The sequence below is a fragment of the Thamnophis elegans genome, chromosome 2, assembly GCF_009769535.1.
Source record: "Thamnophis elegans isolate rThaEle1 chromosome 2, rThaEle1.pri, whole genome shotgun sequence".
Taxonomy (NCBI): domain Eukaryota; kingdom Metazoa; phylum Chordata; class Lepidosauria; order Squamata; family Colubridae; genus Thamnophis; species Thamnophis elegans.
In genome coordinates, this window is record NC_045542.1 from 98,814,726 (window position 1) to 98,886,814 (window position 72,089).

The following is a 72,089-nucleotide window of genomic DNA, read 5'->3' on the forward strand; positions in this document are numbered from 1 at the left end:
TGGATCTCAGAATGGTGCCATCACGTTTTCTCTACTTTTTCATCTTTTTCTCACCTGTTCACTCTTGTAACTGGACAGAATTATTCCCCTGCCCCCCCGAAGTGTATTGATTCAGAATGTTCATTACTTTCCCTGCCTTCATCTCTGAGTCTCCCATGCACTGGAGTGTAGCATGCAATTACCATGGTCCCTCCTTTTCTACTTAATGCTTTTGCACATATTTTTTAGCTCTCTAATTCAAAACACTCTACTACCTGACCAGACAGATTTAGATCTGTTATTTCCTTCACCGTTTTCATCTTTTCTCAGACCTATAACACATTTTTCATCTGAAATTCTTATGGCCTTTGCCTTTTATTTCTCTCATAAGTCGCAAACTTCCATATGCCTGGTCATCACCATAGGAATTGAACACCTTTACCTATAGTCAACTGAGGCTTTGATACAACACTTTTTATCAATGCAGAAAAGATGTAGACTAGATTGCAGCCTTACCACATCCCTGCTGCATGCAGCATTTCCTGCCAACAGGAAGGATCATCTTGATCTGTTCTGAAACATTTTGGCTAGTATGCCACAGTACAACCAAAGCTGAGTTTACCCAAAGCAAACTCATGCAATAATACTATGCAAGTAAAGCTAAAATCTCCATAGAATACTTTTCAAGTTGCAAGTCAAGTGGCATAAAGTGATTAAAATAGAGCTGGGTAAGCATGAATAAACAAACTGTTGCCTCTCTTTCACCAGTTCAGAACTACATGTAGTGTACCGACAGTAGTTTTCAAGATACCCAACGTCTGCCAACCATCAAAGTATTCTATTCACTTAATAATTCATATTTGTAAGAAATAGAATTTAATTCTATACAATAAGAATGAAATCAGTTCAGTCATAGAGGGAAAAGCTATTTGGAGTTGAATTTGACTCTTATTTGCTTCAAGAAAGGGGCCAGGTAGTTTTCTTGATAATAATACAAAGATGATTTATCATTGCCTTCTTAACTTACTCGTCAGAAATACAGAAATGTTCATTGGCCAAGGTCAGATTATAGCTTTGGTTTTATGTAAAATACCAAAGTATTACAGCTGAAGTGGGTAGGAAACAGACTGGGACTTATGATTTGCTGTAACTCAACTAGTGTTGTTGACTTTATCATTGTTTAATAACTGGAAAAAATTGACATTGTTTTTTTCTTCAGCAAATAGGACTGCTGAAATGGAAAACACATGCTCTAACTAGAAATGGACATGATTTAAAGGACTGTGGGATTAGGTAAGCCCAAATCCAAAAATAGATTGTCCCAGATGTATTCGGTTGATGAAATTTTGGTTTGTATTAAAAAAGAACATCTAATACATCTGAAGTCTTTCCAAGACTGCTGTTTTCCCAACAGCAACCCAAGATTGTTTTATAAACAACAGTAAAACTAAGGCTATTAAAACTGAATTTATACCTAACATATAGGAGGTCATGGATAATTCCAGTAAAATGTATAACCAAGCTCTTGTGTCCTCAGTTAATCAGTCATGTTTCAAAAGGCAACTGCACTTTCTTAGGTCTTTTTCTTGAAAATGTTTCACTTCTCATCTAAGAAATCTCTTTAGTTCTAGATCAACCATGACGTGGATAATTGAGAATCTCTATAGACAAACTCTGAAGTTGATTTGAAGAGCGATGTAGGATTTCTAGAATACTTAAACCTCCAAATAATTTAGGAGAGAGAGATGCCATTTCAACAAATACTTACTTTTTAAGTATTTTCACAAATCATGCTTGCAAACTGTTCAGCTTATGAATGGATCCATAATAAGATCTTTGAAGGCGGTTCTTCAATGTTCATGGAATTTTGCTCAAGGGAAGATGGAGTGGAGAGGATAGAAGAAAACAGTTCCAGAAACAATCACTCTTGGAGGAAATAGGGAATAGATTGCTCTAATTTCTTTCTGCAGATATATTTGTTTTATATATTATAGTGCACACCATCACAGATTTATAATTTTCTCTATGCACCTGTTCATTGTTGCTACATAGACACAAAAAGGGATTAGACAACAATTGTCAGAAAAAGAGTAAAGATTCCATAAAAGTGCTGATACCCAGGACAAAGCAGGTTGTTATTACTAAGGAGAATCTAAAGATAGATACAATTTTAAATAGCAGCAGGGAAAGCAAACAAACATACTACAAATTAGGTTAAAAAGAAAGGAGAAAAAGAATTTAAACCCTCAAAAAGTTAAGAAGAAAGAGAGAGAGAAAGAGGGAAGGAGGAGAGGGAGGGAGAGAGAGAAAAAAAGAGAGAGGAGAGGGAGAGAGACTCTATTAGAATGAAACCAGAGTTTTAGCAATCATGCGGGGTGGGGGGGAGAGAGAAATGAGCACAAAACGTAAAACTGTTCCTAATTTTCTAGAGCATCTGGCTTCTATTATATCTTGGCAGGGCACAAGCCTGAAAACAGATACAAGGAAAAGACAAATCTCCAGCATATTAACCATGTTTCTAATCTTAAATTAAACCAAATAAAACCAAATACCTAGTTGATAGTCTAACTCAGTGGTCCCCAACCTTTTTATCGCCGCGGACCAGTCAGCCTTTGATAATTTTACCGTGGCCCGCTGAGCGCGCGCAGGGGTGGGGTGGGGCAAAAATGGGGGAATACAAACATACTTTTTAAATCCACCTTCCCAATTCAACACCTGAATCATATCCCACCTTCCATTTTGTATGTAGATTTTAAGGAATAAACAGCTGAATTAATCAAGGTCAAAGATAAAAAGAGCAAGGGCAAAATTAAATAAGCCAGAGGATAGCAATGTAAAAAGAATACAGTATTAAGCCCATTCACTCTATCTAAGCCCCCCCACCTCACAAGGTTGTCGTGGGGGAAATAGGGGGTGGGAGTATTAGGTATCTTCACTACCATATATAAAAGGAGAAACGCGACCCGGGAGCACAGCCTCCAAGAGTCCATATCGCCAATAACTATGCGTGGGGGGAAAGGAAATGTGTTTTGTGAGGAAGAGAAAGAGCGCGCTTCACCGATGCCCGTTGGCGAAATTTTGGAAGAGAGGCAAGAGACTTCAGGCACCGAGCCCCCACCCATGGCTGCGGCAACTGGAGCGGGCGGGAGGCAGGGAAGGGGTGGGCAAGACCGCCGCTTTTCCACCGTGCGCTGCAATAGCGGCAGCGGCGGCCTGAATCTGGTGACTGCCCCTCACCACCTCAGGCGGCGCTCATACCCTCCCCTTTCCTGCGCTACTGTTAGACTCCTCTCAACCCCCCACCCACGCCCACGGAGGGCGCACGCGCGCCAAAATCGCACCCCCCCCATCTCCCCTCAAAAGAACCCCCCCCGCCCTCGGCTGCCCGACGTTCTCTCTCTCTCTCTACCTCTCCCGCCGTTCCTTCTCACAAGCCAAGGCCGGGCGGGAAAAAGAAGAGAGCGGCCTCCAAGGGCTCTGCTTCCAGCGCATGGTCCGCCCCCTCCTCGCCTCACTTCCAGGCGAGCCGACTGAGGCGAGAAAGGAGAAAGAGGCGGAGGCGTTCACTGAGGGGACGGCTGACTCGGGGAGGGGGCGGAGGTGGTGTAGTAGCGGGGGATTCTTCCTCCTCGCCTCACTTGCTCCTGTGCTTCCGTGCAGCTCCCCCCCTCCGGCGACGGCGCTGCATGAGTGAAGAGTCGGCCGTTGCATGGCCCCCGGCCGCTGCAGCGATCATGGCCCCCGGCCGCTGCGCGGCCCGGTGCCAGGTACTCCACGGCCCGGCACCGGTCCGCGGACCGGGGGTTGGGGACCACTGGTCTAACTGGAGGGGCTGTCAGGTTAGTACAGGTTAGCTGTTAGTACAGGTTAGCTGTTGGTACAAGATACATACAAGTCACTCTAGCAGGAAGGTTCACAGGGGTGTGGTTAAAAATAAGAAAAACTTTTGACTAATAAACATGCATTGTTTTCATTAGTTGTTGTGGGTGCCACCTTGACATTTCTCAGCATCACTTGTGGACACCTCTGGACACCAGATTTAGTATTGGGAAATTGTTCTTAATGAAGAAATGGAAGTAAAAGCTGAGAGATCCCTGAGGAACCATTGCCACTCAGAGCAGACAATGCTGGTTAGTGAATACTTTGGAACCAGCCAAGACCTTGTTCTTAAGAAGAACCCTCCTACTTCAGGTTATTCCCCAATTCCAGATTTGATAAAAACTTTATTTTTTTCACCTTGTATTGGAAACTAGCGTACGAAACTGGCATTAGAGCAAAACTGCTCTGTCTTTGCTTTTTACTCTTCAACTCATGGTCAAGTAAATCTTTTACTTTGGAATCATCTACAGTCCTGATGGGACATTTAAAATATAAAACAGTTACAGAAAGTCATTGATACTCCTGGACTTAATTAAATAGAAAGATGAAATGTCTTTCTTAGCAACATATAGTAGTTTTATTAAATCAAGTAATCCCACACTTGAGAAACAGTTTCTTTCATTGATGTTTTTACAATATGTACATTTAAGAAATCTTAAGTCACATTTTAAAAAAATTCAAAAACGACCACAATTTAAATGATAAAATTATAGACAACATTACTAATTGTGCAAGACACAGAAATTTAAATACTGGGATTCCCTGTAATAGATCCGCAACCTTGTTCCCATAACATCTATGCAAGCAAGGTTGCAGCATACTTTTCTTTTTTTAACCTTACTCTCTGATTTAAGATATTGCTTGAGGCGTAGTCATTTAAATCCATACAGAATATTTTCAACCGTTTTCTTAAAAAAAAAAAAAAAATTCAGATGGCCAGAATGAATTTTAAAAGAAGGATCAAGTTAAGGGAAAGAGTAAAGAAAGACAAAATGCATACACACCCATGTTGAGGAGGGCATACAATATTCTGCTAGAAATTCCAAGGGAAAAATTACGGTGGTAGATTATACTAACCAGACTGTGAAAAACAGTCTCAGAGGCATCAAGAAGTGGAGAGCGTGGCCAAGGGTAAAAGGCAGTAACCAAAGCAGTCAGACACACACAAGTTAGGTGTGCAGCGTGGCTGCTCTTTAAAACTGAAAGGCAGGATGGCTGATGTTCACATTCTTAAGAGTGCATCGGCAGGAGATTGTTCAGCACCTATGGATGGACGTGACCTGACAAATGCGCGAACGACAAAAGTGCGCCGACAAAACCGCGGTGCTAAAACCGCGATGTCAAAAGCGCGCCGACAACAGCGCACCGACAACAGCGCGCCAACAGAAGCGCAATTTAAGTTAAGATAAGGTTTAGGGTTAGGTTTAGGGTTAGGTTACAGCACGCTTCTGTCGGCGCGCTTCAGCGCTCATTCGTCGGCGTGGTTTTGTTGGCGTGGTTTTAGCGCCACAGTTTAGTCAGGCGCGCTTTTGTCGTTCGCGCATTTGTGGTGGAACCATGGATGGATTCACGCCATCTCCTTCTGTACCACAGCAATGATGAGTCAGTACTTAACAATTAACGCAGTAAGAGTAGTTTCGGTATTGCCAGTACAATGCCATACCAGCATGAGGTACCACAAGTGAACAATAAAATGGAGCCACCTGTTCCGAAAGTACAGCACGGGGCTGGAAATAACTGTGGGGAAGAGATGGAAGATTTGCACTCTTGACAGATAAGACTAGAAACTTCTTGATCCCAGCATTAAGCAGGACTGAAAAAGGCCTGCTAAGGAGAGCATCATGAAGGCACAAGTACAGTACTGGGTGGGCCCAGGGCTCCAAGTCATGGAAGACCACCTACGAGAGAGTCCATATGGAAAGTGGATCAGGACTTTGGGTTAAGTCGCAGGAGCTCCAGGGCGTCTGTTTTTGGAACTCGTTTTTACTGTGCTCTTGGCCAAGGGGCAAATTAATTGGTCCTCCAAAGCTGCATTTGCCCCTCTGTGTGACAAGGGAAGGGCTTGTACATTTAATCAATCTCAAGCCTAACAGCAGTTTGGGAATTGCAAGTTTGAATGAGGAAGTTACGCAAGCGAACATGATTAACTTCCGTCTCAGCAAATCTTGCTCCAAAAATTAAAGACTTTTAATTGCTTTCCAAGGCAGATGAAGATGTCAAAAGATCTGATCACAAGCCTCCCACTTCAATATAGCTTGGCTCTCTGCTCGAGAGCTTCTAGGCTAAGGGATATGTATTTGCCATCATGAGTACAGTGGGCAATTTGCAAATTGACCAGGGCTAAAGTTAATGGGATCGGGGGGGGGGTTTCTGGAGGGGAAAGAGAACAATGTGCTACAAGAATGGGAAGGAGAAAGAAGAAGAAAAAGGGTGGGCTTAGTTTCCCATGAAGGCTGGGAAGAGGAGATATAAACACTTTTCGCCCTCTGTTTGGTTATATCAATCCCTACTGGAGTTCCACAGCAGAAATAAAGCTAGAAATCAGTGTAATGCCACTAGCGAATGAGACTATTCTTGAAATTCTAAAATTTGTCATTCTCATGAAGCCAAATTCCCAAGATAAAATTCAGAGATTGTCATCCAAGAAAAATCAATGATTGCTGCCTAAACGAGAGACATTCAAAGGGAAACTTAAAACTTGCCATCATTTCTACAGTGCCTTGGGATAACACACCAAGTCAACAGCTTACAATAGTAATGGGGGGGAGAGGGTTTGGCTAAGAGAGAAGAAGACATGTGCAGAGACAGTTGTCCTTGCAGATCACATGTACCAGCCATGGCAGCTCTCTCATTTCACCTGCCACACCTTAGCATCTTCAAATCATCATGTCCAGCGGAAGGCTGGTGTAGGCTGATCATCAGTAAGATGAAGCAGTGATGATGGGCTAGAGAGGGAAGCGCAGAGAGAAATACAGAAGGACCCTTTTTCCAACCATTAAGAATGTACATATGTTTTATACATACATTCACATTTATAGTAATATAAATATTTTTAAAAAAACAAACAAACACCAGCAGATGAGCAGGTCAAAAACTGGGGTCAGGGCCAGCCCTGGGATATTCCATATTCACTCCTGCCATCATCACTCTCTCATCATGGAAGAGTGGTAGCAAGACAGACAGCTCCCTAGCGGTACGCTGAAGGTTTCTGCAGAGGTTCCTCTTCTGCCCGGTCTTCGAACACTTCCCTTCTGGGGTGGGAATCTGCTGCCACCCTGAAACAACGAACTCCACACATGCTGGTTGGTGGTATGTGTTCGACTGAAAGCGAGGGCCTTCTTTTCTGAGTCAGCTCATAAGCGAGTTGGTTCCTCTTCACTTTCACTGCAGTTCCCGCAACAGTCCTGGAGAAGGGAGGGAGGGAGGGAGGGAGAGAGGAGAAGGGAGAGCACAGAGCAAGCACAGAGTGAGTCCACTTATTCAACAAGCAGGGAGCCACAGGATTTTATTCCCATTCCCCACAGAGAAACTCCATTACTCAGAAATACACTTTTTGGCCCAGCCCCACTTAAAGCAAGGCTGCCAAAAGTCCTGCTTTCAAAGTACAGTATTACACTCCTGGAGCCAAAAACTCATTGGACCTTCCATTGCATTTCATTCTGGCCGCTCTGTGCATTTCCCACGGACCAGTAACGCTTACTTATGGATTATGGAGAGCATAAATGCCATTAGCGGCCATGAACAAAGCAAATATCACTGTGTATTAGTGAACCCAGTCCAAAGATCAGAATATAACTCAGCTCAGTAAAATTAAAGTTGGAAGATGTGCAGTACAGAACTATGGACCACTTATTCCATCAGACTAAGGCAATTAACCCAGGAACCTAAATTCAGAAAGTTTCAAGTATCCAAAATATTAGCAGGATCTTAGAAATCCCCCAGGACTTTTGGTACGAGTTGAAAAAAAGAAAAGAAAAACCCTTTCATTTCCAAGTAATGGGACTACAGATACGGGAGGGGAGCCATAATGAATGGAGATATTTCAAAACTCCATACCAAACGATCGAGATAAAGCAATCTTGGTGTTTTGCAGAAGCAGAAATAGTGACTCAAGGGATTATTAATGCAGAGAAGCCGCATTTCTGGATGGGCAAGAAGGAAGGGAAAGGGTTAGGAGTCCACATTCCTTCCCCTTGTCTTGTCATGCCTGCAGTGGAGGAGTCTGGAACAGCTGGGAGAGAACAGGCTCCTCACCTCTGAAAAAAGCGAACACAGGCTGTGAGAGGCCCAACCAGGGATCCCTGCTCCGCCATCAAACACAGCCACTAGAGGAGGTTACTGGAGTTTTACTGGAAAAGCAGCAAGTTCCCATAGAACAGTGTTTTTCAACCTTTTTTGTGCAAAGGCACACTTTTTTCATGAAAAAAATCACGAGGCACACCACCATTAGAAAATGTTAAAACAATTTAACTCTGTGCCTATATTGACTATATATAAAGTGTTTTTCCCACGGCACACCTTACACTATGTCACGGCACACTAGTGTGCCACGGCACAGTGGTTGAAAAACACTGCCATAGAACACAGAGGCCAATTCAAAAGTGCCCTTGTTTACTATATCTATGCAAGGTAAAATAAATAATTAAAAGAAAGGAGGCAGCATTGTTTTTAAATTACATGGGAGCTGTGGAAAATCCTCTATTTTTAAATCACAAAGCCATGCGAAAAAGAAGGAACAGCCTTGGGAGAAAACAATGGGACTTTCAGTGGTTCTGAACTCTCCTGTTTCTGTCGGCTTGGGAGTTTTCCCAATGGGACGCAGAAATTCTGGCCCCCGTATAAAGAACAGGCCTTTGAGAAGACTCAAGTGTTGCTTTTCGTTTCTTAAAAGAGGCCCTTCAGCAGCCTCAGACTCATCATCCTTTGAAGACTGGGCTACAGATGTGATGCTGCTGGCCCAGGAGGCTTGTTCCTTGCAAAGAGGCCTCCCTGCTTCTATGCTGCTGTCCCAGGAAGAGCTTTAAAAGCATTTGGTTGTGGGCACATCCCCCTCCCCCTGTATTCAGGAGCAAATGGAATGTTTACATTAAATGGACCTTCATGGAAATGACTTCACGAGTGGTTATCATCGCTGCAAAGAACAGATGGTAGGCTTTAAAACCTATTCCTCCATACAGACTGCTACTTCAGGAAGGAAACTGAGATAACTACAAAGTGGTACACATGACCTTAACACAAAATTACTGCATTTGAGATGCAAAACTCTGGATGACCAGAAAACCTCCATCAACAATTGCTATTAGCAGCCAGCTAGTTGCAGTCCAGATTTTTTAAATTCAGCTATGATAGCTTTACTGAATTTAGGCTCCTAGGATCAGTTACTGGGAAGACATCGATCACCCAAGATTTGATTTTTGATGAAAGAAACAGATCTAATACCAGTGGTAAAATTCAATTTTTTTTACTACTGGTTCTGTGGGCGTGGCTTGGTGGGCATGGCAGGGGAAGGATACTGCAAAATCTCCATTCCCACCCCACTCTGGGGCCAACCAGAGGTGGTATTTGCCGGTTCTCCGAACTACTCAAAATTTCCGCTACCGGTTCTCCAGAACCTGTCAGAGCCTGTTGAATTTCACCCCTGCCTAATACATATCCCAGAGATCGGACCAATATCAAGCAAGGCTAAGAGGAATAACAGGAATGTATGGGAATGCTAAACGTCTATAGTCAGATGAACCATTCAACCATCTGCTAATTTTGATATATGAGGTGCCAATGATATCCCTTATGACCTGCTGCCCAATTGTTTTAAATTCTAAAGCAACTTGGAACAACTTTGAGGGTTCGTGTTGGACCAACCCACATTACTTTGTCCTGGTAATTTAATAAACCCATCAAGTTTGTTCAATTGGGAGCAGGGATGGGCAATTAATTTTTCCAAGGAGCCACAAGAAAAAATGGGACTGTGGTGGAAGACCGAACCAATAGGACTGTGAAGGTGCATAGACATGCATGCACAAACATATGTAATTTTTTTAAAAAAATAGCAACTGCCTTCAAAATGAAAACAACGCAGTTGTACTGTGTGAATGGTGTACACTTATTTACATTTGATTTCTAATTTCTGATTGATTTCATGAGGGCTAGACAAGAACAGCCAAAGGACCAGATGTGGCCCAGGGGCTGTAAAATGTTCAAGTCTAGTTAGGAATGAACCCAAAATTTCATGTCCATCAGCAACTTGTGCCAGTGAGTATGTAATGCAATAGAACATACTTCATTTGGTAATCTGATGGATGGAAACGATACTCTGAAGGAAGAAGAGTTATATGAAATAAGCTAAAGCTCCAAAGTTTATGCCTTTTAATAAAACCGGTTAGCTTAAAAAGGTGCTGTTAAAAGCCTTTTGATTTATCTTTATTTAATGGTCTGATAGCATAATGGTTTGTTCTGGACTTGTTACTAATATCGATTTCTCCCTAAACAGCAAATGGATCAAAATGGCCACCTGAAGGTGCTTAGGAAACATCTTGCCTCATTTAGACAGTGTCAAAGCCTGCTTGCATGGAATATGAAAATGGCTTACTCCTATCATTCCTAATTTGACCTTCCCCTTAAGGCAGAATTAGATCATTCTTGGTAGATGAAAAATATGTTCACCCTGACTGAGACTCCATTACTAAACTGAATTAATAATGGGTTAAATTAATATAACTTACTATATTAGCTGGCAACTACCAGTACTTATCTGCTTGCTTTGAGCTTAAGGAGGTGAACAGGGAATCTAAAGCAGTGAAGGCTCCTACATGTTTATCTAACATTGCCTCTCCTTGCTAATTAAATAAGCTAAAAATGATTAATGTCATGGGAAATGAAGATTATGAAAGGTTGCAGGAGACAATAAACCAAGCTCTTTTCCCATGATGATCTTGTGCAGGATTGTGAAGTGGCCCACCTTATTCAATGAATAGTTTTATAAACGAAACTATGTGGAAGAGATTGCTTGGAATTCTGGAATGTGATATCACCCATATGCTGATGGCCTTTAGCTCTATCACCCTTGGGCAACTACTAGTATGAAGGAAACAGCTCATATCCTCCAATCCTGCTTGGGCTTGATAAAAAGGAACAAGTTTGTAAGTCCAGTTCTCCTGCTGAAGAGGAAGTCTGGTTCAGAGAGTACTTGTTTTGAAAGAGTTTGCAACCCTCCAAAAGAGCAAACTCGTAACTTTGGCAAGAAATGTTTGCACAATTACATTTAAATGTTCCAGCTGTGACCTTTACTGGGTTGCTATAATTTGGCATGATGATTTATGCTCTTTATAGCAACATATGAAAAGCATCCAGAAACTTATATAAAAGGTTGCATGTAGGCTTTTGACTGTTTGTTACTTAATATTAGCACTCTATTATATCAATATTGAAAAATCTGCATAATTGCTCAATGTTTTCTGTTCTCCATTCAATATACCATAATTCATTTTAAAATAGCCTTAAAAACTTATGAAATGACTATTTAAAGGGCACCCTGCTTCTTTATACATTTGTTTGGTTATCTGTATATATAGAAGATGCCCTGAGATGACCTAATTTGTAAATATTGTTTATTAGATACTTGTCAAAGAGTTTTCTTCTTGCTGTCCCCTAAACTGTGAAATTGTCTTCCTTAAGAGATGCAATTGATTCTAGTTCTATTTCAGGAACAAAAATTTAGAGAAATATCTTTTCAATCCTGCTTGCTAAACTGCATTTTATGGTTAACAAATAGCAATATCCTTTTGGTACAATAATCTGACAATATTTATGTGAGATAATTGGCTTTGATAGTTGTACATTGCCTTAAAATTCTTTTTCTTTGTTTGTTAAGGGTCATAAGGCTAATACAATTAAAAGGAACATGACTGTTTGTTAGTTATCCATCCAAATCAAACAAGCCTAAAATAATTGTATTTTCCTACCAGTCACACTTAAATTCATTCCAGGTTTGCAAACTGAGACCTGTTGCTTACTAAACTTTTTCTGATCATTCAGAGAATAAGTTTCTTTGGATATTAAGGACTCACACCTTAAGGATCTTGCCAATCAACTAAATTTTAACTGTACTCCACTGCTGATGTTACCTAAGAGCCAAGGTGGCGCAGTGGTTAAATGCAGCACTGCAGGCTACTGCTAGATCAGCAGGTCAGCGGTTCAAATCTCACCGGCTCAGGGTTGACTCAGCCTTCCATCCTTCCGAGGTGGGTAAAATGAGGACCCAGATTGTTGGGGGCAATATGCTGACTCTCTGTAAACCGCTTAGAGAGGCCTGAAAGGCCTATGAAGCGGTATATAAGTCTACTGCTATTGCTATTGCTATTGCTAGTTTGGGCAATGAAACATGTGCAAGAAAACAACCAAGCTTAGAGAGCAACAAGGACCCCTCTACCAACCCTGAGCTATAAATATTCTCCTCTGTCATAAATTAACTATGTCCTAGAGATGCTCCAATACAGGATGTGCTGGGAAAGCTGAGATGTACAGCTATAGAAAACACTTAATGGGAAGAGCCGAAGGGGACCATCCCAAACAAATGCATCTCAAGGCAAATGAGATCTCCAACTCAGGCAATCCCACTCTCACCTGTCAGATGAATTACCTGTCGGCTGAAGAGACGCTGGAGCAGACCCTTTTTGGGAAGTGGAGGCTGCTGCCCTTTCCAGTCCAGATCAGGAGGTATGATGCCATCTGGGCCAAAAACATTCAGCTCCTTGAAACATTCTGTATCTATCATCTACAAAATAATAATGAGGAAAAATTTCAGAACTTACTATAGTTTTGCTATGGCTACCCACTTGTTTCTCAGAGTCGCCTGCATCCAAAATCAGCTATCAGTGACAGTTTTTGTAGCAAAAGCAGATAACCCATTTTTCTGTTTAATTCCCCTTTCAGAAGCATCATTTCCTAGAAGAAAACCCACCTCATTTTGCCAGGGAATAGGGATACTTCCTGTTGCAAATTTATGATAGAAATCGTGGTCCGTGGGTTCTAGCTCTACCCCTTTGACTGTGGAAAACTGCTCAATATCCAGGACATCTTTGCAATAAATAGCTTGGGGCTAGAAAGAAAAAAAAATGTATAGAAGAGTTATTTTCTGGCATTTAAAATAGCAAAGAATATTGTTAGAGCAAAAAACGTGGCTGCACCATACGTGCATTTTCAACTCACATCAGGTTTAAAAGGTGGGTCCAGCATCCCAGCTTCCAATCGCTTGAAATTCAGATGTTTAAACAGAGGGTGGTCTTTCACCTCTTGAGCACCAGACCCTCCACATCCCAGCCGTTCCAAGGGGTCTTTGCACAAGAGCTGAAATGCAGCACAGGAAGATCAAACACAAGCCGCCTCTATAGTTATGCAACTTCCATTAAAAGAGGAATAAATGCAACCCACATTTAAACTGTTAAAACTGTTTTTTTTGGGGGGGGGGAGGGAAATAGTGACATAAAACTTGAAGTGTTCTTTGTAGACTGTTCTTTTTGTCCTGTTTTTTTTCTAATCCCAAAACTCATTTTATATTTTTGGCTGATTGGAAATCAAACTGCACTTCTGTTTTTAAGCCCTTTACTATAACATTTTTTTTTAAATGGTGCAATTTATTAAATGTTTATAAACCTTTAAAAAAACCCAATGTGATTTAAAACAATTACACAATTGTGTTACAACACAAAATAACATTTAACTTAAAAAAAAAAACCCTGGAAACAAACCAGTAAAAAATACAAGACACAAAAGTGAATAGGGGAAATTAAAGGCGGCCAACCAAAATATACCTAAAATGAGGGAATGTCTGGCTTTGACTTATCAAGAGCGGAAGTGACTCTACATGACAAGAGCCCTTGTTGAGAGAGGCCATCATGGCAATGACACCAACTGCTAATTCGCCAATCACAGGACAGGGCAATGTCTGAGGGGCTAATGTATTAGGAGATGCTCTGTTAGCTAACCTATTTAGAATTGGTTCCACCACAAATGCGCGCACAACAAAAGCGCGCCTGACTAAACCGCGGTGTCTAAAGCGCGGTGACAAAACCGTGCGACGAATGAGCGACTAATTAGCCCCAAAGTGCGCCGACAAAAGCGCGCCGACAGAAGCGCGCTGTAACGTAACCCTAAACCTAACCCTAAACCTAACCCTAAACCTAACCCTAAACCTAACCGTAAACCTAACCCTAAACCTAACCCTAAACCTAACTGTAAATCTTACCTTAAATGAAATCGCGCTTCTGTCGGCGCGCTGTTGTCGGCGCGCTTTTGAAATCGCGGTTTTAGCGCCGCGGTGTTGTCGGCGCGCTTATGACGTTCGCGCTTTTGACGGGTCACGTTTAGAATTTATATTTTAGCCCCCTGAATCTGGCTCATTGGCAACCAGGAGCATGTACACATAAAGCACCTCAATGAGGAACCCAACCATTCCATTCTGCATTAGTTATAGCCTTCAGACCAGTCCCAGGGAGACATCCTTCCCTAATGCATGAATCATGGTGTTTTGTTTTACAGGCCTGAGTCATAAATATGAGGACTGCAAGCAAAATTACTTTTCATCTCTGTCGTAAGTTTTAGTGAATGGAATGAGGCAGTTGCTAAATAAGGACTAGCTTAAAGATCCCCCCCCTAACATTTATGCCTTATTATTTGATAGTTAACAGCCTTTCCAGTCTTCCTCATAGACTGCAGTTACAATTAAGAGACAAAATTAAGATCAGTTATGTATCTTCTTGGGATATCTAATGAAACTGGGTCAGAAAGGGGCTATTAATTGAATATAACAAGGTGGTATTAAACTATCATAGTGAGAGACATGTAGATTTCTGATACGTAAGCATTTTTCCTCTGATTTGAGAGAGATGTGCAAGCTAGTGAGGGAAACTGAGACCCACAGTGGGGACGTGATTTCACCGTCTATCCTTCCTTCTTCCATGCCTCTCTCTTGTTAGTCAAAAATGTGCACAAAGGATATTTGAAACAATGGCTATTTATTTACTGGTTGATAAACTGGGAAATCAAGTTGCTTTCTAAACAAAGGAAAGTTTCAGAATAAACATCTATATGAGTTTATACAAGGATACAAAGGATTTGAAGTACGATTTAACTGCTTTCTGACAGGTAGATGTCAGGTAGGATTAGTTGCTATATAGATACATTGAGATGTATAGCACAATTGCAGCAAGATTGTGCTACATACTGGTCTAAATACAGGTTTGCAGGTAAGTTTAATATATAATATGGTTTGTTTTGCTTCAACGTATGCGGGTTATGCATAGCCTCTGTGATCTATAAACCAACTTTAATGGTTTAGAATCTATTAACCAATAATCCATGATTTAGTATGTGGTTAAAAACCAAGGCACTGATCATTGATGATGAACTGAAATTCTTGCACTTAACTGGCTACCAAATTACATCAAAAGTAGTTCTGTTCCTGTTTTTTTTTTTTTTTTTTAAACAATTTAACCCATATAGTAAAAAACTTTGATTTTTGTTTTGACTGAACCCATTCTGGAGTAAGCCAAAACAGCAAATTCAGTTTTAATGATATAGTTTCCACCAAGCATCAATCCCTTTGAAAAGGAAAGGGTTTATGTTGCAAATCCTAACTGTGCCTGATGGTCAAAGAGTCAGCACCCGTACCATGGAACACAGGGAGCGGGAGGCAGGTGAGAACTTCTCAGAATACTCTTCCTGGACTTCCTTCACCAGACGTTCCACTTCTTCACGCTTGATCTTTTTCCTGCGCTGTTGGAATGGAGACTGGCCCTCAATCATCTCATAGAGCAGGCATCCGAAAGCCCACCAATCTGGGCTGAATGTGTACCGTTCATTCTTCACAACTTCAGGAGCTGCAAAAATAACCATTGGAACCAGATCAATACACAATATTTACTTATATGGGATCTGATCTTAGGGAAATGTCAGAAAGGCAAAACGTCAGGGCCACACATTAACTTCTCATTAAACTGATTTATTGCTCATGCCTATGCATAGAAATCTACTCAACTAACAGACAGCATTATTTTGGTGCTAGATAAGAAGTAACAGAATTCAAGAAGGGTTGGACTTAGTCTGTTTGTGACAACATAGAGACTCTAGGCCCGAAATGGCAAACCACCTGTGGTATGTGGAGCCATATTTGCCAGCACGGCAGCCCTCAGCTCCGGCACACAGGCGCGTGCTGGCCAGCTGATTTTTGGCCTTCTAGAGGGCCAGGGGAAGCTGTTTTTCACTCTCCCCAGGCTTCAGGAAAGTCTCCGGATCCTGGGGAGGGGGAAAATCCCACCCCCGCTGAGGGGTGGCTTGCGCATGTGCGGTTGGGGTGGCTCGCACATGCACAGGTCACTTGCACATGTGCAGGTGGGTGGGCACAGACACATGCGCAGACACCGTTTTGGCACACCTTTAGAAAAAGGTTAGCCACCACTGCTCTATGTTGATTCCTCTTCTGACTTTGTCCCTGAGCTCTGCCACTTTTTCTCATACAAGAAAGCTCCAAAGTTCACTGTGTGTAGCTCTATCTATCTATCTATCTATCTATCTATCTATCTATCTATCTATCTATCTATCTATCTATCTATCTATCTATATCTATCTATCTATCTATCTATCTATCTATCTATCTATCGTCTGTCTACCTACCTACCTACCTACCTACCTACCTACCTACCTACCTACCAGTGGTGGGTTTACACCTCTTCTGTAGGTGTGGCCTGCTTTGTGGGAGTGGCTTGCTGGCCATGTGACCGAGTGGAAGTGGCTTGCCGACTATGTGACTGGGTGGGAGTGGCTTGGCAGTCATGTGACTGTGTGGGGCGTGGCCAACTTGTAAAATGTGGTGAAACTCACTTAACAACGCTCTTGCTTAGCAACCAAAATGTTGGCTCAGAAACTCTGGCATTTGAAACACGCAAGTCTTAAAGCTGTCAAGTTACAAGACCCTTGCACCCCTAACCCTTTAGAAAAAAACCCCAGGGGTATTCAAACTTGACAGCTTTAAGACTTGTGGACTTCAACTCTCAGAATTCCTCCTCTCGCTCTTCATCTTGATGATGTGCGGATGGATGGGGGGGAGGAAGCTGGAACCAATTCTAAACGGCACTGTAGATTTGTGGAACCTCTTAGAAGAGGTTAGAACTGGCAGGAATCCACCCCTGCTACCTACCTACCTACCTACCTACCTATCTTATGACCAACTCTTGTCAGCTCCCAACCAAGTACCTTCTAACCAATACCTGTGTTTTGGTACTAGATAGGGCTACAAAAGCCTGAAATTTTAAAGAGTCATTGCTGGTCAATATACACAACCCCAAATTTAATACATCAGCAACCCAGTTCAATATAAGACAACTCTTAGGATTAATGAATCTAATGCACTCTGGCCAAAAGTACTGTGTTTTCCCAGCTTCATATTTACTGTACTGTGGATGGTGGTGGTGCAAGATGAATACTTGGAAGGAAGAAGCAGAAAGAAGCAAAGGATGCATTTTCTATTTCCCCTTACTTGGGATTCAGAGATGTAACACAAAATGCAAGAAGAAGCCATCTCTTTCTGTATCTTATTGTAATTACAGGCTCCAACATTTCCATTCTGTATCCACAGCATTATCACAAAACTGTTGAGTCCTTTTCCTCCATCTAAGCAGTACAAGGTAATCAATCTCTTAGGGATATCTACCAAAATATTCAGAAGATGAATGCAAGCCAATTTGAGCTGTCTGAATATTTTCTTCCAACTACAATTGTATTTCTAGTCTGTAACCCTCGGATGGTTTGGGGCATAGAATATACAAAAAACAGTTGATAGCAAATGGAATTCTGCTTGTTTAAGTTACTCTAATTCAGTGCGTCTGGGTTTGGGCACTGATGTTGCAGGAAGGAATGCTGCTACATTTCTACACAACCCTGCAGCTGAATATTTAAAAATCCCCCACAGTCCGAAGTTTGAAATGAAAGTTTATTTCTGGGCAACCTGAAAACACCATTCCAAGTAGCTGCCTCAGTTTCTTCAACAGGTCTGCAGAAACATTAGGGATTTATTTGTTTTACCAGTACTGTAATATTTCTGTTGGCTCCACAAAACAAATAATGCTAGGAGTCCAAAGGTAACCCTGAAGGAGAAATATTTGGATCAAGCAAGTTATTGTCAAAATAGAAGCAAATAAAGCGACAAATGCATTTCCTTATTCTGCCCTGCAAGATTGAGCATGTGCGACCACTTTCTACCAGTTATTCAAACTTAAGCCCAGATGCCCTTTAGGATGACATTCACCTGTTTTGCCCTGTTATATACTGACAAAATATTGTGCCCTTGCTCTGATGGGATTCAGAATTTCCATAGTTTCCAGTCAACACCCTTCTTGGATACTCACCCATATAGCCAACAGTTCCAACCCGGCCTTTTATTGTCTGTCCTTCCGGAACGTGAACAGCTAGTCCCAGGTCAGAAATGCGGATGTGACCTTGTTAGGGAAAAAGGAGTTGTGAGAATGCCTTGTTTACAGATTTCCCTCATTTGCTATAAAAGGGGAGTAGCATCAACTTACCCATGGGGGGGATCAAACAGTCTGTGAAAAAACATCTACTCACCATGGTCATCCAGTAGAATATTCTCTGGCTTCAAGTCCCTGCAGAGGAACACGGATTTATAAGAGTAACATCATCAAGATGTTCACACAACATATTTATCTATATCTTGGGTAGAGGGAATATTGGTCAGGCAGAACTAGTTTCCTTAGATTTCGCCAACGCATATTTTCACTTCCTTCGGGGAGGAAATGCATTTGCCCAGTTTCTGAACAATAACTGTTAATTTTATAGTAACAGCACTCGATAGTATTTCTGAGATGATCCCCAGCTGAGTTCCAAGAAGATCCCAGAAGATAAGTGCATTCTCACCTGTAAACTATCCTCTCTCGGTGGAGGTCTTCCAAGCCACAGCAGATTTCAGCTGCGTAGAAAACAGCCCGTGGCTCTTCAAATCCTGCTTCTCCCATGTGGTAGATGTGAAACTTCAAGTCTCCACCATTCATGAGAGTCAGAACCAAGCAGAGAGCATCTTTTGTTTCATAGGCATAGGCCAAACTCACCTACAATAAAATCAGGTCGTTTCAGGACTAAAACAAACCTAAAATAGCTCCAGAAAGCACAGATATAAATAAGACTATTCACCTTTACAAAAACCCTAGATATACAGAGTCGGAAAAAGCTCTTGAAACGAGATGTTACTCAAGCAGGCATTAATGGTAGTTAATAGCTAACTGCCTGCTATAAAGTTTAATGTAAAGTTAAGTGGTGCAGAGGAGCTAAAAACAATGGAGGAAACAGCGGGAGTAGTGAAAAGGCCAAATACAAAGAGGTCACTGCAATAAGACACTGTTCAATTGGTTTCTATTCAGTGAAAGAAGGACAATAGCAGTAGACTTATATACCGCTTCATAGGGCTTTCAGCCCTCTCTAAGCGGTTTACAGAGAATCAGCATATGGCCCCCAACAATCTGGGTCCTCATTTTACCCACCTCGGAAGGATGGAAGGCTGAGTCAACCCTGAGCCGGTGAGATTTGAACCGCTGAACTGCTGATCTAGCAGTAGCCTGCAGTGCTGCATTTAACCACTGCGCCACCTCGGACAATTGCAGGTAGTTATCTCTGTGCATCCCCTTTGGGATTTTGAACTGGTTTCAATAAAAGCTTCAGTAGAAAGTCCAACAGATCGCAGGCAAGGCCAATTGTGTATTCTCTCCGATCAAATATGGCCTGATTTAGAATCAGGTGAGAAGGACAGGACCAGGGATGAAATTCAGCAGGTTCTGGAGAAATGATAGCAGAAATTTTGAGTAGTTTGGAGAACTGGCAAATGCCACCTCTGGCTGGTCCCAGAGTAAGGTTGGGAATGGGGATTTTGCAACTTCCTTCTGCCAGGAGTGGGGGGGGGGAATGGGGATTTTGCAATTTCCTTCTGCCAGGAGTGGGGAGGGAATGGGGATTTTGCAATTTCCTTCTGCCAGGAGTGGGGAGGGAATGGGGATTTTGCAGTATCCTTCCCCTGCCACCAAGCCACGCCCAGAGAACCAGTAGTAAAAAAAATGAATTTCACCACTGGACAGGATCCATGCAGATGAGCCTACCTATATAGCCTAAGTTTCAGATGCTGCACATTGACACTGAGACTAAAGCAGGGGTGGGTTTCAAAACGTTTTACTACCTATTCTGTGGGAGTGGCCTATTTTGTGGGCATGGCTTGGCAGTCATGTGACTGGGTGGGTGTGACCAATTTGATGTCATTCACCAAGAGATTCATGGATTGGGTAAAATGTAGTGAAGCTCATCACAATGCTCTTGCTTAGCAATCAAATTTTTGGACTCAATTGTAGTCCTAAGTCAAGGACTATCTCTGCCATCCTCTGCATGGTAGTCTTGTCCTAGTAAACTCCTTCTCCTTTCTGGCAATTTTCCTCTCTATTAGAGGCACCAAAATAATCCAGACAATGTAAGGTTTCCTGCTGCAGCAGGGGGTTGGATTAGATAACATCTGAGTAGCCTTCTAGCCCTAAATTGCTGCATTCTTTTTCTTTTCTTTCCTTTCTTTCTTTCTTTCTTTCTTTCTTTCTTTCTTTCTTTCTTTCTTTCTTTCTTTCTTTCTTTCTTTCTTTCTTTTTCCTTCCTTCCTTCCTTCCTCCCTCCCTCCCTCCCTTCCCTCTGTGGGAAGCAACCCCCTCCCCAAATAACTGCTGAATGCCACTTTGCAAACCTGAGCAGCTTTTCAATTTAAAGCAGGACTCCAAAGTTTGCAGTTGTGGACTTCAACTCCCAGAATTCCACAGCCAGACATGCTCAATTCCGATTTAAAGCGACAGCATTTGTTTTTCTCCTTTGCTGAATCTCCCAGCAGAAAAGTGAGTTTCCTTCCATTTTCCCCCTTTCCTTTCCTTTCTTTCTCCCTTCCCTTTCCTTTCTTTCTCCCTTCCCTTCCTTCCTTCCTCCCTCCCTCTCTTACTTTTTAAAGGTTTTCTTCCCTTTGCCTGAACCAGCAGGCGGAAAAAACTTTTTTATAAAAAAGCTTGACAAAGCTTTTGACGGCAGAACAGGTTCGGGGATGTGGCCAAGCCACCATTTTTACTACCAGTCCTATTCGGTATGCCAGATTTTCACTACCTCTTCTGGCGTAACGGACCACCTCTGGACTAAAGCCATGGAAGAGTTTTGCCATCATTTTGCTAAATGCAAGTGCAAAATGGATGGATGGATGGATGGAAGGGAAGGGAGGAAGAAAGGAAGGTTCATGAAGAAGACTGAGGAAGTCATAGTTAGATGGAGTTGATAAGATTCTTAGCACGAGAGAGAGGTGAGAAGCTCAAAAAACAAAATATATGAACCCTTGCATGGGCATGTTTTCAGGGACCAACACGTATATACGGGTACTCTATGTTGTCCTGATATAGATTTAACTCTATATCCTTTCTCTTCCCATCTCATGCCCTAACTGCTTTGGCTTATTTTTTTCTAATTCCTTTTCCGTAATCTGCCTAATGTTTCAATCCCAAAAAGGTGTAGTGTGGTCGATCTCTATGTACAGTATGTAACCTTTAGACATATGGAAGAGGGAGCAGCGTTCTAGGTAAAATTGCCCATTATCATTCAGATCTTCCACAAAGCATTTACTGGCAGTTCAAGATCCCATATAAACTGATGTCTGAGAGAGGCCAGTAGTCCTACAGTGGCTATAAGTTTAGCATTATAGGCCAGGAGGGGGAAAGCCCAATAGCCTCTTCTTGCCACCTGGCTAAGGAAAACCCACTTACTTTAGCCCAGCTGTGTCAAACTCACGTCACGACGGCGTCACGTGACATATCATGACTCCCCCCCCTTTGCTAAAAAGGGCGTGGCCATGGCCAGCGCGTGACGCAGCCAGCCCGCCTGCAGGCCGTGAGTTTGACAGCCCTGCATTAGCCTTTGCCCATTATGGAGCAGAGATTGAGAGAGTGGGCCAGGGGTGGGTTAATGCTGGCATTAATGCCGGTTCGGTGCGCCGTGATTTGCAGTTGCCTATAAATAGGTCTGCGCATGCGCAGAACATTAAAAATGTCAAAAGAAAGATGTTGCGGCAACTGGAGAACCAGTTTGGGGGCGTGGCGAGTATGCCATCTCTACCAGTTCAGTGACCCAGTCGCCATTTCCACTACTGGTTCCACCAAACCGGTGCTAACCCGTAGGAACTCACCTCTGGAATGGGCAGCAAGTAATTGTATGACCAACCCCCTCTCAAGACCCGGGCAGAAGTAAAGCAGTTCCTATGTACTTACTACAAACCTACTGTTCACTTTCTCCAGTATCTGCTTCTCATTTAAGGCCATGGCTTCCCCTTTCCGCTTTTTTATCCGCTTTTTCTCAAGCTTCTTGCAGGCGTACATCTTTCCGGTGGCCCGCACCTGGCAAGCACAAACCTTGAAGGGAAGAAATTAAGGGTGATGGGTTTTGGCAGTTCACGGAATTTTATCAGCTTTATCAGTTAAGTGGCTTATGGGATCCTGAAGTCATTACTTTGATATCTTCAAGCAAAAATGCTGTGATATCTTAGCGACTAAATGGTTTATTGACTCCATCACAAAAGCCTTGGCTTTTACTGCAAAATAATAATAATAATGAGTTCATGGCCTTCCTGCTGAGAATAATATGACAGTCTTGAAGCTCAGGATCAAACATAAATACTCTCTCTCTTTCTTGCTGAATCCTTTCGTGTTTTGCAGCCATTAGTATTTCCCTGGTTGCAAAGTTTGGGGCATCAAATGTAGGAAGCAGCAAGAAAGGGCTTTAAATGCTTAGCGTATCAGTCATGCTATTCAGAAAGGTACTTGTATCACCAGCAGCTGAAATAATTGAAATAACCAAGATCACATTCTTGTGGAGTTCCTATTCAGAAACAGAAAATTATTCCATATGGTAGGTTCCCAAAAGCAGACAGGGGAGCTACTTCCTCGGGGTTGGTCAAATTACATACCTCTCCAAAGCCTCCCTTCCCCAGCACACGGTATTGACGGAAAGTGTTCTTGGTTACATGCCGCCTAAGAGGAAAACAGAGATCAGTTGCCCATTAGAAGGGTGCAGTGTTAATCCTGTTCTCTTTTGATCAATACAACATGCAAGCAAGATTTTATACATGACCCCAATAAATCGGAATAAAAAAGTTCTAGCAGGCTAATGAGGAAAAAATTCTGATGAGGATTGCATTCATTTTCATTATGTAAGCAAGATTCCCCCTCCCACCCAACAGTCAGCACGATTGTTCAGGGCAGGAAACAGGCTCTTTAAATTATATATTGTATAAACAATAGGCCCAAATAAGCTGGACCACAAATACCACTGAGTCCATAACAAAGTAAGATTTACCTTTCCAGATACTTCCACTGCAGGAAGCGGTTGAAATAAATGCTGTCAAGATAATCTGCGAAAGGTGCCACACTAAGGTAGTCATGGATGAGCCTAGAAAAGGAACTAGATCCTCTTAGGGAAATTGAAGTCACCCCCATGCAGACAAATAAAGATGATGCCGGATGCTTCGATGTTCAAAAAATTGACTGGACACAAGGTGGAAAACCCTCACGGAATTAGGAACACTCATAATTTATGTGGCCAAGGCTATTCCAAAGACATTACCCTATAGGAAAGCCAAAGATATAATACTCAACTTAGATAGCATAAGAAAGTGATTCTCATTTACAGAAAGAGTAGCAGTCTATTAACTCATTACCCATTTGATCAAACGTTTTTGACAGATGCAATAGAGGACTAGAAGATTTTGCTAGACAAATTTGGGCCAGAGCTTGTTACCAGATAATATAAGAGGTTTGAGATATAGAACGTCCTTATTTCTATATGCCCTGCCTCTCTTGAAATCAATGTAGTGGATGGACGGTGTTTAAGAAATCTCTAATATGGTTGCTAATCAGGTTGCCAACTGGCTTACTTTGGTGGAGCACACCCTCAGATATCTAATGAAGGTATAGTGTTTTCCAGGGACAAAGAGTATGACCCGAAAGAAAATGTCTGGATCTGAAACGTAAGGTTAGGATCTCTTTTTTTCCACCAGTTATCAAAACTTCAACACCTCTCCTAATAATCTAAACATCACTTATTAAAATGTGCACAATGATGTTTTGCTCTATGTTGCCTAGCAGCTTTTCTATGACAGAGAAATAAATAATAATATAGAACAAGTTCTAACATTTATCAGTAATGAATTCTCCATGCTTTTGGTGAAGAGCAAGCTTAGATCTTGTTGGGTCACCAATTATTGTCCAGAAAAATATACAGGGCATTAATCAAATCCCACCTATTCTCTCCACTCACTTGGTAGATTCCTTGAAGAGTTCTTCACTTGGTTCCTGTTCCAGTTGCTCAGAACACAGATTCACTAGCTCCAAGGGCACTTCAGGGACGTGGTCCACACTCTTGAGGGCAAAGCATCAGTGTCAAATGAGGATTCACAGCTCTGCAAGAAGCAACAAATTCCCTCCCGAAGCACCCGTCCCTGGCAGGATTATCGTGGGGCTGGAGGGAATGGGATAGGACAGCAGCAGGAATAAACAGGAGGAAATTACAGTCACCTCTTGGTGTTTCTCTGTGCATTGCTAGACATTTAGAGATTGTTGTACGATAGGAACTTTGGCAATGAATGATATTGACGATCAGTGATATTGATTGATATTCTACAAGGACCAGGCATTGAATAAGAAAGGGCTGAAATAGATACTTGCATCATCATCACAATCACTTCAGTTGTGAGCATCCTGACAATCCACACACACACACACACCAAAACATACACACAATCACAAAGCCCCGAAAAAAGACAAATAGAGTTCTCACTAAGGCAATTGTTCTTCCCAAAGCCCAGGTTATTATTAAGAGTAACTCACAATGAGCCCCATGGCTCCTTTGCTTGGCTGCCACAACCCAAGAAGCCCCTCACCTTAGGATTCAAATATACTTCAATTAGGTGTTTCCCACATTCTTTCCGTTTCTCATCCGGGGCTACTTCATACTCGACCTGAAATGAGAAAAAGTGGCACCATTGCTACAGATCCCTGCTAGAAATAAAAACACAGCTTAAAAGATTCAAATGGTCATTCTAGGTACAGAGAGACAGGTCAGGGAGAATATTCTCTATGTGTTGCAGTATCTCTTGAGGAGAATCCACTATTGCACTATTCAGGGATAACACTAGACTCTGAAGAGAGCACAACAAGGAAGTTGCGACAGAGCTAGGCACACAATTTGAAATGGATGCACTGTAGGATCCCCAGATGCAAAAATGTGCAATTAGTGCCCCCATCCCCACCAGGTACTCTTATTGAGTTGTGCTTACCACAGCATCCAGGAACTTGACACAACGCATGAGTTCTACTCGTGTGTCACAAAACTGCCGGAACAGCAGTCGTCCAATCGGCAGTTTATCACACAAAGTGTGGTAGTCCCGCTCTGAAAGCAAAATAAACATGGTCTCATTATGAAAATACTCAAATCCTCCTTTGTTGTGATATGACTTTGACTATTTTCATAATGAGACCATCAGACAACACTTAAAACACTTTTCAACACACTGACTTGCTGGCTGAGATTTTGAAAGTTGCAGTCTGAATACATCTTTGAGCGGGGAGGTCGACGTTGAGGAGGTTGTGCAGCATCGTTTATTACATGAAGACGTTCAAGAATAAAACCACAATTGCCCTGGAAAAGCTGTCTTTTCACAATGAACAGTCTCCAAGAAAGAATTTTTGCATGTCTTGTCAAATAATCTCTCTGTAGTTGTGTGACATATCCATTGTCTAACAAGTTTCCAAACAGGCTTTCCTTGAGAGAAAATCAGCTCAACTACCAGTAATTTGTCCCAGAGAAGATTTGGTATTCTGTTTTAATGTCCTGGTGACTATTCTCAGCTAGAGAAGAAAGGATCTTTCTCATACCCTAACCTCATCTCTACTAATGACTTTTGCAGACACTCTTGTTTCTTTACTGCAGAACCAAAGAAGAAAGGTCTATCTTCCTCAATTGTTTTCCATATTTTCATTAGTTATTTTTCTGCCCTTTAGTTCATTTTTACATCCAAGACCTTGAAGTGTGGGCCCTCCCTCCCTCTCTCTCTGTTAATTTCAAAGATAAACCTCATTCCAATCTTTGCCATCATTCAAGAAAGCAGAGGGGGAGAAAAATAAATATTTAATTCATTTGTTGAATTCTCCTCTCAAGGAATTGTTCCTGCTTTGGGCATGTCAACACAACTGGAAGGAGGTAAATTAAATATAGGAGTGACTTCTATCAAGAGGCAACAAGATAGCTTTTCAATGAAGGTTCTGTTGCGTCAGATTTAACTAGGTGATGACATGCCAATATCAAGTAAGAAAAGGAAGGTTATTACTATGACACTGGGCAGAGAGCAATAAAAGGCTTTATCTGAAGGTGTATACTTCAGCCTCACAGGTGTCAAGCCCACCATTTAGCTTGATAATTCATTGCTGTTGTACAAAACTTAATGGAGTTGAGAAACAGATTTTATATAATCCAGGGACTGGTACATTATCTAATAATCCTTGTGAAGATATCCAGACTTTTTCCCAGTCAGAATGACTGCTAGATCAGCTGAACTGAGCTGAAATATATAGATCAGTGTTTTTCAACCTTTTTTGTGCAAAGGCACACTTTTTTCATGAAAAAAATCACGAGGCACACCACCATTAGAAAATGTTAAAAAAATTTAACTCTGTGCCTATATTGACTATATATAAAGTAATTCTCCCACGGCACACCTTACACTAGTGTGCCGCGGCACAGTGGTTGAAAAACACTGATATAGATAATGAGAACGCCGTATTGTTCCAATACACTTATAATCTTGAGAAACTCCAACTTTTATCAATGTATATATTGGAATTATATCCTCTTTCCTTTGGGATCTCACATAGCACTTCTTTGAATGTAGACTTGAATTGAGATCTCCCTGATCCTAGAGCAACACCTTTGTTGTTGTTGTTGTTGTTTGTTAACAACAACAACAATAAAGGTACCATGAAGTTATCTCCGACCCATCGTGACCCCATGGACAACATTCCTCCAGGCCTTCCTGTCCTCTACCATCCTCCAGAATCCATTTAAGCTCACGCCTACTGCTTTGGTGACTCCATCCAGCCACCTCATTCTCTGCCGTCCCATTCTTCTTTTGCCCTCAATCATTCCCAGCATTAGGCTTTTCTCCAGTAGCTACTCTACAGATATCTCATAAATTCAAACAATTCTAGTTGAATTTGAATATACCAAACATTTTGTTTGTACTTTATAGCAACAGATTCCACTTTTAAGTGATTAGTAATCCTCACATCATTTCTATCATTATCAGTAACTCTGTACTTTATTTTTTGTCACTTTCTTTCTCTTCACAAAGGTCACGACATCCTGTCTGAAGAGATTTTCCTCCAGTATTACCTTCATTTCATTAGTAATTAGACTTTATATTGAAGTCCAGAAATGAGGACCACTGCATAACTGTATTATCAAGTGCGAATGAAATATAATGGTTTTATGCTATAAGCCCCCCAGAATTGCTTTGGAATGAGCTGGGACCAGGGGTGAAATTCAGCAGGGTCTGGAGAACCGGTAGCGGAAATTTTGAGTAGTTCGGAGAACCAGCAAATACCATCTCTGGCTGGCCTCAGAGTGGGGTGGGGATGGAGATTTTGCAATATCCTTCCCCTGGAGAGGGGAGGGAATGGGGATTTTACAGTATCCTTCCCCTGTCACGCCCACCAAGTCACGCCCACAGAGGTAGTAAAAAAAATGGAATTTCACCATTGGCTGCGCGGTAAATAAATTTAATAAACAAACAAACAGCTTCATATTAAGCTTGTAATTTAGACTTAAAAGCATTGTCTGAGGTGACATTTTTTTTTTGACATTTTATTGGGATTTATAGGCCGCCCTTTTCCCTGAGGGGACTCAGGGCAGCTTACAATCGTAGGGAAGGGGGTGCAATACAAAAACAAACAATATGTGAACAAAATAAAATGATAAGACACAACTTGCATTCAACAGTGGTTGGTTCTCAGAAACATGCTAACACGGTTATGCAATGGACCTCATTCCTGTGTACACTTCCAAGCTGGGATTTTGGGAAAGAAAGAGCAATTGCAATTTGTTAGAAACCAGTAAAGGCAGGTCAATAGTTTTGTGCCCAGTAAAACAATGTTTAAAGATTTTTCAAGTCGGTATTGAGCAAAAAGCCTAATAGCAGCCTGGTTTGTTTTCCAGATATCCCCGGAAATTGGTGGTGTTGTTTTATTATCCTGCTGCATTGTTGGAATCAGGACTAATCATGATTTCCCAGGAAGCCTCTTGCCCATAAATCTGCCTGCCCCATTCCTCTCACGGCACATGTTGTAAGCCTCTCCTTCTCTGTGCAGCAGTTTCTCTAAGGAAGCTGCAGTTTCCTGATCTGTGAAGCAAAACAACGCCAACTCCAGAAACATGTGGGGGAGGGGCCCCATGCAAACGAACCCGTTTCTTCCTCTGATAGGAAATGAGTGCATTGAATGAGGGAAGGTGAAGGGTTCAGAGCCTGGCAAGATTATTCTCCAGTACTCAAGAACATGGTCAAGCCAAACAGAGGGAAGAGTTACCCGCTAGACCGAGGCTTCATATTGTAGGTTGATTTGGCCCCAGGGCTCCATAGTGGAATCGAGGGAAATTAACACATTATAGTTGAAAATTAGATTTCCTGTGAGGTGGGAAAATTCATGCTTTTCTCTAATCTTTCAACCACAGGTTGCCGATTTCACACAGCTTTGCTCATTAGTTAATACATCTGAACAGATTTGAAAACCTACACTGTATTCTGTGCCCAGCTCACAATCTTTAAGGCATCTGTCTAGGTCAGTGCTTCTCAACCTTGGTGATTTTTAGTCCGGTGGACTTCAACTCCCAGAATTCCTCAGCCAGCTGTGCTGGCTGGGGGATTCTGGGAATTGAAGTCAATAGGACATAAAGTTGCCAAGATTGAGAAACACTGGTCTAGGTGGACATCAAGGTTTTAATGTGTACCATCTCTACATATACCGCAACATTCATTGTGTCATTAATATTTTTGGTAAACTGCAAATTGGGCATTATAAAGAGTTGGGGAAAAAAACCCAGGCCTTTTATAAGACAGCTAGATTTTAAGGTGGGAAAGAAAAAAGTGTACTTTTCAAATAAAACTCAGGTCACTATCACAATTCTTAAGAGAACAAATAGCTAGGCTATGTAGAAAACATTCAGGTTTTTAGGGTCAGCACTGAAATTCTGGCCAAGATCCAAAACTGAATTTTCCTCTTCCATCAAATATGAGATAATGCATCAGAAGGAATAATTAAGTAAAACCACTCAAGGAAAAAGCTCAAACATTACTGTGGACAGTACAAGGAAGCCCTAATTCAATACACACTTGGGACGAACAAGAAAAATGGTTACCGTATATACTCGAGTATAAGCCGACCCGAATATAAGCCGAGGCACCTAATTTTACCCCAAAAAGCTGGAAAAGTTATTGACTCGAGTATAAGCCTAGGGTGGGAAATGCAGCAGCTACGGTAAATTTCAAAAATAAAAAATCAGTGTTATTTGAAACTCAAAGTTATGTTTATTCAAGGGACCCGCTTAATTAAAGTGTTCTATAATATCAGTATGACTTATAATACTGCAAGTCTGCAATATTAAAATACTTGTATAGGGGATCCCCGGGATCCCCCGAAGAGATCAAATCACAACCAGTATGCCACCTTCTTGGTATATTGTTTTTATTTTCACTGAGTTTTTAAAAATGAGCATTATTTCATCCTTTTTTTCTTTATGTTTGATTGGTATCTGCAATTTGTGTTAATTCTGTTCATACATAGAAGCTTCTTCAGCTCTGCCACTATCCTACTTCCCCACTATCCTGTCAGAGCTGAATGGTGAGAAACGAAACGTCTCCAAAGAAAAAAACAATAAAGTCCAGTTGCCTCCTGAAAAAGCACCCTTGGGTTGATCAGTGATATTGAGAGACACGCTGCATTTACCTTTAATTTTCTTTCTTCTAGCCTTCTGAAGCGGGCAAACAACTCAAGAGAAACTTTTGCAAATTCATACAAGTCCGAATTTACATCATAAAGCATTGTTCTTCCACGTCGATGAAGTTTAACTCTGGCAATTGCCTTATAATATATTACTTTCTCCGGTCTTATTGTTTTTGCTGGGGGGGACGGGGGACGAGTGTTTAACAACGCCACCCGATAATCATTTTTTATTGTGCCCCACCCCTCCCCTACAAAGCGAGTCTGCGCGGCCGGTGGAGACAGCCGACCTCCTTCCTAATCAGGAAAAGTCAGGCGCGTCGAAACTTCGGTAGCTCTCCGCGCTTCCTGCCATGCTCCGAGCCGCGGCTCCTCTCTTCGCGGCCTCCGACGCACCGAGAGCGGGAGCCCTCCAGCCGCCCAGGCCCAGCCCCTGAGGCGGTCGCCCGCTGCGATAGCGAACAAGTGCAACCTCTTCCTTCGGCCAGACTGGGCTGAAGCCGCCGCCGCCGCCGTCGCGTGCTGCTGCTCTTCCTGCCTCCGCGCTTGCAGCGGTAACGGGCGGCGGGGTTGGTGGAAAAGGCGGAGGCGGCGGCGGAGGCGAAGGGAGGGAGGCGGGGAGAAAAGAATGGCAGCAGCCGAGGAACCCGGAGCGGCACCAGCAACAGGGAGCAGCAAGGCCGGCGAAGGGGAGCCGGCGTCGTCTTTCCAGAGCCGCCTGTGGAGGAGCCTGCAGCTGGGGGGCAAAGGCAAAGGCAGCAGCAAAGCGGGAGCCGAACGCCGCAGTGCGGACACCTCGTCGTCGCTTCCGCGGAGTCGCGCCGCGGAGCAGCCGGCCAAGGCGGACTTGTTAGCAGGGGGCGTCGTCGTCGGTTCCAGGTGGGGCGGCTTGAGGCGTCGAAAACACGTGCTGGACCGCGTCTTCTCGTCCTCTCAGCCCAACTTGTGCTGCTCCTCGGCAGAGCCCCTGGAGGGCGTGAGCGCCGAGGCCGGCTCTGCTCTGCGCCGCCTACGCGAGCATCTCCTTCACCACTCTCAGGGCAAAGGGGGACAGCAGCAACAGCAGCACGGCCGGGGGGCTGACGACCCGCCCGCCTCTCCTTCCTCGACCTCTTCGGCGGCTGCCCCCGAAAAGGAACGGGTAGTAGGCGGAGATGGAGCCCTCAAAGCCGAGGCGCGGGAGAAGCCTCCGCAGCCGCCCCGACTCGGAGCTCACCTGTCCCATCAGAAGAGCTCTTCTCTGCCCGGCAACTGGAATCCCCTCTCCAAGGGATCCCCATGCAGAAAATGCGGGGAGCAGCAGCGAAGCCCCGGGGCTTCGCTGCTCCATCCGCTGGACTGTGGGGCTTGGAAGGGGTCGGGAAGAGCGGCGGGGCTAGCGGTGGCCGGCGATGGCAGGCTGGTTCGCCTCCTCCTCCTCCAACAGGCAACAGCACTGCCGGATCCAGTTGTAGACTCGAGTATAAGCCGAGGCGGCTTTTTTCAGCCCAAAAAGTGGGCTGAAAAACTCGGCTTATACTCGAGTATATACGGTATACAGGAACAGAAAAGAAGCTGGACTTAATGAGTCAGTGGTATAATAACACAAACTGTATTCAGTAGGTTCCATATTTAATCTTTCCATTTTAACTCCAAAGGAAGCACTGCAAAGTTTGATGGCCACAACAATCCAACTCAATCAATAGCCTGCATCATTTAGAATGAAACATTCCAGACATCGGTCTTCCAAATAAGAACAGACTCGCCATGATTCTGTGTGTAAAAAACCAAGTTTGAGGTTTGAGGCTTCTTGTTTTCACCTAAGTTTACACCAAAGCCTAATTATGTCAGTCTAAATTTATCAACTGATGGCACTTCTTTCAGATTCTTTATTTAAAGTTCAAAAAGCTACACATACATGAATCCATGAATCCATTTTTCAGGAAGAATGTTCTCAGATTCTAGGCAAGCAAAAAAAAAAAAAAATCCCAACACTAACCAGACTGAATTTTCAAACGAGTAACAAAATCCCTTTCTGAGCAGTGATAGGAGCTCACATTATTTTTTTCCCTATTTGTTACTCTGTGCAAATAAATTTCTGCCCCCACCTTCCAGTAACACTCCATGTATGCCAGAGGATTAAAAACTGAAGTCAACAACTGAGGATCGGCATCCACCCAAACTACCAGCGTGCCTTTGATTTCCCTTAATGCAATTATAGTACTACAAAGTTATTTTATTTTCTGAGAGAAAAAAGTCTCAATATAGTATGGTGCATGGTGCCATAAACAGACAACTCTCCATAAATCAGAGAAGGACAAAAAAAACAAGTCTCATGTAATAATTTCCTTTAAACAAAAACAATAGTATTTTTACAAATCAAAAGTATTTATTTATCTATCCAATGTATATAACTGCCCATCTTACAAATGCCCATGTCATGTCCTAGTGAAGTGTGAAATGGTTAATAGATTTTTAAAGCTGCCTTAAGGAACAGTACAGACTTAAGCCTAAGCCTGTATTCTGACCCAGGCTTCCCAAGAGCATGGAGCAAACTCCTTGTCCCGACAAAAACCCCTTTTATTAATTTATTGTGAATTCTGCTCATTCACAACCAGCAAAGTCTTTTGAGGGAGGATTTACAGTCACAGACCTTATCTGGCTTGAAAAGCTGATACCTGCAAAACTTGGCAAGGAGTCTTGGAGAGTCACAAACCAATTAAGTGAACTAATTGTCTCCTGCAAACTCCACTCCCCTTTTGCTCCTCTTTTATCTCCTCTGGGAGGGGCCATTCATTGTCCACCTGTAGCTTTACTCCCAAGTCGACCCCTGTCCTTTAGCTGTTCCCTTCGTCTGGCAATTCTGCTCATGCGCACAGTGGGAACAGGCTCCAGCTGTTCATCTGCCTCACTGATGTCTGACTCTGAAAGCATCTGATAACTGGCATACGGCTCTGACCCCCTCTCTGCCTCCAACACAGACCCCTCATCAGAGCCTTTCCCAGGCTCCAGGACTGGCCCATATTCCTCCCCAACCTCTTTACTGTCCAAATCTGCTACCAGCTCCGCTGGCCGCTGGTGGGCCACAACAGCCTGCTCCTCAACATCCAGACCCTAAGAGCTTTTCCAGTACTTCACCTTGGTTGGCTTCAGGCCAAGAGCCATAACTGGGCATCTTCAGCATATTGAGACCATGCTGTCGGATCACCTTGACTGACAGCCTCATGTAAATGTCAAATAGGCAAGAGGAAAATGCTGTGCCCCGAGGAACACCACAAAACAAAGGACATTGATTCAGTCTCTCCCCTCCCTCCCACCAATGTTGACTGGAACTGACCACAGAGGAAGGAAACCACTGCAATATAAATTCTCCTCCTGATCCCTGAGGCCAATCCTAAGGGTTACCATGATGATAGCATTTGTACTGAAAGCTGATGAGAGATAAATCCAGGAGAGTTGTATTGCCCTCATTTTAGTCCCAGTAGATGTGTTCAACAAGCAGAAGCAATGTTGTTTCCAGTGCTGCATCCCAGCCTGAACGTGTCTTAAAAGATCATCCACATCCTCCAGATTTATCAAAAAGTTCAAAACTTTCTACCAGCATAGATTCTCATATGGTCTTTATTTGAGTTTGCTGTAAAAACCTGAAGTATTATGCACATTTAATGCGTTACAGCTGTGTTTGGAACTTTTGAAGACGGCGGTGTGTGATTGTGAAACTTTGATCAGTGACCCTTTTAGTTAACATATGAACCTACATGCTTGAGCCTACTCTGAATGGCAGTTGCTCATGAACAATTCAAGCAGGAGGTTGTCCCCCCACCCACCCACCCACCGCAGCCTTCATACTTGAGATTGTCTCTGAATCTACTGCACCGCAAAGTACAGCTGTGCAAAATTTACCATTTCAGGAACAGAATATTAAGCAGAACTCTGGAATGATCCATTTCCCCTCTGGACCATGTTAGCTGAGCCACACTAGGGATAGTCTGGAGATTTTCTGAAAGCAGTTTATGGTTTTCTAGGCTTAATACTTTGGACAAAACAAGATAAACTTGTTTATTTTTAGAAGAGCCAAGGTGGCGCAGTGGTTAGGGTGCAGTACTGCAGGCCACTTCAGCTGACTGTTATCTGCAGTTCAGCGGTTCAAATCTCACCGGCTCAAGGTTGACTCAGCCTTCCATCCTTCCGAGGTGGGTGAAATGAGGACCCAGACTGTGGGGGCAATATGCTGACTCTGTAAACCGCTTAGAGAGGGCTGAAAGCCCTATGAAGCGGTATATAAGTCTAACTGATATTGCTATTGCTATTATTCCTTGAAAGACAAATTTAGTTTTGCAATTCCCTCCTCTAGTAATAGTACTCAACTTACGACCAGAATTGAGCTCAAAACTTCTGTTGCTAAGACATTTGTTAAGTGAGTTTTGCCCCATTTTATGACCTTTCTTGCCACAGTTCTTAAGTGAATCACTGCGGCTGTTAATTTAGTAACAGGGTTAACTGAACCGGTCTTCCCCATTGACTTTGTTTGTCAGAGGTTTACAAAGGTGATTATGACCCTGGGATGCTGTGACCACCATAAATCTGACTCCATTACCAAGCGTTGAATTTTGATCACATGATCATGTAATGGTCATTCAATGTGAAAAACAGACATAAGTCACTTTTTTCAGTGCCATTGTAGCTTTGAACGGTTACTAAATGAATTGTTGTAAGTTGAGGACTACCCGTATTCTGCTATTTTGTATTGTCCCTTCGTAAGATCATCAGTGCGTCATAATGAGAAGGTACAGTACAGGTAGTCCTCAATTTACAACCACAATTGAGTCCAAAATTTATGTTGTTAAGTGAGAAATTTGTTAAGTGAGTTTTGCCCCATTTCTACGACTTTTCTTGCCCCATTTGTTAAGTGAATCACTGCAGCTGTTAATTTAGTAACAAGGTTGTTATCTGATTTCCTCATTGATTTTGCAATGTCTCCAGGGACATTGCAGCTGTCAGTCCGTTGTCAAGCATCCGAATGTAAACCACGTGACCATGGGGATGCTGCGATGGTTGTAAGTGTGGAAAAACGGTCATAGGTCAGTTTTTTCAGTGATGTTGTGACTTTGAACGGTTAAATGAACTGTCGCAAGTCAAGGACTACCTGTACAAAGCAAGTTACCGTATGTTTCAGAGTATAAGACGCACCAAGGTTTTGAAGAGGCAAATTTGAAAAAAAAGTAGGTAGGTAGATAGAGGGATAGAGAGGAGAGAATGAAAGAGAAATACAGTAGGTAGGGAGAGAGAGTGTGTGTAGGTAGGTAGGTAGGTAGGTAGATAGAGGGACAGAGAGAGCGAAATAGAGATAGAGAGAAATACAGTAGATAGGTAGGTGTTTCTGCTGGCACAGCACTTGATCAATGTAATTCTCATCAATCAGTTAAAGAGCTTTCCAAAAAGGGGGGGGGAGTTTTTGCACTCTACAAACCTCCCCAAAATGGCCTGTTTTTTGGGAAAACGGGCCAGTTTTTTTTTTAAAAAAAAGGCATAAATAGCCTTTGGGGGGCTTGCAGAATGCTTGGGGGGGGAGGGATGAGCAAAAAAAGCCAGTTTTTCACAATAGCAATAGCAATAGCAATAGCAGTAGACTTATATACCGCTTCATAGGCCTTTCAGGCCTCTCTAAGCGGTTTACAGAGAGTCAGCATATTGCCCCCAACAATCTGGGTCCTCATTTTACCCACCTCGGAAGGATGGAAGGCTGAGTCAACCCCGAGCCGGTGAGATTTGAACCGCTGACCTGCTGATCTAGCAGTAGCCTGCAGTGCTGCATTTAACCACTGCGCCACCTTGGCACAAAAACAGGCCAGTTTTTTGTCAAAAAAATTACATGCATAGCCTTATGGAGGCTTATAGAGTGCTGCTGGGGGCTGGGGGGCAAAAAAAACGGCCCGTTTTTTGCTCATTTCTGCCCTCGACAGCCCCCAGAAGCTGTCTGAAAACCTCCATAAGGGTATGCATGGCCATTTTGGTAAAGGGGCAGGGCTTCGGGAGGCCAAAAATGCTGTCTTCGATGTATAAGGTGCACCCATATTATCAGCCTCTTTTTTGAGGGAAAAAGGTGCGTCTTATACTCTGAAAAATACGATAGGTCATAATTTCATGCCAGAAATGTTTTTCATTACAGTGGCACCATTATGAAATCCAGCACAGTCATGCAAATAATAGATGAACAAACACAATTCACCGAGGACGAATGAGCACGACCTTGTTCCAAGCATTTGAAGTCTTTTCACTTACAACCAAACAAGACTTGCACTAGTAAAGGAGGGTCAAGAAAGCAACAGACAAAATCTTACTCCTCACCCAATGTATGCCGAAGATCTTCACACTGGCTGATATGTGGGAACTGTAGCATTTGACGCCATTTCTTACTCTTGCCCTTCCGATTCCCACCTCCACCTACGTGAGGCAAACAAGAAAAAACACCAATAAAGAAGTGAGAAAACCAGAACTCACTATTTATAGATATCCTGTTGTTACCAATTGTCGCTCACTATCAGATCAATCAGTAGTCAAATCTACCCCACCTTTTTTTTCTGAGCAATATGATATCTAGAACATTTCCAAAGGAGACTCTGCAGACACGAACGGTGAAAGTGCAACAGTGAAGAGCTTCGTTAAGATGGTTAAGATCACGGACCATCTCCCTGTAAATAACCTTCAGTGACACAATGCATTGAAATATGATCTCCAGGATTTTCTTCCATATGACAATTGCAGGTAAACAATGCACTCTACTCAGTGCCAAATCCTGAATATGCGAATGGGGTTGCTTTACAAAAGAACACATGCCAAAGGACAGGAAGTTGTAAGCTTTCACCCCATAGGACTGTGCAGAGTTTCAGATCACATGTGGAGTGGACTGCACAGGAGCATAAATATAGCACCTATCTATAATTCTGTGAATAAATCACGTCTCTGGGACTGAGTAGTCCAGCCACAGAGGGAAGCCGTGTAATTTTGGGAAAATATGCCACTTCTTAAAAGAACTACAGATTGATGCTATAGTCCCGTGATGGTGAACCTATGGTATGCGTGCCAGAGGTGGCATGCAGAGCTCTCTAGGCTGGCATGCGTGCCGTCACCCCAGATCTCTGTGGCGTTTCTTTCGTGAGCTTCTGTTTTGTTGCAAATGATGAAACAGAAGCTCATGAAAGAAAAAGATCTTACCTCCCACCGGCCAGCTGGTCTTCGGATTTCTGCTGCGCATGTGTATGTTCACGCAAATCATGCATGTGCACATTCGTGCACGTCTGCACATATCCAAGCATGCAAACCTTTCCGTTTGGGCACTCGGTGTCTAAAAGGTTCGCCATCAGTTCTATAGTCACATACTTCAGGGTACCTAATCCAAAGCGTTTTGCACAGCCTGTGAAGTCAATTTGTGGGTTACCAATATATTGATCACGTGAGTCTGAACATTAAATAAGGATATGGCCTAAGCCTAAACCAGGGTTCAGCAAACTTAAACACTCAAAGAGCTATTTGGACCCATTTCCCACAGAAAAGAAAACACCAGGAGCCAAAAAGGTCCTAACTGGAAGCCCCCTGTTCAATTCTGGAGCTGACCGGAAGTTCAGTTCCCCCACCATAGAGTCTCCTCCTAGCGCGGTGTACTTTCTCCTCTACCTGTCATAACCGAAAGCCCTATCAATTGTGGAGACAACTGGAAAACCCTCCCCTTGCCATTGCATCTTCTCCTGGCGCACTGTGCTTCTCTCCCCCCCCCCCCCACCGGAAGCTCCTCTCAAAATTGTGGCGCCGACTGGTGACGGAGCCGCAGCAGAGGTAGGGAAGAGCCACATGCAGCTCCAGAGCCGCAGTTTGCTGACCCATGGCCTAAATCAAAGTGGCATTATATAATTTACAATGCTAATAAAAAGAAATTAAATTGCTGACTTCCACCGAAATGCTCTTGGGTGCTATGATGGATATAGGAATTTGAAACTACTTCAGTTTCTATATGTACCACAGGGACATGCAGGCAGGGGAGGCAGAACCTCACCCCTGTCATCATGAAAAGAAAAAAATGTAAAAGGAAAAAGGCAAGAGCTGAGGTCAGGCTGAGCTAGTTGCTGCCAGAGTCACCGTGGATGACTCTGCTTAGTGCTTAACTGTTTAAAAAAGCCTCTAAAAAGTGCCCTCTACAGGAGGCGGCAGGAGAACGATGTGCCTCATCTAGTCTAGCGTTTTATGATCATTCGAGCAGAGTTAAGCAAGGGTTAAAAGCCAAAAAATTCCTGATGTAGATGAGGCACGTCGTTCTCCTGCCTCCTCCTGTAGAGGATGCTTTTTTTGAGGCTTTTTTAAACAGTTAAGCAGTAAGCAGATCGTCCATGGTGACTCTGCAGCAACTAGCTCAGCCAGACCTCAGCTCTTGCCTTTTTCCTTTTACATTTTTTTTCTTTTTATGCTGGCAGGCAAGAGCAGAGTTGAAATCCTCTCTGAAACAGCTGGAAAAGGTACGTGTGGGTCGGAGGCAGGGGGAGGAATTCAAACTTCATCCTCCTGGTGCAACTTTGTTTGTGTGTTTCTGTGTGTGTGTGTGTGTGTGTGTGTGTTTGAGAGAGGGGGAGGGAGCATATTGAGACAGTTCTTTAGTTTATGCACTATGTAACACTCTAATACTATGCCTTTGGGTCTTCTGAAATTTTAATTATCCAATCATAAGCAAAAACAATGTTTTCAGTAGAATGAATTTCCACTTCTACTTACACCTGCAAGCCAAAATGCTGCGAGTGGTATTGCTAACATGGGCTGAGGAGGAAAACCTAAAATTTCTGAATCCTGGTGCAACTGTGTGTGTGTGTGTGTGTGTGTGTGTGTGTGTTTGAGAGAGGAGGGAGGGAGGGAGGGAGGAAGGAAGGAAGGAGGGGAAGGGAGAAGAAAAAGAAAAAGAAGGAAACTTATTTAGCAAAGGAGAAAAACAAATGCTGTCGCTTTAAATCGGAACTGAGCAGGCCTGGCTGTGGAATTCTGGGAGTTGAAATCCACAAGTCTAAAAAAATTGCTGCCTCACCAGCCATAAACCTCACTGCACATCACTGATGTACCAGCAATTTGTCATTCGGTATCCAGCAATCACTTTCCCCCCACTTAGGCCTTTTTATTGTCTTGACTTCCAAGACAGCATTGACCCATACAGATGCTTTGCAGAAAAAGATTCCTGCCCCCTATCCCCCCCCCAACACCTCCATAACCAGGGGATGTCAAACTGAATTTCATTGAGGGCCGCATCAAGGTTGTGTTTGACCTTGGGGGGGCAGTGTGGGTGTGGCTAGGGTGGGTGATGCCAGCTCGACATCATCCATGTCAGGGCCCAAGTACTCTGCCAGCGAAAACAAGCTCCTGAGCTCTGTTTTCCACTGTGACAGCCTCCTGCAACCCTCTGCCATTGAAAATGGAGCTTGGGAGGGCCGCAGGTGACCCTCATGAGCTCCATTTTCGATGGCAGAGGCACCGCAAGCCAGTCCTGTTTCTCGGGTGGCCCCATGGGCCACAACTAAGCATGTGGGCCAAATCTGGTCCACGGGCCTTGAGTTTGACATCCCTGGTATAAACTATACAGATTGTTATAGCCTTAATATTCTTACCGCAAAGGAATCAGAAGCTGGGAAATACTGATGTGCAAGACCATCTAATCAGAATATAAATCAGGATTTAAGTCTAATAGCTATTCGTTTACTAATACTATACTAGTAGTCATTTGATATATACTGTAGTCATTTCTCTTGCAATGCTTATATTTCTAAGAAGGAAGCAAAAGGGAAGTTTACTCTTAAGAAATATCTGTCAGCCCAAACCTTTAGTAATGAGCCAGTATGGTTAAACTGAAATAGGCTGGCCAGATTTCCTGTGAAACTCTTTTAGAAGAAGATTTAAATGCATCTATAGAGTGGAGGAAACAACAGTCAGTTCAGCTGCATAGAAGTTAGAAACTATCTCACAAACTGAAGAAACTGTGTGTTTGCTATTTTTGCAGCTTATAAAGAAAATCCAGTTCTTTGTACCACCAGCGTTCAGTCCATCCCTTATGTAATCAACTGAAATGGATTGAATGGAAGATGAGCAACATTTCTAGAAAACAAAGCTCCATGTTTGAAAGAAGTTACAGTACAGCTCACATTATTATATTGAAAAGAGAAGCCTAAGCATTGACATTAGAGATGATATTTAGAATTAACACAGCGTGGTTCTGAGACTCATTTTACTGCTGTGGGTGATCTCAGGAACTGAACTTGGTTGACCCTGGTTATTGCTTAAATGGGGGACAACCTTCAAATTCCAAGAATCTTGGCTAGATTAGGAAGTCAAAAAGAGACCCTGGAACAATAACAAATCACTTCTTGAGCACTGCTAAGAAAAATGTACGAATTAAATCTCCCCAATTTGAGCTTGATGGTATCTTTACCTTTCCTGGAAACTTAACCATGGGATACAGAGAGCAGGAAAGGAAAGAATACAAAAGACTGATCTGTAGCAAACTCTTTTCTTTCTTATTAGAGAACAGGCATTGCTTAAAATGGCACAAAACAATTGTACCATACGATTGACTATACAAATCTAGGAAGGAAGTGAATCAAGGCAATGGGCAGCCATCTGTACAATATTCTCAACTGCAGCTCCATGAAGGGAAACGCTAACTAGCACCAGAAGTAAATATTCCTTATAAAGGTCTATGTTGTAAAGGTTTTACCAATGCAAGGCTCCCAGTGCGATCATTTACCAAACCCCAGCAGCAATCATTATATTTTCCTTCCAAAGGAGAAATCCATTGTAAAGAAAAAAGAAGACAGCATCTCAGCCATTCTATTCATCTTATCTCTGTAGAACAGTCAGCTACCATGGCAGAATTGCCCAAAAAGGGAGAAAGGTCCTCCAATTTCTCCTCTAGTAAAATCTTTACAAATTCCTTTTAGAAAACATTTGTACTGTAAATAGGATTCACTATGTACATAAGGAACAGCTGAATAAAAGCAGCTTAGTTTTTGTAAGTTATTTTGAAGTCTAGAGGGAATTAATGAGAAGAGAGCCAAAAGAGAGATGTATCATAATGATGTACAAAATTAATGTTGTTTTCTTTGATGAGCAGAAGAATGTTGTTTTCTTTGATGTAAAATCAGAATGTGTATGTATTGCTGAATGTATATATGTATGTGTGTGTGTGTGTATGTGTACACACACACACATATACTATATGTATTTATATGTATGTATGTATGCATGCATGCGTGTATATATATACACGCATGCATACATACATACATACATACATACAACATACAACAAAATGTAACAAAAAGGCAACAGTAAAAATATTGGGTTTCTTTGGGCATACCGGGGGTTGTAAAAAAAAAAAATCTAATAGATACCTTTCACCCTGGCTTCGCTGATAACGGATAAGAGCCTGTGGCCTAATGGCTAAGATGTCTGCCTAGTATGTAATATAGGCCAGGTTCAAATCCCAGTAAGGGTATGGCTAGCTGATGAGAGCTAAATAGCTTGAAATAGATCTATACTAGTCTCCCTTTATTTATTTATCAGCACAAATACAACAAAATGTAACAAAAAGGCAACAGTAAAAATATTGGGTTTCTGCCTGGATGGTCTCTTGTGACGAGCCAAAGGACAGAGAATGGAAGTAGTGATCTTCCTCCCATATTTGGGCATACTGGGGGTTGTAAAAAAAAATCATATATATATATATGTGTGTGTGTGTGTGTGTGTGTGCGCACGCGCACGCGCGTGCGTATGTATATACACACACACACATATGTATATGAGTACACACACACACACACATATATATATGAATACACACACACTTATATGAATGAGAAAATATCGCTATATGTTTAGCTATCATAAAGTCTCCTTCAAATTGTGATTCCTTGCACGTTAATAGAAACATGATTGTATCAGGCCAAAAACCAAGTATGACACGTGATAACTCTCCGAAGCCGAGTTCTTTATTGTTTGAAACCGACAGACAAGAATCTTGCCAGACTGAGCACTCTAGTAGCTACATCTACAATATTCTCTGTTAACTATTAGAGAAAGGCTGTCTTCATCCTTTTTCTCTCACATATGCTATCTGGGTTGAATTGCCTCTTACTCCTCTGCAATGCTCCCCCTCCCTCCTGGGGATCTATACTACATTCCATCATATAATGTTGGTTTATGTCCATAGGACCTACTAGTCAGGGGTGGATTCCGGCCGACTTCACTGACTAAAAAACTAAAAAAAAAGATGATGAAAGGAGCTACCGGGGAACTGGTTGGGGGATGTGGCAGGCCTGGGTTCCAGTGACCCAGGCTGCCATAACACTACCCATTTGGCTGAACTGGGCTGAACGGGTAGGGACCCACCCTCTACTACTAGCGCTGCATTCAAGATCACGTATCTCATACAGTTTGGAACCCCATTGCCTCAGTTCCATCTTAATATTGTTGCATCTCAGAGTTGGGAATTTTAATTCTCCGCCCCCCTCCCCACCACCTCCCAGAATCTTCACTGATACGGCTGCTAATGTAATTATCTGCCATTTTGAAGCAGGAAACATAGTACTGTAAGCTCTGTAATAAGCTTGATTATGTACCTTTGAGTCACTGTCAATTCTTAAGTGACCACACAGATTTTCTGCTTAATAATCTGTCCAGTCTTTCTTCCGATGGTGCACTCTGTAATTGAGTCCAATCATCTCCCTGCTGGCTGCTGGCTCTACTTCTCTTTCCTTCCATCTTTTCCAGTATTAGAGTGTTCTTCAGAGAGCTAGGTCTTTACATAATGTATAAGATAATTTGAGCTTGGCTATTTGTGCCTTGAGTGAGAATTCCAGGTTGATTTATTCAATGAGCCAATCTTTATTTTCTTGACTGTCTTTAGTATTCTGAGGAGCGTTCTCCAACAACAAAGTACAAGGTTGTCAATACTCTTCAAAGTCCAACTTTTGCTTCCACAGAGTGCTATAGGGAACACCATACTTGCTCTATAAGTATAGACTGAACACGGCAACTGAACATTTTTTCCAAGGCATTCATGGCTGCTCTACCAAGTGTTAATCTACATCATATTTCATGATTGTTCGTTCCTTAATTGCTGATGGTTGATTGCACAAAGCAGAAGCTATCCAACCCTTTTGACATCTTTATTGTCAATTTTAAGGCTGGTGTTTGTATCTATTGTCTTTAGTTTGATTTTCTTCATAATAATTTTTTTTTTCACTGTGCTCTTTGGCTTTTAAAAATAAGCAAACTTAAATTCCCTCCCAAGCCCAGGAAAGAAAGAAACACCAAGACCTTTTTATTTGCATGATTATCCCATCTTATTATTTTGTTTTCATCAAAATATTAAAACAACAACAATCAGAGGTTGCCTAACCCTCTTGTAGTGCAAAATTGCTCCCACCAAAATGCACAATATTGACCAATATTGACCATTAGATTAAAGATACTTTAGCATAAAAAGGTGAAGATTTCATAGACAGATCCAGCACCAAAGATAAAGAAGAGGTTAATCTCTAAAGAACAAAGTGTTAGTTTTCCTAAAAATATGTCTGTACAAAAGATAATTTGAGAATGTGTTTAGCCTTGATGGCTATTTTTAATAAAGACTTTCTATACAGAAAAATAGTTTCATTGGGAGCCCTCAGGACTTGGTTTAAAGATGGGCAGCTACAGAAATGTTTTAAATTAGAAAAAAAATCAAGAATTTATATGCAGGTCTTATACAATAACTAAACATTTATTTACGGTATTTTGCTGTATGTACATCTGCCGCAAAACAATAGCCAGTGAACTAGTATAGTACTGCTGTTTGTTGTGCTCAGTGAACAGATTTGAACAATGGGCCCTATCCAACAACATGAAATTTAATGTGAAGAAAAGCAAGGTTTTACACCTGGTCCGGAAAAACCAAAGGTACAAGTACACATTAGGTGAAATCTGGCTCAAAAACAGTAATTGTGAGAGGGACCTTGGAGTCCTAGTGGACGATCACTTAAAGATGAGTCAGCAATGTGCGGTGGCAGCCAAAAAAGCTAATACAGCCCTTCCCTGTATAAACAGATGCATAGAATCAAAATCACCTGAAGTATTAGTACCACTTTATAAAGCCTTAGTGAGGCCATATCTGGAATACTGCATCCAGTTTTGATCATCACATTACAAAAAAGATGTTGAGACTTTGGAAAAAGGGCAAAGAAAGAACAGGAACTTTGATGATTAAGGGCCTGGAGAAAAAAAAACATATGAAAAGCAATTGCAGGATTTGGGTTTGGCTAGTCTAGAGAAAAGAAGGACTGGGGGGGACATAATAGTAGTATTCCAGTATTTGAGAGGCTACCACAAAGAGGAGGGGGTCAATTTAGTTTCCAAAGCATCAGAGGGCAGGACAAGAAACAATGGATGGAAACTAATCAAGGAGAGAAGCAACCTGGGATGAAGGAGAAACTTCCTAACAGGTGAATACAATTAACCAGTGGAACAGTTGCTTTCAGAAGTTGTGGATGCTTCATCACTGGAGGTTTTTAAGAAGAGGCTAGACAGTCAGTTGTCTGAAAGGGGGTCTCGTGCTTGAGCAGAGGGCTGGATTACAAGACCCTCAAGGTCTCTTCCAGCTCTATTCTAATTGAGTATTGATTGAACAGAACAGAACAAAGAGTTGCTCTGCAAAGTGAGATGTGTGGCATATAAATCTAATAAATAAACAAATAAAACAGACCTCCAAGTTCTTTGGATGCTTTTTCCTACAAACTACCAGTTTTCATATTGGGCTGAAATTGGGGTTTCTCAAATATCTTAAGAATTCTAAGCTTATTTAGATAGCTACTTGAGCCATCTCAATGCACTGCATAAAACATAGGGAAATAGTAGATCTCTGTGCCCTATAAAGTGCTTTCTGTTAGAATTGTAACATAGCGATTTTTCATTGAGATAAATGGTTGTACCTGTGAGACCATCTGTACATAGAAACCTAATGTTATTGTGTCTACTTTACTCTTTATAACTCTCCTTATAAACAAACTTGTGCATTTCAGACACAACTCCTGGCGGAGTACACTATGCAAATGACGCACATGGCAGGGGCCGGGTCTGGTTGTCTCACAAATATCCATACTTTTTCAAAAGACTATGTCTTATAAAATGTATTGTCCCATTAGAACTAAAGTTCTATCTCTTCCTTTGTCAATGTTTATCATTGTTACTCCTATACAAAAGAAGAAATGTTAAAATACATTAAAAACTGCAACCTCATACACTTATCAAACTGTATGATTCAGTGGATTTACTATGGAACAGATATTTATAAGACTGCATATTTAATTAAGGTCGAGTCTTGATAAATACATAAACGTCTAGTCAGTCACAGACATTTTCTGCTGCACTTTTAATGGACACAGGTTAAATTATATCCAGCTGTATTTGGACAATGACTGACATAGAGAAATAATCTAAATCTACTGCCTGAAAATCTTCCAGACCTAAAAGCATGATGTCTTCTTAAAAAAACAACAACAACCCATAAGTATTTTATAGAAGATAATGCCATGGCTATTATTTCAAACATAATACAAACTGTTCCCTCTTTATGATCAACTTAAAATTATGCACTGTATAATTCTATACCTCGATAACAAAGCATTCTGGCAATGACCCAGACATTTTCTTATCCCAATTCAATTTTCTACAGATTTTAACTTTCCACATATTTCTCTTTACTATCCCAAAACATTTTAGTGGCAATTGTTCACTATATATGTCAATCCCTTCCTACGATTCAGGTGGTTTAATTAATAGGGGTGTTCAATTCTATAAATTTTATGATTATTTTCAAGATTTTTTAAAAGTCTAAGCAGAATCTTAGTTTTCATACAACTTATCTATCAAAATAGTATCAAATAGTATCAAATGAGGAAATGCTGTTCTGAATAAAAGAAATCTAGATTTTGTCATATAGAACTGTTAGAAGTTCCTCTTTATTTCACAACAACATTTTGGACACTTTCCTATATGTGCTTACTTAGAATGTTCAGTTAGTATGAGGAGTCTTGCTTATGTTGCAATAATATCCATACTTTCCTGAGAGCAAGTCCTAATGATATATGCACATTTTCTAAATAAAATAAAGTTTAGTATGCTGCCTTAGTCTGAGTAATTGATTCTCATTTCCCACAAATTGTAAATACAGCAAAAATAATCCTATAAGACAATATAAATCCTATATAAAAGCAAAGGCACCTTTAAGAAAATATGCTTAAGGGTAGATGGCAGAATGCTAAAAGAACATTTTCCAGCAATAAACTTGTAAAGGAAACATCAACATGACCTTTAATGCAAAGTCATTGCCTTAACAGAAGTTAATTAAAAAAAAAATTATCCCATCAAGCTGTAAGAACTTAGTTGCTGAATTCAGAATTCAAATTGGCATTCAATGTGTTACTTGTGACCATAGGAATTGAATCAGAAGAACCAAGAATTTCACAAGTCAATAAACCCTCCCCCACAATAAGCAGAACTGAAATAGTTTGGTAAATTCATACTTATAGCTCTATACAGATTTGCATACAAAGCTTCACAGTCATATCAAACCTTTTACAGAGGACATATATTAAATGCATACATCTATCATACCTACAGATTTGCAACAGCACCCACAGAAATTGTTGTGGCCTGATCCACATATATTACTAAGCTTTAAAAGTTTCATCTGGTAAATTTCATCTGTCAGACTACTCTAGCTTGTTCAATGAAACATGATTAAATTCTAGGTTAGTTATATGAAAATGAAAATGAAATCTGACAGAAGCATACTAGTTTAACAAACTTGTAGGGATTCCCTTAGAATTGGGGTTGTACACTGAGGCATTTCTAAGCTCCTTCCAAGCATGGGAAACACACTCTTGAGTTGATGCACGGCTTCTGTGGATACCCTCTTCCTGTTCCGATTAAAGTCCAGAAAAGTTAACAGTTTCAAAAAAGAAGAAGTCAGAGCATCTGGATGGTATCTCACTCCAAACTACAGTTCCAACACCATAACCAATACAGCCCCTTTCATCTTTTTCTCAAATTACAATATCTATACTTGTTTTCACCACTTCGTGGACAGCTCCTCCGCCAGGCCTAATAAACGTCCCCCCCTCTTGGCTGCGAGTTGGTGACTCAGAAGCTCTGCTGCCTCGTCCTTCTGACAGCCGGGCAGCCGAGGTTGCAAGAGCTCTCTGGCCACCCACGCCGCAACTTCCTTCACGCCGGTGCTTTTCGAAGAAGCATCATTACCTTCCAGCCCAGCCTCACCTCCGCCCGACCACTCACGCCGGTCGGGCTGGCCCTCGGGATCTTCCACCGCCGCCTTGCCTCTGAAGACCACCGGGTCCTCTGCCCACTTTCCCAACCTACCTACCTACCAGCCGGCCAGTCGGTCAGAGCACAGCTCCGCTGGCCACCCCTTCCTCCGAAGAGGCCATGCATTGCATAAGGACCACGATGGCCAGACAGGAGAAGGGGACGCTGGGCCAGGAAGGACCAGCCCTGGCTCAATCCGGAGCATACCCGGGGTTCCTTTCCCGGCCATCCCCAAACCTTTCCCCAACAAAGACCAGGTTCTCACCCTCGCGCGCCTTGAGCAGCACCGTGTTGGCCACGATATTCTCCAGCTCCATTGGGTCCAGCCCGAGGCGCCGCCGCCGCCGCTGTCACCTCTTCCCACCCAACCGCTCTCATCCACCCCCACCTCCGACCGCTTGGTCCGGCACCCAGCTACTGTACCTCCATTCTTAGCCCGCCTACTGCCTGCTCAGCCCGACCAATCCCCGTGCCAACATGGCCCGCATCGGTCCCTAAATGGCCCGAGGAACTCCCCCGCCTCCACTCTGCCCTTCTTTCTCATTGGTCGCCGAAAAGGGGGGGGAGCCACATACAAGGCATGGGCCGCAGGGTGATTGGCTGAAACAGTTTCACGAGGCGGAGAAAGCTCTTAAAATAAGGGAGCTGTCGGTCGGGTCATCATGGCAAAGACTTTGGTTGAAAGGGTTGGGCTTACTTCTCTCAAAAATGCAATTGCTCGCGAAGGAGGCTAATCAGAGAGTAACAGGTAGCTTCAGAGGTCATGAAACAATAATATCACATATAGTTCGCCTATAGACGAAGTGGAATGTCGAGTGGGTTTCAAGGCTTTTCGCTACTTGTGTAACTTAAAAGTATCTCTATTGATTAGGACAGAAGGAGAAGCCTGATCTCAGAGACAGATGTAAATATCTTACAAATGAAAGCCGCAATCGAATTTTTGGAGAATTGCTTTAGATAGAATTGGAATGCGTGCAGACTTGCAAGTCTAATTCTTGAAGAACAACAGCAACAGAACACTAAGTCTTGAACATTATGCTATTCAGCACTGTAACTGCTGAGCAAATTAGTAAACTTCTGCCTTTGATCCATTTTTTTGGATGCAAATGGTGTTTTAAGTGCAGACTCACTCTTCTTCAATTACTTTGTAGCCTTTTTTCTAAATGATTGTTCTAATGGTGTTAAAGTGAAAACTAATGGTGAATGTTTAGTGTAATTATTGCATTGATACAGTACTATATTAAATTCACCAGAATATAGTAGTTTCTCCCTTTTTATGTGTATGTCTCCAAGTCAGTTTTGATTCCTGGCAACAGGGAGGGAGGGAGAAGAATACACAGTATTTATAATGGGCAATTCTTGCATGTATGAGGATAATTTGAAGGGAATGTATCTTTGTGTATGTGTGTATGCATATATTATCTGTCCAAATCAATCCACTTCTAGATGAAGCTGTCTTCATTAAAATTTATGGATTGTAATCTAACATGCTAGTCCAGTGCAGGTAGATAGGTGTGTGTATATACCGCATTTTTGGAGTATAAGACGCACCTTTTTTCCTATAAAAAAGGCTAAAAATCTGGGTGTGTCTTATACATAGAATGAAGCATTTTTTGCCTCCTGAAGCCCCGCCCCTTCACCAAAATGCATAGCCTTATGGAGAGCTCCTGGGGGCTGGGGAGGGCAGAAATGAGCAACACCTCCTTTTTTTTTTCCTTTCGGAAAGCTGTTTAGTTCAAGTGGTTGATGAGAATTACATTAGTCAAATGTGTGCCAGCAGAAACAAAGTTTTAGGTGCTACAGGTTGTCAGCGATTTCCTTCTCCAGCACATAGATACACATGGAAACATCTACCTACCTACCTACCATGGATGGGTTCCTGCCAGTTCTAACCTCTTCTATAGAAGAGGCTCCACAAATCTATAGTGCCATTTAGAACCGGTTCCAGCTCCCTCCCCCCGCCCATCCGCACATCATCAAGATGAAGAGCGAGAGGAGGAATTCTGGGAGTTGAAGTCCACAAGTCTTAAAGCTGTCAAGTTTGAACACCCCTGGAGTTTTTTTCTAAAGGGTTAAGAGTGCAAGGGTCTTGTAACTTGACAGCTTTAAGACTTGCGTGCTTAAATGCCAGGGTTTCTGAGCCAACATTTTGGTTGTTAAGCAAGAGCGTTGTTAAGTGAGTTTTACCACATTTTACAAGTTTGGCATGTCCACCCAGTCACATGGCTGGCAAGCCACTCCCACCCGGTCACATGGCCAGCAAGCCACTCCCACAAAGCAGGCCACACCTACAGAAGAAGTTCTAAAAAACTTTGAAGCCCACCACTGCTACCTACCTACCTACCTACTCTCTCTCCCTACCTACTATATTTCTCTCTCTCCCTCTCTCTACCTATATACCTACCTACCTACTCTCTCCCCCCACCTATCTACTGTATTTCTCTCTCTTTATTTTTCTCTCTATCCCTCTACCTACCAACCTATCTACACTCTCTCTACCTACCTACCTACCTACCTACCTACCTATCTACCAACCTGTTGTATTCCCCCCCTCTCTCTCCCTTCATCTACCTACCTACCTACCTACCTACCTACCTACCTAACTACTCTCTCTCTCTCTCTCTCCCTACCTACCCACTGTATTTCTCTCTCTTTCTCTCCCTCTCTATCCCTCTATCTACCTACCTAATTTTTTAAAAAAAATGCCTCTTCAAAACCTGGGTGCATCTTATACTCTGAAAAATACGGTATGTAGATAGATGGAAGGAGGGAGGGTTGAAATTCAGCAGATTCTGACAGCTTCTGGAGAACCAGTAGCAGAAATTTTGAGTAGTTTGAAGAACTGGCAAATACCAGAGATTTTGGAGATTTTGCAGTATCCTTTCCCTGCCACGCCCACCAAGCCACGGCCACAGAACTGGTAGTAAAAAAAATGAATTTCACCACTGGATAGATGGATAGATGGATGCACTGGTATTTGTATTTACTTAACGCTGAGAAAGAGCATGGCCCAAAATCACTCATCCAACTTCTATGGCCAAGAAACTACAACCAAAACTTCATGATACCACACTTTTCTCCATTTTTATCTCTTTAATTTCCTTGCTTTTTATATGTGTTTGCTATTTCTGTTATTTTTTATGTTGTCATTGTCAACTGCCCAAATAAATGCATACAGGCATATATACACCATTTTCTTACAGATGGATTTTCTTAGATTTATCTTGTTACTTAAAATAGATTAGGTAGATGCGGTGTGGATATATAAATGGGAAAAGCCATTTATCTACTCCATTCTGAAATTAAATTGATTCCCCAAAGTTGGAATCTTATGCCTGCAGGCCTGAAGGTAGTTTTCATTTATCTCAGTGAGATTTTCCAAAAGACATATACAAAATTATTAGACAACCAATTTTGTCTAGTGGTTAAGACAATGAGTTCAAGTCCCTATCTTAGCCATGAAAGACAGCTGGGTGACCTTGGGCCAGTCACTCTTTCTCAACCCAACCCTCCTCACAAGGTCATTGTTGTGGGGAAAGTAGGAGGAGGAAGATGAGTTGTATATATTTGCTACCTTAAATTATTTGTAAAAGTGGAAAATAAATAAATAAAATAAAAAATCCATTTGTGTTAATATGTTCTGATATTTTTAAGCATTAACAAGACCATTTATTTTAGCGGCAAGAAATGAAAGTTTACTGCTTTGTGTAACTAAAAATGCTAAAAATGAAATCAAGTATGTTAATGCATATTTGTTAAGTACTGTACATGAATAATCTACCATGAATACCCAATGAAATGACAACAAAGATAAGATAAGGTAAGTCCAGCATTGTTGGTCCAACAATTCAGTAGTTGGATATGCTTTCAGCCTTTTTTAGTTTCCATAGTTCAATCAGGCTGCTGTAAGGAAAAAGGAGCACAAGGCAAAATTAAAAGAAAAAAAGATCACAGATGATGATCCAGCCATGTGGTCTTAATTTGCAAAGAGTGATTGATAGATACCGTGTTTCCTCAAAAGTAAGACAGGGTCTTATTTTCTTTTGAGACACCCCCCCCAAAATAAGCACTTGGCCTTATTTTGGGGGAGGTCTTATTATTTTTGAGGTGCAGGAGGCAGCGAGCCAGGTCACCTCGTGCTGCTGTGTTGCAATATTTTCTGGAGGGCTTATTTTTTGGGGAGGGTTTATTTTAGTGGAAGCGCTCAAAGGCCCAATTGGGCTTATTATCCGGGGAGGTCTTATTTTCAGGGAAACAGGGTATATGTAATTAAATGAGTACCTTCAAATGGTTTCAAATCTAAGAGAAATAGATATACTCAATAATTGCAACATGTTCCTGTATCTAGGATCAATGCCATCTCTAGAAGCTCTTGTAAGCTAAAAATGATACGTGTAATACTGTCTGTGGAAGGCTTGCCAATTCCTGGGTCAGTTTTATCCTACATCTCAAAATTCTCATATTATCCAAACTGAGACTTAAACCCTAATCATTTTGGGGCAGTGAAGTCGAGTGAATTTAATATTGTTAATTTTTTTACTGTGTGTATGTGTGGCTGCAAAATTCTAGAACATCGCACTCGCTATGTGGTTGTACCTAGGAGCAAAATAAATAAATGTATTTCTAGCCAAGAAATTACTCTTGGCCCTGAAAAGAGAATTCTGATTGCCATTTGAACAACATTTTAGATGATGTGGCTGAACAATTTGTACTACTGCTTAGGCTAATTGCTCAACAAGGCAGTTACTGTACTGGCAATTGGCACAACTGTCAATGTATATGACAATTAGGGAACAATATGCTTGCTTCTAAAATCATGGCTTGAGCAATTCCTGTGCCCAATGGCAGGGTGTATTATAGAAATGGAAGATGAAAGTGAAGCCCAAGCATCGGCTACTATCAAAAAATCTGAGTCTAACCTTCATGTGTACATTTTTTGATAGGATGAGAAAAGAGGTGAACTGTTCAATTAGTAGTAAAGAAACCAACCTTTAAAAAAAAAACAGACAACATTCTTAATATTTTTAATTGATTAAATTTCACACATTGACCTCTAACAGCTTTTGCAACATGCTATGCTATAGGGCAGTGGCCCTCAATCTTTTGGGCACCAGGGACTGGTTCTGTGGACAGAGGTTTTTCCGCAGACTGGAGTGGACATGGTTTTGCCTGCTCCCCATTCCCGTGAATGGGGCTTTGCTGGGTTGTGTGTCCCTGGTGCTTGCATGCTGCAGACCGGTGTTGGTTCACAGACCGAGGGTTGGGGACCCCTTGCTCTAAGGGGTAGCACAGGAGTAATATTTTCTTTTGTGTGCCTTTGAGTCAGTGTTGACTCCTGCAGTTTTCTTGGAAAGAGATTTGGAAGTGGTTTGACCTTGCTTGCTTCCTCGGTCTGAGAAGGTGTGATTGGCCCAAGGTCACCCAACTGATTTCATGTGGGATGAGAACTCATAGTTTCCTGTTTTACGTATGTCCTATAAAAGTGGGCATGTAAAGTGGTGGGTTGGTATCCATATTAGAGTTATAACATAATTTTGCAGGGGGCTATTATTATTTGTATCTCCCTGTAGCAGATGGGATACTGTATGCAGAGAATTACTTAGAATAATTCTCAGTGTGATCCATAATTCTTTCTGTTTATCTTGCCCACTGGGAGGTTCCCGAGATTCTCCAGTTTTAATAAACTACTAGTCTATCCACATGAGGGGAGTTTTCGGTAACCTCTGTTGCCATCTAGTGGTTGCTCAGATTTGCACAGTCCAATTAAAGTAGCTCTACTCTTTCATAAAGGCAGAGACGTCCGTGATGGTAAACCTAAGGCACACATGCCGGAAGTGGCACACAGAGCCATCTCTCTGAGTATGCCAGCCGTCGCTCGTTACTTTTCCAGGTTCCGATGCACACATGCCACTGGCCAGCTGGTCTTCGCACATGCAGGAATGCCAGAAACCGGAAGAGCAGCTCCTGGGAAGCTGAGCTTCTGGTTTCCAGTGTATGCATGTGTGCTGGCCAGCTGATCTTCGTGCATGCATGCATGCATGCCAGAAACCAGAAGACTAGGTGACCAGTGTGCATGCCGGAAACTGGAAGCTCAGCTTCCCGGTGCACACATGCCCGCCAAGGAACTGCCCTTCTGTATGCGCACCAGAGAGCTGCTCTTCAGGTTTGTGGTGCTCCCCCATGTGTGTCTGCGTGCTCCAGTTTCAGCACTCGGTCCCAAAAAGGTTCACCAACACTGACCTAGAAGGAGCTAGCTCCACTTATGTTTTGGGTTAAGAAGCCCTGGGAAAGTGTATCAAATTAACCGGGTAGCAATTGATGTCACACAATCAATATTGTCATCAATGATACAACTCTTAGAGATAATGAGGGCACTTTTGTAAAGCTGCAGCATATTTAATTAATTGCTTGATTTATAAATGACTTCAAGAGAGAGAGAGAGAGAGAGAGTCTGTAGTATAGTGGTTAAGGCATCGGGCTAGAAAACAGGAGAACTATGAGTTCTGGTCTTGCCTTAAGCAGGAAGCCAGCTGGGTAACCTTGGGCCAGTCATCCCTCTCTCAGCCCTAGGAAAGAAGCAAGAGCACACAATTTCCAAAATATCTTGCCAAGAAAAGTGCAGGGACTGACTCAACATTGACTCTAAGGTGCACGTGTGTGCTTGCACACACACACACACACACACACACACACACACCAAAAGTAGGCTAAAGCAACATAAAAAAATCTGAAATCACATCATATAACTAAATAAACAAGTAAAAATAAACCAATGCCAAACGAATGGCACACATCAGGGAAGTTAGAAATGTGATTAAAATATAACACAACTAATTTGGATTCACAGATTGCTTTGCCTCTGCCTCAGAGCCTGCTGGAAAAATCCACGTATTCAGAACTTTCTTTAACATCAGGGAGGTGTGGACCAGCTCCAGTTGCCTGTCATTGTGAAAGGCCCAGTGATGCACAATAGAAAGAGAAGGGAAACAAGGACAAGGTAGTTACACCCAGATTCTTCTCTTTACCTCTGTACTTAGTCAACAGTGCAAGAACTTCTACAGGCATCTTGGAACTCTTAGGGAAAATGTCCTGCAAGTGTTATCAACTTATGTTTGTATGTGTTAAGCCAATTATTATTTGGCTACAGATGAATTGCTTTTCTTTAAAAGTAAATCGGACTAAGAAAGTATTTCCCAAATGGTTGCTTTACAAGGTACACAGGAATGACATTTCCTTCCACCTGAAGGACACCTGGTGGAAAAACCTGTCCTATTATTTATTCGTTTTCACTTATCCAGACTTGTCTTTGAACTATGATTAGTGAATTTCTTCCACTTGCATGAAAAGAATATTCTAACTAAACCACCCTAGTAGCCAAGAGTTTTATAGAGGGCAAGGGTAGAAACCTGTGACACTCCTATCGGCCCCAGACCACAGGATCTACAGCCCTAACGAAGCAACAGATAAAACAAGACTGAACAATGGGAGAATTTCATCTCTGACATTTTGGAAGTCCCAAAATACCCTGTCAGAATAGCTTAAGATTCTGGAGTTTATTTATTTATTTAAAATATTGATGTGGCTGCCCATCTTACAAACCAACTTTGTAGTTCCAATCAAGGACACACAGTGGGGACCTTCTATTCTATAGTGATAAGCAGTAGTGCAATTCAGCTAGTTCTATCCGGTTCGGGTGAACTGGTAGCAGTGGCAGCGGAAGGCTCCGCTTACCCACCCGGACATCATCACATCCCATTTTGGACGCTCTGCACATGCACGGAAGGACCTGCCATTCTCACATTTGTGAACCAGTAGCAAAGGTAAATTTGATTTCACTCCTGGTGAAATAAAATCAGTCAAGTCTCTAATATATACAACTTTTGCAAAATTGTCGCAAAAGTTTCTGAAAAACCCAGGAAACTCCGTGTTCTGGAGTTTGAAATGCTTCAGCCAGAAAACCAAAACAGTTTGGGTCCTAAAAATGTTAATCAAAATGAATTCAGATCCCCTAGAAATGCCTATCCAGAACCTGCTTAGCCACATTGTGTGATAATAGGCAAACTGAAGTACAGGCTTTCATTATTTAGATCATAGGGGTAAAGAGGGCCTTTTGAGACAACAAGATGACATTTTCTTGCTTGATTTTTTTAAAATCCAGTTATCTCTCACACACCACACCCAAACCCCCCAGCTAGAAGTTATTTTTTAAAAAGGATAAGGATCAAAAAGTTATATGGGTTTCTGGACAACAAAAATTAAAATGGGTGGTATCTGCCTCTGAAAATTTCTGTGTATACAATGTTGGAATAATCACTGCATTTCTCACTCAATCCATCAGAATAGAGCTGGAAGGGACCTTGGAGGTCTTCTAGTCCAGCTATCTGCTCAAGCAGGAGGCCTTATACCATTTCAGTAGGTGGCTGTCCAGTCTCTTCTTAAAAACCTCCAGTGTTGAAGCATCCACAACTTTCAAAGGCAAGCTGTTCCACTGGTCAATTGTCCTTACTGTTAGGAAGTATCTCCTTAATCCCAGGTTGCTTCTCTCCTTGATTAGTTTCCATCCATTGTTTCTTGTCCTGCCCTCTGGTGCTTTGGAAAATAAATTGATCCCCTCCTCTTTGTGGCAGCCCGTCAAATACTGGAATACTACTATCATGTCCCTTCTCATCCTTTTTTTCTCTAGTCTGGCCGTACCAAATTCCTGCAGCTGTTCTTCATATGTTTTTGTCTCCAGGCCCTTAATAATGCCCTTTTTTGCACTTTTTCCAAAGTCTCAACATCTTTTTTGTAATGTGGTGACCAAAACTGGGTACAGTATTCCAAATATGGTCTTACTAAGCCTTTATAAAGTGGTACTAATACTTCACATGATTTTGATTCTATGTCTCTGTTTATACAGCCAAGAATGTATTAACTTTTTTGGCTGCCGCCGCACACTGCTAGCTCATGTTTAAGTGATAGCCCACTAATAGCAATAGCAGTTAGACTTATATACCGCTTCATAGGGCTTTCAGCCCTCTCTAAGCGGTTTACAGAGTCAGCATATCGCCCCCCAACAATCTGGGTCCTCATTTTACCCACCTCGGAAGGATGGAAGGCTGAGTCAACCCTGAGCCGGTGAGATTTGAACCGCCGAACTGCAGCTAACAGTCGGCTGAAGTAGCCTGCAGTGCTGCACTCTAACCACTGCGCCACCTCGGCTCTCTAAGACTCCAAGGTCCCCCTCACAGTTACTATTTTTGATCAGGTTTCATCTAAACTGTACTTTTACCTTTGGTTTTTCCTGCCTAGGTGTAAAGCACATAGGTCCTTTTCTCCACATTATATGTCATGTTGTTGAATATAGGGCTCATTGTTCAAGTCTGTTAAGAACTTTTCGGATCCTGTGCTTGTCTTTTAGGGTTTTGTTTATTCCTGCCAGCTTAGTGTCATCTGCAAGTTAGATGAGTTCCCCTTCTATTCCCTCATCTAAATCATTTATGAATATATTGAAGAGTACTGGACCTTATGGTATTCCACTGCTCCCTTCCTTCCATGTAGATGTAGTACCATTAAATATGGCTTGTCAGCCAATTGCAAATCCATCTGATGGTGATGTTGTCTATCCCAAATTTTTCTGGTTTACCAAGAAGTAGGTTGTGATTTACTTTGTCGAATGCCTTGCTGAAGTCTATGTATATTTCCACAGCATTTTGTGGGTCTACTAATTTAGTCATTCTGTCAAAAAATGAAATAAGATTGTTTTCACATGACCTGTTTTTAACAAACCAGTGCTGGCTACTAGTTATAACCCTATTGGTTTCTAGATGTTCACAGATCAGTTTTTTAATTATTTTTTCCCAGTATCTTCTCAGGTATTGATGTTAGGCTGATTGGTTTGCGGTTTCCTGGGTCTGGTCCAATCCCCCCCTCCCGGTTTTGAAAATGGGAACCACATCAGCTCTTTTACAATCCTCTGGCAGTTCCCCAGTGCGTCAACATTTTTTTAAAAGATATGGTACAATATGGTTCTGAGATAACATCTGCCAGCTCTTTTAGAAGTATGGTATGTAATCTATCAGGTCTCCTCTAAACACAGTGGCTTGTAAACAATGGAGAATGGAAAACTGACAAGGCAACCCAATTTCCTTATGGGGATTGAAATATCTATCTACTAGATGCTGGTTCTGTTGGTTCCTTTCTGCTTATTGAAATAGAAGTAGTAGGATTTAGCTCCCCATAACTATTGCTGAATATCATAGACTTGTAAATTGAACACTTGTGCCGTGTCTAACAAAATGAAATTCAATGTAGATGAGTATGAGTATGAGTAGTTTATTTATATGCCGCCCTTTTCCCTGGGGGGACTCAGGGAGGCTCACTATTCGGAAGGAAGGGAGGACAAACAGATTAAGCACATAAGACAGTACATCATTAAAAGCACAACATTCATACAATTCGGGTGGGTTGCGGTCTTTAACCCCAGGCCTGACGGGACAGCCAGGTTTTAAGGGCTATGCGGAAGGTCTGGAGGGTGGTGAGGGTACGAATCTCCACGGGGAGATCGTTCCATAGGGTCGGAGCTGCCACCGAGAAGGCTCTCCTCCGCGTGGTTGCCAGTCGACATTGACCGGCAGATGGAACTCGGAGGAGGCCTAATCTATGGGATCTAATTGGTCAAGTGGAGGTAATTGGCAGTAGGCGGTCTCTCAAGGTTTTACACATAGGCAAGAAAGGTTCCACCACAATTCTGCGAAGCCCTTATCCACGGAGACATAGGCGCGTAGTGCTAATCCGCGCCGTCGCAATTGCTAAAGCAAATGCGACCTTACCGCGCTGACATAAGGGCGGAGGGCAAATCCGCGCCTTTCCAAGCTATCAACAAAATGCGACGCTAGCGTGGCGTCATCGCCAACTGTACAAGTACAGACTAGGTCAAGCTTGGCTCAATACCAGCAACTGTGAGAGGGATCTTGGAGTCCAAGTGGACAATCGCTTAAATATGAGCCAACAGTGTGTGGCAGCAGCTGAAAAAGCCAATGCAATCCTAGACTGCATTAATAGAGGAATAGAATCAAGATCACATGAAGTATTAGTACCACTTTACAAAGCCTTAGTAGGGCCACACCTGGAACACTGCATCCAGTTTTGGTCACCACCATATAAAAGAGATGTTGAGACTCTAGAAATAGTGCAGACAAGAGCAATAAAGATGAGTAGGGGGCTGGAGATACGAAGAATAGTTGCAGGAATTGGATATGGCTATTTTAGTGAAAAGAAGTAGTAGGGAAGATATAATAACAGTGTTCCTGTTTTTGAGAGGCTGTATTTGGGCACCATAAACAAGAACCAATTTATGGAAACGAATCAAGAAGAGAAGTAACCTTATTCTCCAAAACACCTAAAGGCAGGATAAGAAGCAATGGAATAGATGGAAACTAATCAAGGAGAGAAGAACCAAGGAGAAATTGCCTAACAGTGAGAACAATGAACTAGTGGGATGCCTTGCCTTCAGAAGTTGTGGATATCCCATCTCTGGAGGTTTTCAAGAAGAGACTGGACAGCCACTTGTCTGAAATGGTATAGACTCTCCTGCTTGTTCTGGGAGTTGGACTAGAAGACTTCTAGAAGTCCATTTCAATTCTGTTATTCTAGGTTCTATAACCTTGGCTTGAATTCATCTAATGAAGAAGAGCCCAGTGACCTTGCTGTGTAGCTCTAGGTCAGGGCTGTCAAACTCCCAGCCCACGGGCCAGATGTGTCACATGCTGTCCACACCCACGCCCGGTTTAGCAAAGGGGCAGAAAGTCCCAATTTATCACATCATGCTCCCATGACAACGTGAGCTTGACACCCCTGTTCTAGGTCATCTCCCAATAAGCCAAGGAAGCTCCAGGGTCAGCTGCTGCTTACACTTACACTTAGAAAGTTAAATGCGCAAAATATACATTGCAACGCTTATTGCAAAGCCTCTCAACTATCAAACGACAACCCGGCCTTCACGTGGTGCCCCCCGTTCCCACCAATCGGGCTCTGTCGACCCTTGGGACTGGCGTCCCCTTGGGTATATCCAGCCGAAACAGCTTCCATGGATCGCCGTAAAACAGTGGCGTCAAATTTCCATGGAAGTCGCCTATACCCACGATGGGTGAAGAGGCGTCTAGTACAAGTACAAGAAAGTTAAATGGCTGGGGTTGTGGAATTGTAGCTGGGCCCATACCTCATCTTAAATTATATTTAGTTTAATCACAATTTATTGAGTAAATATTTCTTACAGACTGTATTTACACAACTTATCATGCAGGGGTGGGTTCCTGCCAGTTCTAACCTCTTCTATAGAAAAGTTCCACAAATCTACAGTGCTGTTTAGAACTGGTTCCAGCTCCCACCCCCTGCCCATCCGCACATCATCAAGATGAAGAGCGAGAGGAGGAATTCTGGGAGTTGAAGTCCACAAGTCTTAAAGCTGTCAAGTTTGAACACCCCTAGAGTTTTTTTCTAAAGGGTTAGGGGTGCAAGGGTCTTGTAACTTGACAGCTTTAAGACTTGCACACTTCAATGTCAGAGTTCCTGAGCCAACATGACTGGAGGAGGAATTCTGGGAGCTGAAATCCACAAGACTTAAAACTGTAAAGTTTGAACACCCCTGGGGTTTTTTTCCCTAGAGAGTTAGGGGTGCAAGGGTCTTGTAACTTGACAGCTTTAAGACTTGCGTGCTTAAATGCCAGAGTTTCTGAGCAGACATTTTGATTGCTAAGCAAGAGCGTTGTTAAGTGAGTTTCACCACATTTTACAAGTTGCCACGCCCACCCAGTCACATGGCTGGCAAGCCACTCCCACCCAGTCACATGGCCAGCAAGCCACTCCCACAAGCAGGCCACACCCACAGAAGAGGTTCTAACAAAATTTGAAACCCACCACTGTTACCATGTCATAAACCCAAAATACAAAAGTGTACCCCAAACTTTTGTAGCTCACAAAGCAATCCCCGAATGAATAGAGTTAAGAGGCCAGACCTTTTTTTTGGCAGCCTGGCTGAATTTGTGGGGTGAAGGATTATCAAGTAGATTTTCATCACTGCAAATTCTTAAAGGCAGGCACTGCAGCCCTCAATTTTTAAAATCTACCTTCAAACAGAGAAAGGGTTGTTGTAGTGGTTAAAGCATCAGACTAGAGACTGGCAGGCTGTGAGTTGTAGTCCTGCCTTAGGACCAGACACTCACACTCAGCCCTAGGAAGAGGGCAATGGCAAACCACTTCTAAAAATATTGCCAAGAAAATTGCGGAGACTTCGCCCGGCAGTTACCAGGAGTCAAAAACTGTCTCAAAGGCACACAAAATGAAATAAAACCTTCAAAGATGCCTAGCCCATTTTTGAACAAGACTTTTGCAAATTCTAGTGGGTCCCTCAAGCCAAAACAAGTTTGCATACGTCCAATAAAACATAGTGGATAAACCACAAAGGTTGAGTTCACACAACCCAGTAAGGTAAAATTCCCACCGTGGCTTTGTTCAAGTAAGTGAATCCAGGCTGTACCTCCCCACATTGTTTAGAGCTTTGACCGATATGTCAGTTATCTGAATGGAGAGGGCTTTAGATATACTTCTCATGTTTCAGGTCAACCTTTGGTTTAGATTACCATGCATTATAAATGGGACTGGTTTAACCCAAAATGCTCAGTTGCGGTCAGAGTCTGAGATGACGGAGAGTTGCATCTATATGCTTTACCTTGGCTCCTTCTCAGAAGGCTGTGTTTTTAAACTTTCATCTTTAAAAAAGATGGAATGCTAGTTAAATAGGTTCAGTGGTGGGTTTCTGCTGGTTCGCACCGGATCAGGAGAACCGGATGGTGAATTGGACCCAGAAGTAACTTCCAGAACACCTGCTCCGGCCCTTTCGCTCCACGCTCACCCCCGCCCACTGGAGAGGTCCAGTGGCACAATCCACTACACAGCAGAGGCAAGCTCAGGAGTTTTCTACCGGATTCCCCTCTGTCTTGCCTCCTCCGATCTCCCAAAGTTCTTTCCCCAATGTGTGATAGCTTTCTGCTAGATTCCTCTCTGTCCTGCCTTCTCCGATCTCCCTAATTTCGGCCCTTAATCCTCCAGTTGTCTATTTTTGGGAGGTTTTCCCCTTTCTTCCCCCCCTCCTTTCATAGGAGTTCCCAAAAAAATTGCCACATGGCTTTGGGGTGGTGGTCATGTGACTGAGTGTGCATGAGTGATGTCAAGTTGACCATACCTGCCCAGTCACATGACTGCCAAGCCACGCCCACAAAATGGGCCACACCCACAGAATAGGATCTAAAAAAAATTGAAATCCACCACTGAATAGGTTAAAGACTCTCTTGGGTTGGAAGAAGAGGAGGCTGTAGAGAGTATCCTGGGTGTTGGGCCTTCTCTGTGGCTGCTTCGACCCTTTGGAATGAGCTACCCCCAGAGATCTGGACCTTGCCCACTCTCATGGCCTTCAGAAAAGCTGTTAAAACCTAGCTATTCTGGCAGGCCTGGGGCTGTTGACCTCACTGTTGAGGTCCAGCCCCGATCAGATTGAGTGCATGTGTGATGTTTTTAATTTGTCTTTCCTTTATTTCTTATTATATCTTTTTTTCTTTTTTCTTTGTAAGCCGCCCGGAGTCCTTCGGGATTGGGCGGCCAATAAATTTTGCAAATAAATAAATAAATAGGTAAGTAAGTAAGTAAGTAAGTAAGTAAGTAAGTAAGTAAGTAAATAAATGGTCCTCCTATAAGCAGAAGACGGCTTCCCTACGGAGTCATGTTCTGATATATTCTTAACTTTCTAGGGTTGTTCACCAACTCAAAGTGGTTGGTTACCCAATGGATTTGTTTCCTGCTGTGACAGACCTAAAGCAGCAGGTGGCACTCGAGGAAAGGAAGAAAGGGGGGTGGGGGTGGGAGGAGGAGGAGGCAGCTTCAGCAGAATGGGAGAGATGAAATTCCACTGTTTGCTGTCTTCTCTGAAGTTTAGTTCCTGTGTAAGCATCTGTTAGCCGTTTCTGCTCCCCCCCCTTTTTTTTTTGCATCCATGAGCTTAACATTATTCTTTTATGTTTTATCAGAAGCCTCCCAGAAGGGGCCAAAGTGGCAGAAATAGGATGTTCTTCTCTGGAGATAACAATTCCCCAGAGGTGCAAGCAAGTGTGAAGAAGATGATAAATGTCTGGGAACTGGATTGCAAAATGAAAACAGACACACATTTGGGAAAGAGATACTTGACTCTGAATGAACGTGCTGGATGGAACGCATTAAGATCAAAGCATCCGGTGAAACCCCATTAGCTTTCTCCCAGTTGTAGCTTAAGGCTGGGCATATGATACAATTCTCCTTTAATTGAGAGGAGGCTCCTTTGATGTAATGTTGTCCCGAAAATAGGACCTACCCCAAAAATAAACCATAGCAATAGCAGTTAGACTTATATACCGCTCCATAGGGCTTTCAGCCCTCTCTAAGCGGTTTACAGAGTCAGCATATTGCCTCCAACAACAATCCGGGTCCTCATAACTTGGTTTTTAAGTGTGTGCCTAATACAAGCCCTACCCCAAAAATAAGATCTAGTGAAGGGAGTGGGTGGGGCCAGCAGAGGAGGCAGTGAGCTCGTATGGGCAGATGGTGTCTGGCCACAGCTGAGGCAGCACAAGTGAGTTGAATACCAAGCAGCAAGTGGAGGCCACACGGGCCATGTGAAAACTGAGACTTGGTGGGCGACAGCAGGCAGGTGGCACAGGAGGCTCATCTGCATGTCTCTTGGCTTGCCTGCGGCCCGTGATGCACATTGGGATCACCTACATTCCACTCCATGCCTCTGCCTCCATCTGCTGCTGGTGCCACCACATGTAGATGTGCCTCCCACAGCCAGCTGCCACTCCAGCCCACCAGCTCTTAGCTTTCCTGGGGCTGGTGTGACCCAGCTGGATCACCTGTCTCCCACCCCCCCGGCCATGACTCTGCCTTTGTTCTGCTGCTTGGACTGGGAATCAACTCACCTGTGCTGCATGGGCTGTGCAGCCCCAGAGTGTCCTGACCAAGAGCCCGGTGGGCTGCAGCTGCTGCCGGATACTATTGGTCCCTATGCACTTGCCGCCTCTTGTGCATGTGCCAGGGGGCAGGGCACCCAGCTGGGCTGATCACCCTGAATTGTAATTGCATTTCCCTGAAAATAAGCCCTACTGCTTATTTTGGAGGGCCCCCCCCCAATATAAGACCGGATCTTATTTTCCAAGAAATGTGGTACAGGTAATTCTCAACTTACAACCATTCATTTAGTGACCATTTGACGTTACAACAGCAGTGAAAAAGTGACTTATGACAGTTTTTCACAGATGGGGTTGTAGCATCCCCATGATCACATGATCGAAATTCAGGTGTTTGCCAATTGACTCATTTTTATGATGATCACAGCATCCCAACTTCATATAATCACCTTTTGTGAGCTTCTGAGAAGCAAAGTCAATGGGGAAGCCGGATTCACTTAACCATGTTACTAACTGCAGTGATTCACTTAACAACTGTGGGAAGAAAGTTTGTAAAATGGGACAAAACTCACATAACAACCGTATTTTTGGGAGTAGACACACCTTTTTCCCTCAAAAAAGAGGCTGAAAATCTGGGTGCATCTTATACAATGAATATAGCATTTTTGGCTTCCTGAAACCCCGCCCCTTCACCAAAATGGCTGTGCAGAGCCTTTGGGAGGCTTCCAGAGTGCTCCTGGGGGCTTGGGAGGGCAAAAATGAGTGACAAATAGGCTGTTTTCATGAAAAAAGAGGTCTGCAGACTGCAAAAACTTTTTTTTTAATTTGCCTCTTCAAAATCTTGATGCTTATATTCTGCTGCGTCTTATACTCCGAAAAATATGGTATCTCACTTAGCATCAGAAGTTTTGGGCTGAATGGTAAATCAAGGACTACCTGTACTCTGTTTCTCAGTCAGTATTTGTTTATTATACTTAAAGTCCATCTTTTCTGTAGCATTGACACTGACCCCCCAAATAGTGATAGGCACAATGATGGCATAATGACACACCTAATCTCACACATATGTGTAAGTAGTAGCATATGCATGGTTATAGCATCAGGCACATGTTGTCATTGTCCCTCCTCTCACCACCTTGCAAGAAACCCATGCACTTTTTTTCCACAGCATGTATGATTTTACCATCAACCTCTGTCATCATGACAACCCTGCGAGGTAGACTAAGTTCAAGAGGCTTGTTCAAGGTAACCAAGGAGCTTCTCCCTAAATGAGCATCTGATTCTGGACCTTCTTGGCCCATGCTTAACAATCACACCACACAGACATTGTTAATCATGAAAACAGTTGAACTTACAAAATAGCACAACTGTGCATACCAGCCTTCTCAAATTGTCGCTTTGTTGGGACTAAAATGCCCCAAAATTTCAGCCATGAGAAAGACACAATTGCTTTGCAAAATGACAGCTTAGGGAAGTCTGGTGAGTTCCTCTGCTATGACTTCCTAGGAGGGGAATTTCACCCCTCCCCATCACCTGAAACCTTCTGCATCTTGTTTACGTACTTTTCCCCATTGCTACTCCAGCCTACAGATCTGGATAATAGAAGTGAAATGATATGTTGGGGGAAAAGCGGCTCACAGTAATTAAAGCATTTCGTAAACTTAATCCAACTAAAGGGCACATTTAAACCTATAGTATTCATTTCAGCTGTGTTGGATATAGTCCATTACTTCCAAAGAGAATATACAAATTCATTCTCTCTCTCTCTCTCTCTCTCTCTCTCTCTCTCTCCCTCCCTCCCTCCCTCCCTCCCTCCCTCCTTCCCCCCTTTCTCCCTCCCTCCCTCCCCCTCTCACCACCCCTGTGTGTGTGTGTGTGTGTGTGTGTGTGTGTGTGTGAATACAGCCCAAGCAAATATTGAATGTTGGCAGCCAGGAGAGAATTAAATCTGTGATGCCCAAATTGTCTGAGAACATCCTAAAACAAACTGCAGAAAGCAAATTCACAACAGGCAGAAAAGATGCTGTTATAATATACAATAATGAGAATAAATGAGGTGAAATGTCATCCAAATATCCCGAATTTAATTCTACTTCCTAGGGGATCATGGAAAAGGTGCTATCATATCTCAGCCGTAGCCCTTCATTCACGGTGTGTTCAAATTATTAATAATGTGTACAAGATGCTTTGGATTCTTGAAAAGAATTATCCTTATTCTCTTCTTATTCGTTAATACACCAGTGGTTAAAAAAATCCTCCACAAAACCTGATGGGTGGACTGGAGGTCTCTTGGCAGATGCTGGAGGGTGGTCTTTTGAGAATGCTCTAGCCTGGATTGTGACCATTGAGAAGGAATTCTTCTGATCAGGGAAGGCAACCTGCAGCCATTGGGGCATATCCAGCCCAGGATTGTTCACCACCCCCAGACTGCGGGACCTCAGAATGGCAGCAGTGGGATTTTTCTAAATATTTTCTACTGGAAGAACAAGAAACAAGGACCATGAAATGTTTCATGAGCTTAATACAACTTCAGGCATAAAACCAAAATGGAGATGTGCGATGAAACAATGAAAGAGATCTACTTTCTCAGCCACAGTGGATTCACTGGCTGATTGGCTATTCATTTTCACTCAGACCAAACTACCTCATGGGATTGTTGTGGCAGAAATGAGGAGGGGTGATATAATCTATGTCCTTTGGGCTCATCAAGGAAAATCGGGATGCAGTTCTGACAAAGTAAAAGCAATTGGTCAGAAAAATATAAATCAAGAAACAAACTGATATTATGCTACAGTTTTCCCAACAGTAGATATGATATGCTTGAAGAAATGTCTGTTTTATAGGAACAGAAATTAGACCTAGGGATGTGAATATATATAGTTGTGTTAAGCCATGCTAAACTGAAACTAACTTTTAGATGACCCTAGCTGTTAACTGCAACTGTTTTGGAGGGAAACAGGGTTTTTCATGTATTATGATTGGTTAAGGTCCTGTGGACCCAAAGTATAATTTACAGGCAATTGCCTGCTATTCTTCAGTTCCAGTTTGTCAATAAATGCTGTTGTATCTCTGCTGGTCTGCTTCTTGCCTACTAAAGCCCACTGCACAATAGGATGTCTTTTATTTCCACTAACTACAATGAATCTTGTAACACTGAGGTCTCAGCAGTGATAAATGCCACAAATGTTCTTTAAAAACTATGTCCGCTTAGCCTTGACACAGGAAACCAGGACAGGGTGATAATGTTGCCTATAATGTTGTTTCAGAATAATCCCCACCCATTTTCGCCTTGTCCAAGTTCTTTGAGCCAGCAAAGGAGCAGGCATCTTCTAGATCACCAAGACACCCAAGGTATGGATACTGCAGGTAGCAGCAAGAATGCCATAGTGGAAATATACTTTTCTTTTTATCTGCTTTCACGTTGTTTTGATGCCTTTCAATTTAATGCATTTAACAGCCTATTTTGCTTTGTGGGTGAAATGTGAACATCACTTCTTAAAATAAATTTGGATAAGATTTGTTTTGTTCTCCTAAAAATGGAACATATATACAACTGATGATTATTGCTAAATTGCTCTTGGTCTAGAATTGGGATAATAAAGTTTTGATGACAATAATAATATTTCCTTTAATTCCGTTGTCAAGTTCTCCCAATCTGCTAGATACATTTCTTACCAGAATAATAATAATAAAAAAAATAGCAAGGTAGAAATGCATACTAATTTCAATATTGAGCTGAAAAAAATAATAGGAAAAAATTCAGGGTTCTCATTTTTTGTGGACTTTTTACTCTGTAGAATGCAATTTTTAATTGCCTCCCAGAGTTAAGTGAAATAGCCGTCGGAAAATTAACTCTCTGTGAAAAAAAAATTATATATTTTAGATAATCCAAGCAAGGCAATGTCTAAAATTGATACTATTCTTAATACAACTGTATATCTTCTTAAACAAATTAATTAGCATATAATTTTCTTTTTTAATCTGCCTTTCCAATATCTCTAGGGGAGATATTGGAAAGGCAGATAAAAAAGAAAATTATATGCTAATTAATGTGGGAAGGAATATGGCAACCCACTTCCGCTTTCTGAGCCATTCCTACATTAGTTACAGAATGCTCTGCCTTTCATTTGCAAATGGTGTTTTAGCGTGGTTCAGCTTAATAAAAAATACAGGATATATAAGAAAAAAAATTAAAAGATGCTAGACTGACACTCATCTTTGAGTAAGAAATGTTACAATCTCTCTCAGCCAACTAATTTCTCTGGGGTATGGTGAGCGCTTCCTTTCATGGCAGAAGTTGGGGGCATGGGAAGCTTCAGCGGGAAGTGTGGAAAACAGAGAGGAAATGAGCTGTCAGAGGTACTTGCGGGGAGGGAAGCTGACAGCAGGACCAAATGAAACAGATGCTTCCCCCACCACCCAGTTCTGAAGTTTGCTTTAGTCTCTAACACAACCAGCTAAATAAAATATTTCTCTCAACTGTTATGAATCCTTGAGATACACAGTTGTCTTAGAATCATGTCAATCAAGGAGAATATGCATCATGTAGGGAAAATAGGTCCTTTTCTAGTAATCGACATAACCTGTCCTCCTGGACTCAGTGCAATTTTGTGCCTATTGATGGAGATTGTAAAGGGAGGGGAATGGACTGGAAAGCATGAGGATTTTTGCCACGGCAACCTGTCTGAGCAATCTTCCAGTTAGGAAAAATTCAATTCCCAGAATTCCGCCATCAAGAATAGCTCTTCTTCAAAATTCTAAATTTGACATCCATTTTGGATGTTGCCAAGTTTAGTAAATTCTGTGCCAGAACTGAAACCGTTTATTGGCTGTGCCCCTACCTGGCTGGGGGCAGAATGGATGAATAGCTGAATAGTTGATATAAATTGCTTCCTTCTGTTGATGATGGAAAGAAAACATTAAATGTTCCACCATACCAAAGTGTTATTATTTAAGGCAAGAGCCAGCAGAAAACCATGCTGCTTTGAAAAAGTGCTGGTTGCATTCCAGATGGCCTATTTTGCCATAGCAATGCAGCAGAGGAGAGGGTCTGTCTGCAGCACAAGTGGGAGGGGGAGAAGGGAAGTGTGCGGGAAACGCCTCCTTTGATGCTGGTTTCTGGCAGCAGAAGATTTATGGGAATTCTGCTGTAAGGTCTCCAATCTCACAGGGCAGTGTTTCTCAGCCTTAAGACTTCCCAGTCAGCATGCTTCAAATGGCTGAAGTTGAGAAACATTGCCATAGGGCAGTGATGGAGAACCTTTTTGTAAACGTGTGCCAAAATTGTGCGTGCGTGTGCGATAGCGCGCACCCACGTGCCCCACACCCATAATGTAATGTGCCCCACCCACCTGCATATGCACGCACAACCCACGATGTTTGTGTGTATGGGGGGGGGAGTTTTTACCCTCTCCAGGCTTCCAGACCCTGGGGAGGACAAAAATCGGGCCCAATGGGCCAACCGGAAGTTTGTAAACAATCCGTTTTTGGCTTCTAGAGGTCCTGAGGAGACTAGTTTTTGCGTCCCTGGGCTTCAGGAAAGCCACCGGAGACTGGGGAGGGTGAAAAACAGGCCCAATGGGCTAACTGGAAGTTTAGAAACTATCCATTTCCAGCTTTAGACTGACACTTGGCATGGCTTGTGCTGGTGGAAATTGAAAAACACCCCTTTTGAATTGAATTGAATTGAATTTATTGCATTTATATGCTGCCCTTTTCCCCGAAGTGGGGAGAGAAAAACAGAACAAGGCTGCTTTCGTGGTGGGTCAGGAAAGAAGTCTGAGAAAGATGCTGTGCATTTGTGTTCTTCAGAAACAGTCAGTAGGCATCTTTGCAGACCAGGCCAAGCAGACAGGCCCTTAAGAAAGAAACCTTAAAGAATGTAGACAGTCCAATCTTTCTCCACCCATATTTCTGCCCTTGCACCAGTAAAGTAATGGAAATACTCCATGCTCAGAGTTTCCACTTCACATTTGGCCTGGTGTGATTGTTGGTGTTGATATTGGTATTTATTCGATTTGTAAGCCGCCCTATTCCCCGAAGGGACTCAGGGCGGCTGAACAAAATCCAGGGGAAGGGGAAAAACAAATACAGAAAATAAGACAAACAGGACAGTGATACAACAATTTAAAAAACACAGCAAGCACAGCAAATTCGAGGGGGGGGGGAACTCAACCCCAGGCTTGCTGGGACAGCCAGGTCTTGACGGCTGTCCGGAAGGCCTGAAGGGTGGCGAGGGTCCGAATCTCCATGGGGAGCTCATTCCAAAGGGCCGGAGCAGCCACAGAGAAGGCCCTCCTCCGGGTGGTTGACAGCCGGCATTGGCCGGCAGATGGAATTCGGAGGAGGCCTAATCTGTGGGATCTAATGGGTCTATGGGAGGTAATTGGCAGGAGGCGGTTTCTCAAGTACCCAGGTCCAATACCATGTTGTTCCTTAAGACGCCCAGAGGTTGTCCACTCTGGGTTAACATGTAAGTTTTATTTTTGTTTTGCAGATGTGGAAGAATGGCACAGATGCACCCTTCCTTTTGAGGGAAACGCCAGGCTCTCTCCCTAACAACTCAGCACATTTGCAGTGTGTGGCTGAAGCAGGATTCCAGCACTTACTGTTACCCATCATTTACAGCCTGGTTTGCCTCCTGAGCCTGGCCTCAAATGGCGTGGCCTTATGGAGCTCTTGGTTCTACCGAGCCCAGGCCCCACCCATCATGACCTTCATCTACAACCTGATTATCATTGACCTGCTCTTTGCCCTGTCGCTGCCATTACAGGCAGTGTATCACGCCAGGCACAATGACTGGCCCTTTGGAGAAGGCCTGTGCAAGGCCACCAATGCCCTCTTCCTGGCCAACATGTTCAGCTGCACTCTTTTCCTGTCCTGCATCTGCCTGGAGCGTTATGTGGCTGTCCTCCACCCTGTCGTCTACCTGCGCCTCAAATGGCCTCTGTATCGTGTGCTGCTCTCCATGGCTATCTGGTCTTTGGTAGGGATTGGACTGCTGATCTTCTTCTCCAAGAGCACCGTGACTCATCGCTTCTCCAATGGAAACACCGCCTGCATGGAAAACTTCCCAGCCCAAGTTTGGAGTGGAAGTCTGGCAGCCATGGTCCTATCTTCCTCAGCCCTGGGCTTCTTCCTGCCCTTCCTTACTATCATTATCTGTTCCATTGTGATTGCCCACCGAATTATGAATCTGGGCCATGGGACAATGCAGGCGTCTTCATTGCGTAGGCATTCCCTTCAAACCCTCTTGATGGTGACGAGCCTGCTCATCTTCTGTTTCCTCCCTTTTCATATCATCCATGTGCTACACACCCTGGGCCGTATTGGCGTTCTTTCGGCTCCAGGACTGCTGCACTTCACTTGCTCAGCCCAGCGTGCAGCTATGGCCCTTGCTAGTATCAATAGTGCTCTTGACCCTCTGGTATACTATTTTAACATGAAGCCTGCCGATTGTAAGCTACCTTGCTGTGGCTCAGTCAGTCAAAACCTTATGGAGGCAGGTGAGATTGCTAATAGCACAGGGGAGCACCCGAGGAGGAGCATAGTTCTTAGAGACTGAACTTTGTCTATGGCTTCTTTCTGACATCTAGGGGAAAGGTGGACATTACTGTAACCTAAGTTATATGCTCCTCTTTGGCAGAGAGACAGATTGAGAGAAAGAGGCAGAGAGGAATTTTATACATGAGATATTGATTTAATGCTTGCTTTGACTGGCATGACTGGCATCATTAGCCCAGCCTACATCATGTCCTTGTCTAAGTTAAGATACAGAGGAATGGATGAAACTGTATCTCCCAATCTTGTCTTCACCAGAGTGTTTGTTCTATGGCTCCCCCTGTCCCAAACAGCGCTCCAATAGGACAATGCTGGTTGGTTATCAGGTTGAAGACTAGACTGGAATGTTCTTTCAAGATCAGATAAGAACTGTACCCCAAGAACAATCAATCTGAAGCAGTGGGAGCAAAGGTTGGTTAGAGAAGAGGACAGAAGGAGGGAGGGAAGGAGGGAGGGAAGGAAGGAGAGTAGGAGAGAAGAATGGAGGGAAGGAAGGAGGGAAGGAAGGAAGGAAGAAGAAGTAGGATTGTTGTAAGATAAGATGGATTTATGGGATGGTAAGAAAGCAATTTCAAGTATATTGTCAACTGTAGGGGGAAAAATTGTTTTAAATACATATTATTATTAACAGTTATGAGATCATATAATTGTGAATGTATATATGAAATTAATAAAATTTAAAAAAAATAGAGAAGAGGACAGAAAATAAAAATAAACCAGGAATCCAGACTAGAATTATCAGATTTGTGTTGCAATAATCTGGGTTAGAATTGCTACCTTTTGCTCCCATCTAATGACCAGAATGTGTTTGCTGCCTACGGTACTTCTTTCATCCTAATACAGATGACAGCAGGAAAATAATGGTTTGGGAAGCAACACAAGTTTGTGTTTCTTGTGACTCTAATTGGGTTTAGTGTATTGTGCTGAACCATAACATAATTTAGTTTGGGCTTACTGTACTGTTCAAGTTAGCATGGTGATTTCTAAACTATGTTTTTATAGCTTTGTGCAGTGTGAATTCAACCTTTATAATTTATTTAACAGATTATGGTTAACAAAATCTTGGCAAGGAGAAACTTTGGCAGGCAAGAGTTCAGGAATAATATGTGGCAAGGAAAGTTTATCATGTTAATCAAGACTGGAAGCATTGTAATTGTTGGAATTGTTAGTTTCTGTTTATATAATTGTACAAGATTTTGGCTCAAGGTCCAGAAGATTGGGAGAAAAATAAGTA

General features: G+C 42.5%; 2 protein-coding genes across 3 annotated transcripts; one reads left to right on the forward strand and one right to left on the reverse strand.

Moving 5' to 3' along the window:
* Window positions 1-5,347: 5,347 nt before the first annotated feature.
* Window positions 5,348-47,701, reverse strand: GRK6 (G protein-coupled receptor kinase 6). Of its 2 annotated transcripts, XM_032211365.1 has the most exons (16): window positions 47,590-47,701; window positions 36,285-36,380; window positions 25,247-25,359; window positions 24,851-24,928; window positions 24,229-24,329; window positions 23,269-23,361; window positions 22,880-22,943; window positions 22,185-22,325; window positions 18,781-18,971; window positions 18,472-18,509; window positions 18,255-18,344; window positions 15,523-15,731; window positions 13,063-13,200; window positions 12,815-12,952; window positions 12,494-12,628; window positions 5,348-7,262 (listed from the first exon to the last, which is right to left on the reverse strand). In XM_032211365.1, exons 1-16 carry the CDS (start codon window positions 47,639-47,641, stop codon window positions 7,212-7,214), a joined length of 1,728 nt encoding a protein of 575 aa, XP_032067256.1. In that variant the 5' UTR covers window positions 47,642-47,701; the 3' UTR covers window positions 5,348-7,211. The 2 variants fall into 2 exon arrangements, with proteins under 2 accessions (XP_032067256.1, XP_032067257.1); XM_032211366.1 differs by lacking the exon at window positions 25,247-25,359.
* Window positions 47,702-69,791: 22,090 nt separating this feature from the next.
* Window positions 69,792-71,274, forward strand: LOC116502632 (uracil nucleotide/cysteinyl leukotriene receptor-like). The gene has a single exon (XM_032208502.1). It carries the CDS (start codon window positions 69,792-69,794, stop codon window positions 70,857-70,859), a length of 1,068 nt encoding a protein of 355 aa, XP_032064393.1. The 3' UTR covers window positions 70,860-71,274.
* Window positions 71,275-72,089: the final 815 nt, after the last annotated feature.

Excerpts from the sequence above, each read along its gene's own strand:
- GRK6 (XM_032211365.1), bottom strand. The coding sequence starts at position 47,641 with ATGGAGCTGGAGAATATCGTGGCCAACACGGTGCTGCTCAAGGCGCGC. Across the intron at positions 24,330-24,850 it reads AAGTATATTTGAATCCTAAG|AGTGTGGACCACGTCCCTGA; the intron begins GTGAGGGGCTTC and ends TTTGCCCTCAAG. Across the intron at positions 7,263-12,493 it reads AGCGTCTCTTCAGCCGACAG|GACTGTTGCGGGAACTGCAG; the intron begins GTAATTCATCTG and ends TCCCTTCTCCAG.
- LOC116502632 (XM_032208502.1), top strand. The coding sequence starts at position 69,792 with ATGTGGAAGAATGGCACAGATGCACCCTTCCTTTTGAGGGAAACGCCA.